The sequence below is a fragment of the Fringilla coelebs genome (assembly GCF_963513975.1).
Source record: "Fringilla coelebs genome assembly, chromosome: 5".
Classification (NCBI taxonomy): Eukaryota; Metazoa; Chordata; class Aves; order Passeriformes; family Fringillidae; genus Fringilla; species Fringilla coelebs.
The window spans coordinates 31,977,795-32,049,883 of NC_140033.1; the positions used below are offsets into that span (position 1 = coordinate 31,977,795).

Below are 72,089 nucleotides of genomic sequence, written 5' to 3' on the forward strand. Positions count from 1 at the left end.
TACTTCTATTCGTATAAATATGTATGTAAAAATTTTAAACCAAAAATTAATTTTGTCCTTTTAAAATAGAAGGTAATAATATAGAATGGCATTTATCTCATTACTATTTAAATTTAAGAGTTTTAATAGAAATCCAGAAGCTGCATTTTTCATGTACATTTCAACAGTGGATGGTTGAGATACCAGCATCAGATATTAGGATTCTAGAAAGTATTGCAAATGAATTTTTAGTTTTCAAGACTAGACTGCAGCTTCTCTGCTCCACCAGGTTTAGTCTCTCTTTGGCTGCTTATCCTTAACTCCTTAATGTGGCACATTAATTACAGCCTCTCAATGGTTCCATTCCTTCAGGTCCTCATGTCTAGAAATGTTGCCACTCAAATAGCAAAGTGCAAGATTTCCATCATTCTAATAGTTAAATAATGGCAAGGCTATGCAATTGAAACAGCATGAAAGGTCACCTTGACAATATTCTGACTGGTTAAAAGTAGCTTAAGGCATCACATTTCTTTATTGTGAATGAGTTGGCTGAGTTTATTACTGTTCGTGGTATTTGAATTATTTACAAGTTTGAAATAATGTAAGAAATACCATTTTGGAATTGCTGAGAATTATCAGATATATCAAATTCAAAGACTATTTCTAAAGCATATTTTTTACTATATTGATCAACAAAAAAAGTGGAGAGATGCAGGAGTATGGAGTATGAACCAATGACACAGTACTTGGAACAGCTTGCATAGGTAGTCACTATGAAATATAAACCTCAGCAAAAGTCCATAAGAAAATTTAGTCATCAGCAAAGTTCCCAGAAAGCTCTGTTTTCAGGATATAAGGTGCACAGGCATGGAACAGAGACCTCACACTGGGGTTTTGAGAAAACAATTTTGTGCCAAATGAGATTCATAAACTGCCTTTGGTATGTATTTTATGGCAAGAATAAGACCAGGACTGAATTTCACATATTTCTCTGTTGGAGGTGGGACCAGAACCATAATTCCCACAATTACATAACAATATAATATCTGGTGAAGCAGTAAAAGAAACCTAAATCTTCTGTCATCTTTATTTTAATCTTACCCAAGCCCTTGAAGTTTCATGTGCCCTTTAATATAGGTATTCAAATTAACTGCAGCTTAATTTTTTGAACTATTATTTATCTAGAAAGTTAAGATTAGATTTAACTGCAGAATAACTTCACTAAAGACAGTGGAGTTAAACCAGGCATAAACAGCCTTGAACTTGCTTTTGTGTTTCCTTTCAGAACTGCTAATTGCAGAAATCGATTGGTTTTAAGTCCTTATGTTACATGCTTTAACAAAAGGTGAGGTTAGATCCAAGCTATATGGACTTGAGCAATAAACACATCATTAGCTGAAGTACAGTGAGCATTTCTGCTGCCAGTCTTCTGGTATGTCTGTATTTCCTTCCAAGGATATAAAAATGTGGAAAACACTTGCTACTTTCCTCATCCATTAGGAGCATTAGGTAAAGCCCAGGATTTAAAATGTGCTGGATACTTGATCGCATACATCAATACTTAAGGATTCATCTTTCAAGTTGCTATTAATCTTTTATATTGATATTACTACTGCCCAAATTTCTTATAATCAAATTTGAATCAAAGCAGAGGGCTGGATATTCTGAATGATGGAACATAATGTTACACAGAGGTGCCATAACTTTCTTCACTAATCAGGGTCTATTTGCCTGAAATTAATTAAATCAGTACATCTTCAAGGCTCTTTCACTACTTCATCATCTAGTTTCTCATGCACATACTGAGAGAATGGAAAAACCACAAAATGCTGATGAAACACTTGCCACCCAATGACCATTTTTCAGCAGTGATTAAAAAAGTCAGTAATGGATGACGCTGTTTTAAAAGGTGCCACCAGCAGCTGACAGAGCGACTAATACATATATAGCACAACAATAAATCATAATAGGATAAATATATAAGAAACTGCAAAATATATATTTTAAGTGTGATGTTCAGACTGGTGCAAAATAGAAAAAAATTTACATTTTCACCTAATAATAAATGTTTTTCCTGTAGCTGTCAGGAAAAAATATCCAGACATGGAGAACAATCAAGGTTGTCACTATTAAGACAAAGCATTTGTGGTAATGCACGTTTTGCTCCCTGCTGAGGCTTGTCAAAGTAATTGTTTTGCTCTGAGAGGTGCAGGGCACTTGCCAGCAGTGTACTTTGTGACTCTGGTTTAGACGAACAGTAGAATAACACAGTCCATTTCCAGCAGCAAAGGAGGAGGTGTGGATCTGAACTTCTGTCTCTCATAACATGACACCAAATCTTGGCTTTAGGAAGGCATATTACAATGGGAAAACAAAATACACATACAACTCTACTGCAGATACTATTTAAAGAGCTATGTTCTGTCTTCTTTTAAAGAAGCAGTGACCTAAATGGACATCCTGTGGGCATATCAGACATTTTGAAGGCCTATAGAGCCACAGATGCCCTACAGTTTCCCTGTGTCCTTCTCTACTGAAGTGGGTGTAACATTTGATTTGGCTCCATGTGATGAGAGACACCCCGTCAGAATTGTTCCTTTAGGAGCTGGGCAGATGTATTTCTCTAGAGGCACTTTCTACACTTTCTCTTGGTGATAGGCCATATTTTACTAGCCACTGCAGCAAGGTCATGGACATCAGTCTGTCCACCCCCACCTATCTGACAAGTAGCCCCTGCTAGTGCCCACCTCTACTACAGAGAGGGACATTTTATAGTACCCCAAGTGCTCCCTATTGACACCAGTTCCATGGTCAGTCTTGAGTAAAAAATAACAGAAAATAAATTACCTTAAAACAGGAAAGAGTCCTAAGTGTAACCAAAATAAGCATCAGAAACATCTGTGTATAATACTTTGAATAAATGTATGATTAGCTTATTTTTTGCTGTATTTAACTGCTATAGAGGATAAATAATTATCTAATAGTAGTCATTAAAGCATCTCTGCACTGGATACAATCCCCATCCATTACTCAGCTGAGCTGGATGAAATAAATATTAACAATTGTTTTGTGAAACAGAAACATGGTATTCATCAAAGATATTATGTTGACACTGAAATCACAAACCCATAGCCAAAGACCTGATCCTGCCAACAGATTTATATGGGAGGAACTTCTGGTCATTCCTATTAGTGAAAAGATCTTAAATGTAATTTAGGTAAGTATTTAGAAAAATGTAGGAAATACAGAGTTGACCTCAAATTAGCAGCAAAATTACCAATATTACCCATAAAGCCACCATAAAGGTTTTAACCCACCATCTAGAAGTGGGTTTGAATGCACTAACAGCTCTATAAATGTCAATTTCCTTATGAAGTGGAAAGCAAGAGTTTGAACTTTCTCTGCTAAGTTTGCCTGTGCACAGAGGTCCTTTGTAATATAAATTTAAATACACAGTCTGTTTTATAATGTTTTCCATCAAGTCTCTTCTCCATATGTTCTCCCACTAGGAATCTAATGAGTTCTACATATGAGGGATGACAAGGGAATATGCCTGAGAAATAATTCCAGCAATTATGGCATATGGAGGCATTGTTTTTCAGTCACTTTTGCCATGAACATTCCGCAGAGCATCTGGGACCAAATTATGTCTACCTGCCCATGGACATTAGCAAAATCATCATCTTCCATTTGTAAATTCTGCTGAGGTAATCTGACACACAGAGAGGACCATTTCATCAGCTTTATGATCAGGGAGCATATTGAAACACAGTCAATTTATAGTTAGAAAAAAATGCTTCTCTTTAGAAAGAATAGTTCAAAGTGGAAGCTAAGATAAAATTATAGAAACACATCGTCTCTCTCTCTTCTCTCCTGTGTTCAGTTCCAGGCCACTACTTACTAAAAAACTTTTCTCATCATTACCAGAGTTTTAAAAGAACTGACTGGATTGCAGAACATGAGAAAATGACCAACAAAAAATAAAAGTAACACAAAGATGCACAAACTCTAAATCAGTAATAGTAGGATTTATATTCTCTGTGCCCACATATGACAAGGCATGAAAAATTAACCATAAGGAGGAAAGAGACTAAAAAGAAAACTACTTTATCTGGAGACATAGTGACTAAAGTAGTGTGCATTTTGCAAGTTCTGATTTGAATACTAAGACATAAGGCTGGAGTATAGTTTTCAAGTACAGTTTCTGTCATGTTTCTTACAGCAGTAAGAAGAAAAGGGTTCAAGAGATTCAACCACTATGCTTATATGGAGTAAACTTGCAACTATACATATTCCTCATACTCCAGAAAAATATCTCAGCAATGTGAGTAACATAAGTATTTTTACGTGTCATTTTCCCAGCTGTGCAGTTAAAGCAGTGAAAGCCATAAATCCCAATCTGCAGTGTCCTGAGGTTACCTCAGTGTTTTAGAAGAAAAAAAGAATGTCCCTGCTGCTATAGAGGGACATTTTTACATTCCACAGTTATGAAGATAAATATAGTTTTAAGATCTGATACAGAAGTTTTACTGTTATAGGGTTACATATATGCAAAAATATTTCTATTATACAAACTATTTCTTTTCTTTAGTTGGGCAATAAACTGGTTTTCAGAACTGAAAGCCTGTTATATTTCAAGTCTTTCAGTCACAGCTAATATTGATATAACTAGGGACATTTAATCAAGAGAATCTATTATTGAGGAATAACTGGATTTCCCTTCCAATTGCTACCTGCATACTTGCAAGGGAAGAGTGAAAATTGAGAGTAGTTTCTTTAGCCATTAACCTGAATGGAGAGAGATATGTGAGCTTTAATGAATTCACTCAATCAGAATTTTCTAAACAAAATGCTAAACGTTCATCTGCGTCTGACGGCCTTTTACAAACTACGCTGAAATCACCCAGGTGCCCTGTCATTTCTGTCATCTGGCTGTGGAGAAAATCCCAGAGACACATGTCAGACCTTTCCTACAACCCAGAGAACAGGTCTAAGGTCCTGCTGTCACCCCCACAGCCACAGGTTCAGGATGCTGACTGTACCTCTGTGCTCACATGCTGGATCCACTTCCCCAGACCCCACACCTCTGGTGATGAAACCATACTGCCATTGTTTGACTCTCCCAGCATCCTATTCACAGCAGTCTGATAAAGAACTGACATTCCCCTACACAAGAGTTTCCAGTGTCACCATCAGTGGCCCTCCTGCCAGATGGTCTTAAACTAGTTTTGGATAACGAGACATTGGCAACACTTGTAATCTAAGCTGCTACAGCAGAGTTGTGGGGAATTCAATTTTGTCATGTACTACCTTTTCTGTACTACAAATGAATACAAAACATACAAAAAAACCCAGCCACATTTCTGCTAAAATATTTGCAATGGCTCTCTGTGAAGTAGTGTCCAAAAGTAAATAAACTCTTACAGAAACAAGACCAAAGATGTAATCTGGAAATATTCACTCATTCTGTGAAAGAATAAGCAGAAATGTTTTTCAGGATGCAAACTGTGTTATAAAGACAAAGTGATGAGGAAATTCTTATTTTTCAATTTAAGAACACTGAATTCATGAGAAATCATTTAATGGCATCAGATTGTTCAGGTGTGACAGGTTTGATGCAGAGCTATCTAACTTTTGGCAAAAAAAAATAGAAATTAGGGCAACAGTTCTCCTGCAAATCAAAACTGTGCTCCTTTTCTTTGCCAACAGATTGGTTAACAACAGATGTGTAAAATTTGAGGCATGAAGGAGGAGGCGGTAAATCAACAGAAAAGGATGCCAATCACATATTTCTGTTTTGTTGTTACAGACTTTCATGCATTACCTAGAAATTATAAAAGGCAGCTGTACAATTATAATGAGCAAAAAAATCCCTGGGTATATTTTTATGAAAACTAACAAATTAAAATACTTTATATCAGATTCTTTACTTTTAAAGTAAATGCATCTGATGCACTCCTAAAGCATATAGACTCTTAACAAAACAGAACTGTATTGGTTTGGTGAAGTACTGAAATGATACACCAGTAACATTTTTAGGCAGAGCTGAAGGAGTCAAGATCTAAAAGATACAGGATAAATACAGGAATTGAAAATATATAGCACAGTAGGTGTATTTATAGGTAGTAACAGTGTTATCTGCAGCAGTGCTGTTTCAAAATGTTAACATTCTTTATGACCAATAAACCACATATAACCAAGATCTAGACTTGAATGTTTTTTTAAGCTTTATTTTAGATTGGATCTGATATGATTTTTTTTTCATTAAGATTCATATCAGGGCTTCCTTTTGTGCTTTGCTGAACTGATCCAATACATCTAACTGTGAGAGGTACCACAAAGCAGTGATTTTTTTTCCTCTCTCAATGCACTGCCACTTGGAACTGCAGAACTTCATATTCTGCAGTTCAGCATTCTTGATGATTATTTAATTCAAAGAGTAACATGGACTTCCCTCTGATCCTAATGCCTGCTCATTTTTGCAATCAGATGAAACAATCTAGGAAATAGTATATAAATGAAGAAATTAATTGAAGCAATTAACATTCTTACATGAATGCACATAGCTGATCCTGTCACCTGTACGCCATTTTTAAAGGAGCATTAAACCTGCACTATGGACACCTGAACTGTGGCTCCCAGCTTGCTTCAAGGTGCAAAAGCAGATCTGTGTAACCAGCTTTCTTTTTTTTTTTTTAAACAGTTCCACGAATTAACCTGAAATGTTACTTTTTCAGGATTGTCTTCCATGTCTTGTTGATACTTAAAACATCTAAATTATAATTTTTCAGGATTCACATTTTGTGAAGAAAAAAAACTATTCAATCTGAACTGAAAACAGCAGTACACCCACCAGAATTTCCCATAGATATCAGTTCCTTTCAAAAAGGACATTTCAAAGTGGTAGAAAATATAAAGTTAATAAAACCTTTGAGATTCTTATTCACCAAAAATTATTTTGTTCCATGAGTAAACAGATCTCCAATGCACACATCCATACAGGGAACTCTATTTTATATTACAATTTTATTCACTTGCTATGAATAGTCACAACATTAATCTACTGCAGAGAATCTATTCAGTATATTTGAAAATCCATTTCTTTTCATTTATTGGTATGCATGTGTTACACTTGTATATAATACAGTATTTTCAGCTCTGTTTAAGAACAAGGAAACAAAGAAAACAAGTATCGAGAAGCATGATGTAGATTTTCAACCAAATAGAGGTCATATTTAGATTTTACAAAACAGCACATTTATGTTTTGCACTGTCCCAGACAACCTCTTCAAGATGCTACTTTCCATCCTGAAGCTCTTAGCACAAATCCATAAAATACTAATCCGTCCTAAAATACCAAGAGACTTAGTTTCTGCTACAAATGGTTTATTCTAATTCAATTTTAATCAGAAAATAAGATCTTTTTCTGTCAACATATTTCTTATTATTTCCTAGCAAAATGATAGAATATACTTCTCAGTTTTATTCCCAACAGTCATTTATTTTATTTAAGCTCTCCTGTGCAATAATACAGCAGAGGTAATGAAATGGTTTTGGAACAGCAGGGGCTACAGCATCAGGCAGAGCTTGCCAGGGTGTTCATCCATCACAGAACTTAATATATAACTAAACTAGCCATGTCAATGGCTTGTAATGATTAAACCATTTCTTTCTATTTTTTTTTCCTTTTTAGGGGAATTTGTTTTGGTTTTTTTTTTCGGGGGGGGGGGGGGGGGTTGCTGTGTTTGGTAACCACACAGGACTTACACAAGCTTACCTCTATGTATTTTTGACTAACATTAAGTGTGTGTGGCTTTCATTTCAATTCACCAAAGCATACAGTCAGAACTCTCTCTAGTCAGTGTATTTAGGCAGTGTCACTAAAAGTAATTGCCAAATTTCTTTTGTATCAACATTACAGATGGTCCAATATACATTAAATGGAGTATAAAATTATACATTCTGTAATAACTTAGAAAAAAGTTCAAAGATGCTTAAGGCCTTCAAATATTGAGGATTTTTTTTCATGTAACAACACATTGCAAAGTTCAATCATTTCTAACAAAACAAAACAGATCTGATTTGGATGACTGTATGCAAGCAAAATACCCATGAAGTGTAAAACTGGGAGAGCACTAGGACTTTTTTTCCTTATGGCAAACAGACTGAGCAGACATCTACATAAGCATCCATCAGTATTTAGGTTCAAGCAAGAGATTTTTTTTTTAATAAAAAGACAAAAATTCTGAATGATTACCATCCAATATCATAACTGCAAAACTCATTTACATCCCTGCCTGTCTTTGTAAAAAAGGGATGAAATAGTGTAATTGACTGCTTAACATCAATTTAAATGAATTAAAGGTTAGGACAGTAAAGTACATATTGGGAACACCCATTTCCTTCAAACTAAATGGAAATGCATATATTAAAGATATAAAATGCCTTATGATGGAAGTGGTAATTGAGTTTTGACCACTACTTTCTTTAACTGTTAAGCTGCAGTGGTTGGTTAGCCTTAGGGAAACATGTCAACCTGACTATACATTCTAATATGACTGATGTATTCAGATAACTATTACTTGTCAACAATAATTATTAACAATGGATATATAATTCCATTCCTATAACAAAGCAACTTCAAGATGTTGAAATATGTACCTTTGAGAGCTGCAAGATTAGAACACAAATAAAAATGTCTAAAACTGCGCCATGCTTGAGGACAATTTCTGCAACAGAAATTTAATTAAAGCAGTGTGCAGTCCCACCAGCAATCTGAACAGTGGACCAAGGATCATTTTAGAGTGAAGGATCCAATACATTTCAGAGTTTGACTTCAAGATGAAAAGCCACTGATCTGCAACGGAGAACCCAAAAGTTTGCTGCTTTTCTGCACCTTTAGAATATTAGCTCATGATTACAGCTGCAAATTCCTCAGCAAGTGCAATTCTACAAGTGTACACAGTTCAATCAGTTGAAATATTTGAGACACAGAAGTTCAAAATAACTTTCCAGTAGTTTTGATCTCAAGGCTGTTGCTGATTGCAAGCCAGGTTCTCATTGAAACAATTGATTCTGAAGGATACACCCCAGCAGTATAAAATTTCACTTCAAGGATTGCCTGGAGGAATGAAATTCCTACGTGTTGTATTTAATGTTATCAGCCTTGAGACTGGCTTGATTTGTCTTTAGCTATCGGGTTACCTGTAAAGAAAAGAAAATGAGAAAATCAGAAATTGGGCATAGTGAATCTGCTTCCGAAATACTGGAAACTGAGACTGAAGTATAAGATCTCTGTCCAGAAAACATCTTTTGATTGTTTTTAAATAAGGGAATAAACTCCAATGATATTAAATGGCATTGCTCCTCAACTTAATTTGTGTTTTTAAGTGTTTAGTGAGAATAGGATTTGACAAGGAGAAATTGAAATGTGACCATGCTTAAAAATATAATAAAATAATGAATTGCCAACCCACAAATTTCTGTTTTCTGTTATTCTTTTTTTGTTGTTGTTAAAAATTCTGTATAGTAACAACCATGCTTTTTAAATGTTAGCTATTGGGTATACAGTGACTGATACTGGAGCTGTATTCTTTTATTCTTTGCATGCATCTTTACAAAACAATAACATCATAAAAATCATTTAGGTTGCAAAAGGCAATGTCTTTTTAAAGGCTTAATGTATCTTAGCAAGCAATAATCACTTAGTGGAGAAAGAGGACAAAACTCATGCAGAAGTTAACTAGAGACAGAGATCCTGTTATTCAAGTTAACTAGAGACAGAGATCCTGTTATTCACAAAGTAAAAAATTACCAAGGATTTAATTTAGAGTGGTTTCACCCAACCTAACATGAAACAAGAAGGAAACAGAAGGACCACAAAGGAGGAGTGGGGGGCAAAGCATTTCACAATAATTAGACTTTCCCTCTAACTGATTTGGATTTTAAACTTTAAAAGAAAAAATTTGTCATATCAAAGAAACACAACTTTGAGGAATATTTCTGCTGTGTCAATGGATACAATTAATCATCACATTATCTTTTAATATCAAACTGTGTCAGGGGAAAACATCCCAAGGAACAACTCATTGGAATGGTCACAACACTTTGTGACATCAAGGGGCATATGCTTTTCATTTTGATCACAGAGAGAAGGGTCATGCTCCTTAATGATGAAACATTCTTGTGCCCTCAGCAAAACTGTTTGCATACAGCTCTTGTCAGCTCTGCAGAGCATAAACGCAGAACAAACAGAATATTAAACAGACTGTTCAAGGAGTTCATTACTTTGGTTTGCCTTCTCCACAGAGTTGTTTCTAGGAACTGCACTTGAGGCAGTAATAAAATTGTGCTTCATGATTTTTATGATACACAGGCTTATTTATTACACTGCTTTTATTTTGTTTTGGTCTTGCTGTTGGAAACAGCCTCATGTGGTCCCTTCTAAAGCGAAAGATTGCCCGAAAAAATAATAAAGAATTAATTTAACAGGCAACATATTTCTGTGCCCTGCACCAAAGCACAAAAGGCTGATGCACCACCTTATTGTTATTTATTTTTTTGCTTTATTGTAGCAAGCTGGAATTCTACTCATGGAACCAGGTGCCACTGAGCTACACAATGTAAAATGCACATCTTCTGCTACTATCCGCAGGTGGAATTTTATTGGCTTCATTTGTGATACATGTCTCTATATCTATATCTATATCTTTATCTATATCTATGTCTACCTATCTGTCTATTCTATCTGTAAGAGCCACTAAGGTAAATAAGACACAGGACTGTCTCATATGAGGAAAGGCTGAGAGCACTGGAACTGTTCAACCTGAAAAAGAGAAGGCTCAGGGGGAAACACATCAACGTGTAAAAATATGTTAAGAAAAGGTGGCAAGAAAATGGGGCCAGAAAGTGGTGCTCAGCAGCAGGACAAGAAACTGAGAACAAGCAAACACAGGCAGTTCCCTCTCAGGAAAAAAATTTCTACTGTGAGGGTGACTGAGTACTAGCACATATTGCCCAGGGAGATTGTGGGCTCCATTCTTGAAGATATTCAGAAGCTGTCTTGTCCTTCCTGGCTTTAGATGTCTCTGTTTGAGCCAGGGGGTGGCACTTCCAGAGTTGCCTTCCAACATCAACTTTCCTGTGATGTATTATTTCTATTACACCCAGATCTATGCATGGGCTAAGGTGATAAACTTCAGAGGACAAAAATGGTATTCTTGCACATACATGACTGCTCAGTTACATGGCTGTTTGGAAGTGCAAATATACTTTCAGTCACAAGAAAACTCAGTAAAATCATGATCTGCAGGCCTATCTGCTCCCCCCACATAGTGCTGCAACCCTGTGGTGAAAATATCTCCATGAAAGCAACACACATCATCACATAAATTAGATTGGTGATAAAAATAAGAAAAAAAATAGCAGACAGCCATTCAGATTTCTGCTCTATATCACTCGCCTAAGTACACACACACACACACACACACACACACACATATATATATATATATATATACAAATGGTCCACATTTGCCTCTATGTATGATGTTAATACTTCTTATGTTCAAGCATAGATTGCACATCAACATTAATGGAAGTTCTATATCCATGCACCATACACATCAGGGAGTGAATAAACCTCTTGGTTATTAAAGGCAGTTTCATGCAGAAGCAATGAAATTTTAGTTAATACTTAGTGATGATAATCCCAGAAATGCTTAATTTTGAATATAGTAAATGCTATTTGATTCAAGTGTCTGGGAACTAAAGTATTAAGGTATTGTGCCAAAGACCTTCATAGGAAAAGAGGGACCAATAACAATATGTGCCTGATCTTTAAAATCCTTAGAGAACAGTAACACCCTGAAGTGTGCAAATCAAGTTTTCGGTCAACAATTAATACGTATGGAAAATTAACAGTACTAATTTTAAAAGTACATGAAACCTTCAGCATCCTAGGTGTTGATTTGAATTAATTTGTTCATTCTTGGAATGCAATTACTCTCTTTATACTAATAAATTTTCTCACATCGTTGTTATATCATAAATACACCACATTAGATTCTCTTCATTTTCTTGTCCTAAATATCTAATTAAAGCATAATTACTCTGCAGACTTTTTAATTTAAATTCGTGAGTGGCTGCTGCAAATTGGATGTAATTGTATGTGGACTCACTTATTTTATTTTAACACAACAATATATAATTAAATACAGCTGAAGATTTCCATATTATTCTGCTTACTAAATGTTCAGAACAAACTCTGTCTTTGGGGAAAATCTTTTTGCCAGGATAGTGCAGAATGGATCAGAGGTAAAAAGATCTCATGACATCACATTAGAAAAGCTACCAGCCTCAAGAGATTTTTTCTGGACAGCCACAATGGGTGAAAAATATCCTCATTTGTGAAATCCACACAGTGGATTAATACAGCAGATAATATTGTTTATTTCATTAGAATAGATTTTCAATAAAAACTAAGTCTGATACTTTTACTCAGGACTTTCTTCTGCCTTAGAAGAGAAAGGAAGAAACATCAAGAGTATAGGATGTAAAGAATGTCTGAGAGAATATTCCCTGAATAGTAAAGCACTTCTCCCTAAATTCAAGCACCTGAGCATCAAAGTTACAGAACCCCAATTAAGTATAGTAAAAGTCTTCTTTTTCTTCAGAGAAACAAATATATCACAAATCATTAGCTACAGAATAGCTTCTACATCCAAAATTAGGCACATAATTAATTATTATAATGTTATATATGATAATGTCCAAAAAAATAGATGACAATATATGGTATATTGAAATTAAGTGTGTGCTGAAAAGTTTCATAACACAACTTGTACATTACTATTTTTTGACTGGCAGCTTTTTGAATTTTTTTTTCTGTGTTTATCATAAACCATACACAAAATCCATATTGAAAACTGACTCTAAAGTTTGCAAAGTCAAGCACTCGAAAGTTAGCAACTTGCCTTTTTATATGTCCCCTTGCAATTTAATTCTCTCTCCTTTCCATCATGCACAATATAGAAGAGACTTTAATGCATGAGGATAGTTGGAGGGAAGACAAGGCTATGTATCAATGCAAATGCAGAAAAGGTAAAATTTTTAAGCCAATGTTTCTTGCCCTGACAGAGGATTCCATGTGGAATGGATGGACCCTCTGTTCTGGGTGTTCTCCAAAGAAACAGAAAGTACTTAATAGAGGATTTTTTCTTTTCAATTAGAACTGTTCCATCGACCATATAGGGTTGTGTGTAATCATAGGTCATGTCATCTAAGCATATTCAGGCTGTATTTTCATTTTCTTTTCTTTTTTTCTTGAGATACATAAGACACAGAAAGGATTTTTTTTTTTTTTTTGTGAAAGCAATTAATAGCTTACCCTGAGCTAAGCATAATTTCATGAGACAAAGTTGCCTTGTAACACCTTCCATTTTCTCTAAAATATTAAAAGCCTCTGGGAAACAAAAAATGTTATGGGGATTTCAAGCAAAAATAAAAGGGGTGTCACAAATTTATTTAATAAGCAACATGAGGTATGCTAAATACAGGGAATGACAAAAGCCATAAGGTATTTCCATAAGAAATGCCTACAATGGATTGTCCTCTAAGTCCTGGAGAAAAGACAGAGAACCCATACCAAAACAGCTCTTGCTTGTACACAGTATATTCCTGTCCATTTTGTGTCGTTATTGTGGTATCCTTTCTCATACTGTACGCAAAACACCACAAAAAATTAATAGAATTATGAACAAAGTGATTCTTTAACCTTTCCCAAAAAAGAATGAAATCAGGAGGGCTATATCAGTCATTCTTTTTCTATAACATAAATAATTTTGTTGTGATGGTAAGAAAATATAAATACTGCAGTGTAGAAACAGAAGGGCCCATATAACCAGAAACAAACATCTGCCAGTGCATTTTCTCTACTCATGCCCTCTGAGAATGAGGTTGATGTTGGAAATGGATCTTTTGAACAGATGGAAGCACACTATTTCCTGGAACTTTAAAATCCATACAGTGTGTTTGCCATGCACTATCATTCATACATCGCTAGTGAAAGCAAATGACAGCTTGCATTGCCACTTGTGCCTGTTCATTCACTGAAACAGTTCAACTTGTAATCTTGGAAAATGCTTCTGTTCTGGTACTACTATCTTGCACCAGGGATAAAACAAAGTACTTTGCAAATGTTAACAAAAGACAGGTTGACCATTTCCTCACAGATGGATAATCATGTCATTTATGTTCCAATGAATTGGGGAAAGTGGACAAAAAGATGTTAAGGACCTTTCTGGAATAGGGCTCGTATATGGATAGACCCTTTATAGCAGGTAGATGTGGATTTGGGTCTTTATTGCTGGGTTTCTGGAGGCAGGAGGAACCTTTTCAAAAGCCTGAAAATGAAGGTGACTCAACCACATTTCAAGAGAACTGCAAGAGAAAACCATTAATGAGGACACAGCCCCTAATTTTTGTATTACAGATAGCTTTTTGACTGCGCTAATGACAAAAGGCAAAATTTGAGTCACTTTTGAGCAGTCTGGAAAACAGATATTTAATGATAACTACACAGATTCAATTGCCTTCAGAGAAGGTTATGTACTGGAAGACACTTTTTCAAGTCATCAAATGTTTCATTCCTGTTTATAAAATTTTGATCCTACCTAACTTTTTATTTAAGGATTCAAGAACTTCAAAATGTTCCCTTAGTTTTATTTTAGGCACTGCAGTACGAAAAGTATTAATCTAAACATGTTCCCAAACCTGTTAAGTGACTTAGAATTCTAGATCCTCATGCTTGTCCTTCAGGAGCTATGGCTATCTCATCTTATTAATTAAAAAGAGTATTTCCCAGGTCACGACTCAAAAGGTTCCTAGTTCTTTGATAACTATGAGACTCTAAAACCTTATCATTCTTTCATGTTTTTATTGCATAGTGACTAATTGGAACTGCACTTTTGATAGTTCCTGTGCTTAGGACTTACATCATAGAGAGAAAAACATTTGGAAAACTCATTTCATGCAATGCCATTTAAAATATAACTGTACTCCTTTACTCCCCTCTGCTCTTAAAAATTTCAGCAGGAAATTTTTGGTGGTAAAGTGAAGATCTAGACAATCAGTATTAAAATTTTTAATTGAAACTGAAAGTCTTTGGAAATCTTTCCCATGATCTTTCCACTTACTTCTAGGAATAGACTGAAAGGACTAGTATAGTAGGTAATGGAAAAGTACCTCAGAGCATGGCATATGTTCTTGTAAATGATAAAGGTCTTCATCTTTAGCCCAGTTTTAAGATAGATAAACAACTTGTAGCCTGTTTTAGGAATATAATGGAAATACCCAATTCTTAGTTTTTTATGAAATTTTAGTAATTCAGTATGTGATGCTGAGCTTTCAACTACAGATGCCACACCAGACTGGATGTATTCAGATGGACTTCTCTTCCAAGTGCTGTTCTCCAGAGCATCTGCTGTTTTCCCATGAGATTGAGTAACTTAAGCTTACCAACTGGGTCTATCTTTGAAAGTCAAGAGTGTGAAGATATTTAGGGCTCCCAGAAGCATCTAAGTAGCACTCTGAGGATGCTTAGTAGCACAGTCAGAATCTCTCCAACCACCCTCCAGAAACTCTGCCCAAATGAGCCACAAGTCTTTAATGTCTGCAGCAAACTAAGCAACTGCAAAAGGAGTAAGGCACAACAATTCCTGTTAACACTGTGTAAACCTGTATTTGTACACACCTGCTGCTCTGTGAGTAATAAACCGGGGCTGGAACACATTTTCTGGAGTGGTTTGACTCTTTGTTCCTCAACGAACGTTCTGGCCCTTCCTTAGAATCCGACCAAGACTAGGACTCATCACAACTAGTGCTCCAACGTGGAGCCAGAATATTTTTTGTGTGCAGAAAAAACAAAAATTGTCATCAGGCACAGCAGAAACCTCCTTTTTCTACTTCTCCATTCGGACTTGAGGAGTTTTACACGTTTGCCTAAGAAACAAACACATGTCAAGTACTACACTGTTATGAAATTAGTTACAGAAACAAAACTGGGATAGTTGGAATATTTTTTAAACTTACAAGGAAAAAATATAAAATGACAGATTAAAACATTTCAGAATCAGAGAAAATTCTCTTAGGAAAAGTGTATGGTCTTTGAAATACCCAAACATACTCAAATTCAAACCAAAAAGCAATAGAAACTGATAGATTACACTTATTTCTGAAAGTAATCAGCAAAATTTAAGTATGACAAAACAGCAGTTGAAAAGTTCTTTGAGAATAAGTTCATACATAGACCTGTGGTACAGAAAGGAGTCGTGAAGTCAGAAGACAATTCCTTCAAAATCAAAGATTTGAGTGTGTTCTCCTCATATATGTTTAAAGTAAAAAAAAAAAATTAGAAGGTTACAGGAAACACTACAAAATAACAGAGGACACATAACACATTTCAGACAATATTCAATTCAGACAGATGGTTCTTTATCTAGATATTTGAGATAGATTTTGAACCTGCCAATAATAATTGATTTTCAAGTAATACACAGCATCTCAAAAAATCACCAAAATTTCTTGATGCTGTCTTCTTTTGTTTTCTTAACCCTTTTAACTTGAATATCATGCTTCAGAACATTGAAAATATACAAGATTAAACTCAAAACTTTAAAAGTTTCTTGCTTAATAAAATCTCTACATACTTGAATACTATGAAATCAATTAATACAGTCCTGTGTTCATACTTCCTTGAACTGGATAGTTTACAAAATAAAATTAATTGGTACAACTCACTGGGATAATTATGATAGTGAATAGCTGATGAAGATATATGAATTACATCAAGGCTAAATACAATTCATTAGTCCTTCCTATGTACTCATTATTACTGTCTTCCAAAAGGTTATGCCACTGTATTGAACATATCCTAATTTTCTCAATGTTTCTGTAACTTGGTAGAGAACAGAGTTTATGGCAGAATTATTTTAATGTAACACAATGTTTCATTTACAGACAACAATTTTAAATTAAAAGAAGACTTAAACAAAAACCTTATTTTACTTTCTGTAACAGATAATAACTGCAGCAATTCAGACAAGGATATATCCTCTTGAGGTTTTTATGGTGCTCACAACTCCATACTGGGACTGCAGCATGGCGGCATGAAAGACTGCAAGACAATTAATTACATAAATGTAATTTTTTTCTCTTCTACACCACTTATCCTGCCTAATCATCCCAAGTAGGAGATAAAAACAGCCTCTTTCCTTTCAACATATGAGGAAACTGAAGGATAATAAAGAGTCATGTTACCCTGTCAGGAAGTAAGTGGGGAGATCAACACAGAGTCCTTCTGTCTTTGGCTTTATCTGACTTCATTTACCTATAGAAAAGGCTACACTTGTTCTTTATTAGAAAGGAAAACCTATAACAAGCAGTTTCCTGTGTTTGCATTCTAAATACTAAGAAGCAAAACCAAAAAATTTAAAAAACTGAATTCAGCCTTGTTTTAAAACTAGACTAAGGTTCTAAACTGTCTGATAGGCATAAAGGATTTTCATCTTTTAATACATTTTTCTAGAAATGGGGTCAGACTGAACTTCCAATTATCTCCATTAAAAAAATCAAGTAGTCTAAGTTAATCAAATTTGAGATCTTTTTCTTCTTCAAATTTTATGCTGTAGGGCTTTTCCTGGTATTTTGAATGGAGAGTAACAAGCCATTTGGATAAGTTCAAAATAGAAATGTAAAGTGTTTCCTTACCTGTAATTTTATCTTCTCTATAAGAGTACCTGCTGTTCTGTTACTGCAGTACTGATGTGTTTTCTGCCTTTGTCCCAAGCTTCAGAGATTCCTCTGGTGATTTTTCCCCACTTGCTTACCAGCTTCCACGGCTGGCATTTTGAGGAAGTGCACTCACATTTGGCTCCAGGAATACTGCCATAGCTGAGGGAATATAAGATAACTAAAAAACAAGTTAGAAAACAACAGAACCAATATCCAGGAAGGAAAAATTATTTAAAAACAATGAATCAGTGATCAACTTGAATCCCTTTGATCATTTTCCTTTCTCTTTTCATCCATTTAGAATTTCCACATGAAGAAAAGACTTCTGTGCTTGGAGAAATTTTGGCTTAAAAATGGGTACTGACAGAGTAGTGGGTACCCTTTCAGAGAATATAAAATTAATTTCAGGAAATCTAATTTTAATCTTCTCCTGTATGAGTACCCATCATGCCATCACTCCAATACAGATAAGAAAGAGAAGAAAGAGAAGAAAGGTGGCAGATTTGGAGGATTTCAGAAAAATCTCTCGTATCTTTTCTCAAGTCCTGATAGAACTGTGAAAAAGGAAGACTTGGCTTTTCACTCAGGGGCTGAACAATAAGAAGGATTTCTCATTGCCTAGAGAAACAGCACATAAAGTCTCTTTCACTAAGACATAGTCAAGATTATGTTTTCTGATTCCCAATAGTTGTAGTCATCTTGGTCAAAGATGAAAAAGTACTGTCAGTTTAATAAGTAAATGTTTTCTTGCTTGAGCATTATGGAGGCATCCAGGTGAAAGTTACAAGACCTTATAACATCTCTGTACTCAGGATCATCTGGATAATATTGTTGAACTTCACAGTACACAGAAAAGAAGGGTTCTGTCAAAGCTAAAAATGAATGCTAGAAGTTTCAACTAAGAACCTACTGTGGTATTCAATTTAAATTGTCTTTCTTATAGAACATGTCCAGTTGTCTTCATATATGCATTTTCTAACTATCTTATCTAAATAGAATGTGACCTAAGACAAAGTATGAATTACTCAAAGTAGCTAATTGCAATTACTCTAGAATTCTAAAATCTCATGTAATGAAGGAAAGACCAAAAGGCTCAGAAGAGGTTGTTGCCTTCAAATTTCAGGAATGCAAGTACCAATGATGTGCTTTAAGGTTGGAAGAAAGAAAAAGGATTCTGGCAATTTCCTGATTGACCTTCGAAAAAGTAATTGGCTTTCCAAGAAATAGGCTTCAAATTTGTCAAGTTGCATTCTAGAATGAAGTCTCCTGCTCCTTTTTTTGTTCTTTGTGAATGAGGAATAATAATTATTAGCAAGTAGAATTGGAATGATGCCTTGAAGATGAGAAATTTGCATTTTCCAAGGTGACTCTGAAAAGGTGACAAGGAATCAGGACAGACAGATGTCAAATTTCTAGAACAAGTAATCTGATTTTGGAGTGGATTTGCCTGAATTAGAAACAGCATGAGTCTTTTGGTCTTCCTTTGGCAGGAACATAGTCCTAAGACATAAAGTTTGAATTCAGGATGAAGAAACAAGTTTTTCTGGCTGGCATCAGTAATTTGTCTTTTGACATTCTTCAATCTGAAGAGACAAAACTGTAGCTCTATTAAAATTCTCAGATCTCTTACTACTGACTTTGTAGATACATGTTGATTAGACACATGCATTGTTTCCTTGAGAAGCCATTGATCTTCATAAACTGGAGATAAACTTTTGTTTGGTCTTGCCAACATAATTTTACAGGTTTCATCATACAAATAAGCCCTGGTGGACCGGATATTTTGTTGTTTCACCCAGAGTCTTCACTTCAGAGTTCTATGGCATTTATCACTGCAGATATGGAAGGTGATGGATGATAATCAGGACTGGAAGATCCAAGAAGGGATCATCCGTGTATTGTAATAATGCTGTGGAAGAAAGCTCAGAGTCCATTTTATAGAACATGGAAAGTCCTTTGGAATATTTTCTCTATACACAGCAGTAGTGTCTTTCCTGAAATTGATTTGGTGTTCACCAGGGTGGTAGAAGAGTAAACTACAAGTCATGAAAAACAAGAGCAATTTTGAAATTCTCATGAAAATTAACTCTGTGTTCGTTGTTTTCTTTATTAATTTAGTCATAGGTAGCAATCTTCCACTTATTCCTGCCTGGTTTTTTTTTCTTTGTTTAGAAGAGTTTTCACAAAGGATAGGACTATCTTCATTATTCTTAGGGAGAAATAGTTAAGATTTACAACCATGCTCACTTTGCTATGCAATGGAATAATATCTGAGTAATCTGATTCCAATTGGTTTGAGAGTTGTTTGAGTTGTTCACTCCTCCAACTCTGTAACTCTGTAGGCTCAGAATGCTCTGTATGTCTGATTCTCCACTTCATAGTGATTATTATTCATTTCCTTCCCTATAAGAAGGCAGAAAAGCAGAGCTGTGCCAAGAGGGTATTTCTGATGTTTTCTACAATTAGTCCTAATGAGTAAGGAAATACCTCAAGAAAACTATGCTGTTTTGAAGAAATGAAAGCATTACCTTTTGAACAATTGAGGGCGAGCCTCATACATTTCTGCAACTAAGCAGTGATGCAGAGTTTGTGAAGCCTGTGCCAAATACCCAGGAAAAGAGGAAAAAATTCTGCCTGCAGCTATTTAGGCAGCAGATCATGTGAGGTTTCAGAATATACTGGTCTCTCTGACCAGAAATACATCATTTCTGACTTGCAGAAATGATCCAAAGCCCCTACAGTCTAAAAAGGAGAGTGAGACAAAAAAGCACTAGTTTTAGACCATACCAGCATGATTCACATGATACTGGCATTTTAACATCATCTTGTACAGTAACTTCTGAGATATTAGAAGCTAACAAAAATTTTCCATGAAAATTTAAAAGGACTACTAGATATTCAACGAGCCCTTTTTTCACAGCTGTGAATGGCAAAGAGACTGGCAGAATGAAGCTGCAAATGGAAGTGGAAACACCTTTGATTTTGGTGTTGGGACATTGGAAAAGTGGCAATTCATGGGGTGAATGAATTGAAGAAAACCAGTCATTAACAAACAGCCTTAAGAACTTGTTCTTATTTTCCATCACAGAGGCAGAAAATTATTTTTCAGACATGAGGTCAATATCTCAAACATGCCAGCAAAGGACAAGGCAGAAGAAGAAAAAAAGTAAATCACAAGTTGAATCTTTTGGGACAAAGGCAGAAAACATCTTGGCTGGACAGATGAATTGGAGGATTTGCACATGGAAGAAAGTAATGGTTGCAAAAATCACTGATTAGCAATTAATGACATGTAATTGAAGTCTATATGCATTTTTCTTTAAATATTGAATAGTTTGCTTTGATTTGTCTGTCAATGTTCAGGTTCTGGAGAAGCTAAAATGGTGCCTTACAATGCATCCTAGCTGCAGTCTTACTTTCAGAAAAACTATTCCCTCACAAAAATGCATAAACTACAGCATATACTACTATGCTGTGAGTGTGATGAAGGGATTGCAAAACACTTCATTTCTCATTATTTCTACAGTGTGTCTACTCATGAAAAAAAATATTATATAGCCCCTTCTGAATAGATTGAGACCATACTCAGTGCATTCACAGGGAGATATAGCAAGGTAATGTATAATCAGCCTCCCTCTTTTCAAAAGATCTGTACCTGTGAATATTGCCTTTAATCCATTTTCTCTTTTGATGTTACTTTCATTCTTCATTTCAGTATCCATAGGACTTAGAACAGAACTAAACAACATTTGAAACTGAAAATGTCTTGGGATTTGAATGCTTGGATTATCCTCACCTGCCCAACAAGTTTCACTGACCTCTCAGTCCATTACTTTGCTTATTGCATTTCACACCACCACATTTCTTCCTTTAATCCGTTATTCTATAATTGCTCTTTTGCAGATATTTCAGAGTACATTTGCTTCTGGAAAAAGGGCCATGAAGTGTCTAGATTTCTGTGACCACAAAGGAACACCAGCAAGCTGTAGGCCTAGACTCCTGTCAAATGGAGATTCACAACTTTTCTTAGAGTAGAACTAGGCACAGCAACTTCGCATTAAAGAAGCAAATTTGGTATATAAAAGCTATTTTTAAGAAAAATCAGTAAATTGCATAGCCCTGAATACTGATGATTTCTTTTAACATGTGTTGGCTGGCATGCTAACTATTTCCATCAAAATGTCCAAGTGTCCCAAAAGATTAGTGTTTAGGTGCCCTACAAAAAATACAAAGCTTCAAAATGAAAGAACTGTGGTCCTAGATCAAAACAATAATTACTGATTCATACAACGGTCCAGCTTGACCCTAGAAAATGTCATCCTATTTCCATTACCAGCTTATTTGTCCCCTAAAACTTGTATTTGTTCTTAGAAAATATGTGCACACCACTTACTGCTATTTTAATGACAGATTAGATACAGTGGTCTCTGAGTTAGCAATGAGAAACATGCTGAGACAGCTGCAAATTTCTCCTAGTGACAGATTAGCCAAAGGCATGGAAAGAGATACCATAGCAACAAAGAGGCTGTCACAAGTGCAATCACTCTTTTCCATGGGTAATATTTTGCTACAGTTTGTGCACTCACTTATATTGTAATCACATCATTTTTATGAACCTCTAGGTATTGCTGGTCACTGTATATATGTACATTATTCCAATAAATCTTCATTTTAAATTAAATTTGGAGCTGAGGAGTCTATACAGAGGCTCTGAAGTGAGGCAGAGGAGCAAAGTAGTTTTACAGTGAGGTGGTTTCTTCAATTATAAAACCCCTTACACAATAGTAGGAAAAGTACTTCCTGTACCTGACACATGGCAGATCATTGATCCATCCTACAATTATTTCACATTTCTCAGTGGTCAAATTTTTTTATGTCATGTAAGTTAGTAGCAGGTTTACACTGTAAAAGGTGTTATGTGAGAAATACACTGCTTTCTTAGCACTCACTGACCACAACTACCATACATCCTGCCTATCAGAAAAATTCTGGAATAGCCTATACATTGTATTTGGATGATTAATTTTTGCTTTTTCTAATTCCATATCATTACTACTGTTTTTTCTGAAAAGCCTGGAGGAGGAAGAGGAACAAAGACATGAAGGAAGAATATATTCCACATATTTAACTTTGGCAGAAAAAACAGTAACACTTAAAGAACCTATGGATCTGTTGCTTGTGTGAAGTACAGACCAACAACTAACATTGCCGCATTGCTAACTCCAGGTAAGGCTCACTTACAAGAAAAAAGCCATTCTCCTTTCATATCCAGGGACAAATTTCAGCTCTCTTGTATTATGTTATCTTACTCAAGCAGTGGTTATGACAGCACTGGTAGCAGTTGAGTCACCACTTCATGCTGCCTCTTGATACTGGGAATCTGAGTAGCTCACCAAAATGTAAAGGTGCCAAACAAGGGTCCATCCATTCCTCATGCTGAAAGGGTTATGAACAGCATACTTAATAAATTGAAACATAAATAAAATTACTGTCTCCCCTTTCACCAGCTGTAATTAATTTAGAAACAACTCAGCATCTGCAAGTGAGAAAGAGGAGATAGAGTAAAAATGTAAGCAGTATTTATAGATAGCAACAAAACTGCACTGATTGAGAGCAGTGGGATGCACACACTGAACACAGTTTGGCTTCAAATGAAGCCAGTTGGTGTGTTCAGACAGTACATTTTCAATTTTTCCAGAGATCTTATTCAATTTTGAATTTCCTTGAAATTCTGGAAGTCATAATGTAAAATTAGATAATTAGAATATTTCAAATAACTGAGTTCAGGCTCTCTCCTATATTGTTTTGGAAGGTATAGATTCTCTCAGTATGAGTATGGATTTCTCACCATCCTGGCAATATTTCTGTTCTTTTCACACAAGTCGTCTGTCTCTGGTATTGATTTGGAATGCAGATTTGGATTTGGAATGTAGATAAATATACTCACTATGGATTTATTTTTGGCTCTGTAATATTTCTCTTTTATTTCTATCTGCCCTTGTAATATTTATTTTATTTTATTGCAGTACTCTATTTCTGCTATTGGTTTGGCATACAGTTACATAGTAATATACTAGGTATTGATTTCTTTCTGTTCTGCAGTTTGCTTTCCTCCACATTGCAGTTCCTTCAGCCCTTCTTAAAAGTGTAGGAGCTCAGCTATTCCAGAACTGAATGCTCATTTCCAGACCATAGCCCTTTATAACCTGGCTGAAAAAACTTCTTTCCCTTGTTTATAGGAAAACATTACTCACTTTCGATGTCTAGAGATTTTCAGGGGTTAATAATCAATATCTACTATGTATCTGATTTTTTGTTGTTGTTCATTCATATTATTAGTATTAGCATTACACCAACAATTCTAAACCATGCACTCTTGCCAATTTTTAGTGAGTAGTAGATACTGGACATGTTGCTCATCATAGTATGAGTCACTGATTTAGCTCATAGCTGTGTACCTTCAGCATATAAGCATTTTTAAAATTCCTATTATATTATATTGCATTTGATAGGGATCAAAGTCCAAAGCTTCCCGAACTGACAAAGAATGAATGGGCCTTTATGGTCATCTTCCTGCTAAAGACCAAATCAAAGTGACTAAATTATCTAAGCTAGCTGCTTCCTATTCAACATTAAATATCTAAACATTAGGGGCTAAGTTAGTCCTGGTAGTTTTCCTCTAGATTATTTGAGAAACATAAGCACCTCCAGAAGGCAACTCATCAGACTTTTCTTAAAACAAACTCAGTTGTCCTCTAGAACTGAACAACCCTATCTAGAAGTCTTTTTGGGCTAATTATGTCACTCTAGAGAGTCCTAACCCAAGCAAAGTCCAGTAAATTCTACCCCACATAATTTAACCACAATTTAGTGTTAAACTATGCCTCATTCCACAGGCAGTTCTACCAAACAAACTAAAAGACTGAGGACAAGGTACCATTTCATTTCTGTGCAATGGTTCAACACTGCACCAGGCAAGGCTTAGACTGAGCACTAGGAAGCTTTTCTTCACCAAGACCATGGTCATTGGAACCATGGCTTCCTAGAGAGGTGACCAAGCATATCAGTGTTTAAGAGACATTTAGACAATGTTGTTATTTACAAGTTTTAGTTTGACCCCCCCTGAATTGATCAGGTTGCCAGATCTGATGATCAGTGCAGGTCCCTTTCAACTGAAATAGCCTATTCTTTTCTATACTTTTTCTCATGAAAACTACCAGTACATATTTCTCTACATGTTCATAAAATATCAGCCTGGGAACACTCTCCCACTGTGTGGAGCAAGAACACACTTCTCCAGTCATGTTCCACTTCCGGAATCTCAAGATGAGGCCCAGGATACACCACTTTACCTTCTTCTTTTTCTCTAAATTATGCAGGAAAGGCACACATGTTTATGAGCTGCCCAGGAGCTATGACATGTTCCAAGCTAGTCCCAGGGTGGATGCCTGGAGAACTGGGACCCCAGGAGGCACTGGGACACTTTATGTAAAGCCTGCCTGTATCACAAAGATAATGGGCAATGTACTCCTTTTAAAAATACAAATAAAACCTGGCATCTAGATCTTCTCAGGGAAAAGCCCTATCCAGAAAGAGACCTCTCATGTGGAATATACCCCATAATTGAGAGAAACATTTAATTCTTTCTCTCCAGCTTTTATCTGACTGCAAAACATTAGTTTTTATTCTTTGTAAAGCCTATCTGATATAAAGTCAGAGAATTTTTTTAATGTCATTCTCAGTTTTATACATAATAACAATGTATATTTTTCAACTGATGGGAAAATTACATTTTTTTAATACAGACCTTTTCCCTTATTGCAAGAAGAAAAAGAAAACACCAAAAAAAAAAAAGAAAGAAAACAAGAAGGAGAACTTCTAGAACTAGAATAATTATATTAAAAAGAGGCTGTAGAAGAAAGAGTACTTCAACTGTAATAAAAAAAAAAAGGATTTTTTGCTTTTTTGAAACTCTTTTCTCATCATTTAAAGAGGGCAATATGACAAAATTGAGACTAGCCATGTGGGGGAAAAAATGCAATAGTTTCCTTTCACAACAATTTCTTCGCCTGGAGGAGAATGTCCAAGCGTCCCTGGTAAAATTGCAGCTATGCTCAGAATCCTCTCATAATTCTCCTAATGTATTCATGAACATCCTCTTTTGTTGTGGTATTATGGCTGGAAACACAAGCCCATATTTCTTCATATGGTGTTGAAAAATTTACCGATTTACATAAATTGTCAGTGGCTTTTTCTCCCTTCCTCTTCTGCAGGCTACATAGACCCAAAATAGTCAGTACTCATCTTACTCATACACATTTTTTCCCCATATTCAGTTCTTTTCTATGGTTAATTCTTAATATCAACCTTTTCCCGCTAATATATAAACAAATTAGGAAAATAATACCTGGTTTTGTACTCTAAAGCCAAATAATTTCCAATTTAGATTTCTTAACATTTGAATTCTGAGTACTTCTAATTAGTTATTCTTGTATGACCTTATTAGATCTATATAACTGAACAAAATACAAAATCTCAAGTAGACCACATTTTTAAAAATCAATTCGTTTTCTGCCATTTTTTATCTGGCCTTTTTTCCTTAGTGACTAATACCATAACTATTAGGAAGTCAGTATCATAATTTTTTACAATAGTGAGATTATATAAGCAAACAGAGCTGGACAAGCAAAATACCTCCTTCCTCCACTGTTTTTATTTCTAACATAGAGGTTAACTATTAACAGCTCAAGATGTGGAAATGTAGGTGTTACTTTTCAATTTTGTATCCTGTAGAAGACAGTACTTCAGCATGTAATTGGGTTATGATTTTGGCACATGAAGAAGGCAAATTTACAGAAAATGTTTGGAGGTGAAGATAAATGTTTTTTTGACCTTTCAGGAAAGCCTTGAGAATGTTTTTCTGTAATCTACTTAAATCACCCAAGCTGTTTCAGTCCCTTTGTTTCTTTACGCTTTTACATTATACATGATAATTACATATGGGCTATTTCATTTGATAATCAGAAACTTATTATTCATAACTTCTTAATATTGGCTCTCTGTACAATTTTTTATTTTTCTCAAAAGAAAAAGGGGAGAATTTTGGAAAAAGAGAGCAATTTAGAATTTTTTCCTTTTATTTATATAGACCTTGGGGAGCAGAAAGAGGAGCTACAAAAATATGGTAGTGACAACATATTAGGGAAAAGTACTCGCCCTTTGATAATAAGCTACTCCGTTAATACAAAGAACCACACATATTTCCACTAGCAATATGTATTTTACTGGCTATCAGAATGATGTCTCTTAAAAGCACAGGTCATTGATTCTGAAAGAGACACCTTCATTCACCTGTCACTGACCTGGTTTCAATGACTTAGGTCAACTTGCAGTCAGAATTTGAACTGAAGTTTGCTATTGTCTCAGAATAGCCTTGAAGCTCTGTGGGAAATGAAAGGAAAAGGAGGAAAACATACAGCATTGGGACAAACTGGAAGGCAGAACAAATAGTGAGGATTTAAGGTGACTTGTATTTCCTTTTCAGTGCTGCTAGCTCTGTAAGCAGGTTATGGTAGCCATTGTACTGAATCTGTGTTTATGACAGCAAATATAGAAAAGGACTGGCGTTTCCAAAGCATCATTATGGAAGAGGTATGAAATGAGTCCTGAGGATTTGCCTCACCATGGAGAACAAGAAAATTCCAGCTGCTGCAAAGACACAAACCTAAAAGTCTAACAACAACAAAGCCATAAGCTCCTGGGAACAGGAGCCTTGGGCTTCTTTAGACCCCTAAGAGCAGAAAAAACTTCATCGCCTCAACCAATGCAGAGAAACCTATATTCTGACAAACCTTGAAGAAGAAATCTCAACAAAGCAATCATAATTGATTTTCCCCTTTTTGTGACCTCTTTTTTCCAGCATAAATATAATCCAGGTCCACACTTTTACTTACATTTTGTTAAACTCTCTCAATACATATAACACGGCAAGTATTCTGTAACACTAATAATGCCATGTAGTAACCAGGAAAAATTTCTAAATACACCCAATTCTATTTCTATTTCTATTTCTATTTCTATTTCTATTTCTATTTCTATTTCTATTTCTATTTCTATTTCACATCAATCTGGTTCCTTTATATTATATTCTATATGCACACACATTTTACATGCATATAATCAGATTTGCATTGGCATGTATAAAGTTAAGTGTGGGCAGCATTCCAGCAAGCTCATCTTCAGAAGAAACACATCTAAACGTGGATTCAGGAAGGGAGCTTTAAAGCAAACATTTAGGAAGCGTCCTTCCTTCAAAGAAAGTCAAATGTTTTGCAGACTTATAAGTACAGAAACTGAGACACATAGCGCTCTCTGTGGAAGAGAAGAAATATAATTCAGTCAGTGCATGCTGTGTTTCACCACAACCAATGTGCACCAGAAATTTAGTGCCTGTGTAAGGGATATTTCAGTAAAATTACATAGATACTCAAACACCTGTTTAGAGTAAACAGCAATCTAGCATATTATGGCCTGACACTACAAACTATTAAATACACAAAAGAAAAATCAGTCATAAGTACATGTGCTGGGATGCAGGGGGGAAGGTGTTTATACTTAAACACATGCATATGTGTCTTCAGAGTACATTTTCATTTTTTGTATGTTGATGAAGAATTGTGTTGACCCTGACAAGATACAATGTTGTAATTTTAGGAAGTTTGTGTGTTTAATGCTTATCTGAAAAATTAGTTTTTCTTCTGTTTCTGTTAGCAACTAAAATGCAAAGTTGACAGCATGTTTACTTTTTTGTCAGGCATTGTATATGACCTTTAAATATATTTCTGTTAATATAAATTTTAACCAATAATATGAAAAGTGTCAAGTGGAAGAAAGGAACTCCCTGAAACTCTGTCAAATTTTTTTAGTAAATCACAGTTACACAAGAGGGAAAGAATCAGATCATCCTGTAATGACACATCAAATGCTTACCATGCTCAGCAGTTTCTATGTAGAAACGTGGTAATTCCATGTAACTGAAAAAAAAGCTGGTTTGCTATTCTTTGAATGAAGAGGTTAGCAAGGTGTACAGAAATAGTACAACTGATTTCAGAGAGAAATACATATTAGATTATAATGCATTTGATCATTACTCTTAGTTGAAGGGATCAACTCTACTATCCCCAGTGCTTACCTGAGAAGGTCTGGCACACAGCTTACTATGTTCAAACAATTGAAAAGTATGCTGAGAAAAGTGTGAGGGACCAGGAAGTCCAATCCCAGTAAAACTCTCTTCCCATGCTTCTTTAGTCTTCTGAACTTAGGTCTTCTTTGTGCACCCAGTTTCCTGTGCACCTTTCTTTTTTTTTACTTGTTGGTAACATGTCAGGTTGGTATCATACCTACCCTAGTTGTTTTCACTTTATTCCCAGAGGAACAGCTCCATCCCTTACGATCTGGAAGAACTTTACATTCCTCCCCTTCAAGACATGGTTGCATGTGGCACCACCATTTCTGCTCCACTATCGAAGCTACAAAAGAAAACAAATGTATTTGCATTTTGTTAAAATGGACACTTTAAGATGTCATTACGCTGCAACATTTCTTTTATTTTCCAGGAAAATATGAGAAACACGTTGACTGACAGCTAGTCTGTGATTTTCAGCCACCTCAGAACCTTCAGAAGAAATTAGGTTTCCAATTTGCAAAAGGTGCTATGTGTTTCAAAGTCAATCTCTTCACAGCATTTCTTCCCAACTTCATTTTTATCTTGCTCAGCCAGATTTCAAAGTTTTAAGTAGAATCTCTTCTTTTGCTTGGTCTATAATATAGCCTAGCATAGCTTGATTAAATTTATTCCCCAATGATGACATATTTACAGCTTCTCTGACAGCCGACAACATATCAGCATTAAAGAGATCATGTAAAGGGTGAATCCTGCCACTCTTTCAAAGAAAGAGATGTGAAAAATCAGCTAGTATTTTCCCAAATAAAACATATGAGCCTATACCAGAATTTCTAAGTAAGACACTAATATTGCACTGTGAATAGGAATAATAGTGTAGGTCTAAAAAGATGAAAAACCAGACAGAACTGTGTTCTGTTTGTTGGTTTGTTTCTTTCCAGTGAGATAAATATATAAATTAGATATAAGACTGTAGCACATGAAAATTATCTGCTTATGTAGGTTTTGTATAAATACTTTTAATTAAGTGAATTTCATACAACTCCAAGAGTCGTCTTTTTAGTTAGATCAAATTTAGCCTCTCAAGAGGCCCCTTTTGCTGGCATCTAATAATTTTGTTCAGCATTTCCACAGAGCAATAGCAAATAATTAATTTTTCCATCTTTCTCCCATTCACCTTGGATGGCCCCTTCAAAATGCAGAAGCTTTCCTACTCTTATTTATAATAGTTAACTATAATGGAGTGGGTATCATTAATGACATTAAGCCAGCAAAACTCCCAGGAACACAAAGAAAGGAAGCAAGAGAAGGAGTCGCACCATCAACACAAGAAGGAGCTGCCCGGGTGGTACCTGCTACCTGCCCAGGGAAGCAGGAACACTTCACTGTCTGTGATCTTTCTTCTATCTTATTCTTATTGCAGCATCTGTGAAGCGCCACCACTTCACAGGTCCCAGTTTTAACATGGTGAGCTGTGAAAATAAGAAGATGAACAATTTGATGTCTTTGAGAAGTAATATCATATTGTTTCGTTTGGATTTTTTTTAATTAGAAATGCATTAAACTTGGCTCTGTAAGGCAATCTGACACACATGAAATGAGAGCTGCAATGGCATTAACACTAGAATGGAGTGTTGATCTCTTTTCCAAACACAGTATAACTATCTCAGGCAGAAAACACAGGCTAAAGAAGAACAGTTGGACAAGGCTGCATATGGGCCTGTACCAATGAAGTGGAAAGCAGAAACATAAAACTAACCTAGAAGCTACATTAATTTCTGGACTCCCATAAACAGCTGTGTAGCTCTACCAATATTTTTTTTCTTTTTTCCCTATGGCAGAAACTTTGAAATGAAAGTATATCAATGCTTAAAGACCCATACATGCATGTGTTTTCACAATCCATGTCTCCAGACTTTATGCCCAGAAGAGACTTTGACATGGTATTCCAACACCTTCCGACAGGAAGACAGAGAACAACTGGCAGGATACAGGGAAAACACTCAAACAAAACCCAGAAATAAAACCTACTAAGGAATCACACTTTAAATTTTTCTGCTGGGCACTGCAAAGTTAGTTTGGGAACATGGGGAACCAAATCTTTCGAACAAGGGAGGCAACAGGACAATCCTCATTATTGCATATCTGTACCTATCACTTCCATTCATGCTGCTCTTACTGATTACCAGAATCATACTGCTAGAGTCCAATGAGAGGACCAATTTGCTAAGAGCAGAGCTACCAAACCAGAACTACTGGTTCACCAGCTAGTTACCAAAGGATCTGGAGTTTGAAAAATGTTTTAACTGAACTTTCAGCAGTTGCTTATACAAGGCCAGATATTCCTGGGGGTAGCTCATTACCATCAGAAGAAAGAGAGAAAAAAAATCTGAACTTTAGCTGATATTGACCTACAACCTTGTATGGGCAGGAATATTAATTATGTGAATATGTGTCCCTTATTTCTGCTGCTATTTAACTTTTTGTGTGCTTTATGCAAAGGCTGTGTATTGAATGCTTCAGCTATCTTTAATATCACTAGTGTCAAACACAAACAAGAGCTTCTACAAGGAAAAAGCCCTAAGAACAGGAGCCCAGCACTGATGTCTGGATTCACTCCGTTGTTATTTCACAGTGTCAGTTCCTCAAAGGCCTGAGGAAGGAACAAAACTTGATGTAGGCTACAGACCCCCTGAATTTCCTAGAGGCAAAACCCACAGATAGCAATTGAACTCTGGGTCTTTATCAGCAAAACATAAACTGCTAAACGTTTCATTGGGGAATTATGCATTTTTCAGGATAACAAATTCCAGTGAACAGTCTGTGGTCTTTGTCATCACTCAATTCATTGTACCATGTCAGGTTTGATTACACTCGACCACATCATGCTGTGCTACAGCTGAAATTATATAACACAATGCAAGTAATTAACCCATGATCCATCACATTTTGATATGTTGAAATGTTACATTTAAATCAAAAATCTAGGAGGAAAAAAATCTCTTTACACACAAAAACTGATTTTCTTCACTTTATAACTGTAATTTTAATTCAATAGAGGATGAGGAAAGTAATTCATACTGAACTTTGAAATCTCTGTTATTTTATACTTTTAATGACATTGAGCAAATATTTTTACAGCTGCTAGCACAGGCTGCCCCAAAAATTACTTTTAATTCTTTTCCAAACAATTCCACTGGTATACATGCCAATAAGGCAATTTAAATAAATACAGCCATTTTTTTCTTAATAAAACACTTGTAAAGTTCTCTATTTATGAATAGGAAAAAAAATGATCCTAGGATATATTTGGTATGTATAATATATAGTAGAACAAACACATCCCGTTTTTGCAGGTTCACATTAACTTTAATTTTGATAAGAATTACATACCTTATATCCACTCATCCTAACACAAATTCACTAAATTTCATTTTATGAAAGGTACATAAAACACCCCAGACACTGAATCTACAAAAGAAAGTAAATTTAGTGGTAGAATGAGAACTTCAAACCACTTACTTTTTTGCTATATTAGTTTTAATTTGTATTCTGTATCAATGATCCTGAAATTTTGCATCCTCACTCTCTTATCATATAACTTTATACTGCTCTACCGTGTCTACACAAACACCATAATACAACCACTAAGGGAAAACAAAGTACAATGTACAAAAGTAGCCATCAGGAATGGAAGCCAGTTAAAAGAGCGACTGTAAAATTCTGTGAGGGAAATTTTCACACAGAGACAAAAATTTTGAATGCCTCCCTTGTAGTAATTAGGAGGAGAAAATCAGGCATTGTGAGACTTATGGAAAATGAGTGCAATGAAATGAAACAGTCATATTCATATACAATACATAAAAGCATTTCAAAGGGTGAAAACACATATAAAAATGGAAGAGAACAAAAAATAACCACATACTATCACTAGTATTTGGGGAACCTTTAATAAAGATGCTTTGAAATTTTCTGGGTATAAAGCAAAAAACATCTTACAAAAATATACAAAGATGTTTCAAACATTGAGAAATCTAGGCTAACCACCCTCTATTTTCCATTTGCCATCTAGAAAATGTCATGAAAATTCCTTGACAGGAAAAGTAGGGATTTCAGCTCCTCATGATATCAAATAATTAAGTTCCAGTGCAGCAAATACAGGATCTGTCACATTTGTGTGAAATTAAAGCTTCTATATGGTAGATAAAGAATTCCCTACAACCTAAAACAAATTAACCTCATTAAGCCACTGGATCATTCCACTAAAGGAGGATAATACTTTGGGAGATTCACAGTTTGGTTTTGTTTCTTTTCATCCTGGCACAGATTTCAAAGTAGGCTGCTTGCTTTGCAGAAATTGTTTGAAGAACCAAATGTCATTTCCCACAGAAATTGTTATTCAAAACCACTGCAAACAGTATTCTGTTTGCTACTAATGCAGGCAGACCTTCCTGCAATCAGTGTGGAGAGGGACTGAAAGAGACTCAGAAATCTCTATGGGTACAGGCTGCAAAGTTTTCCTGATGATTGTGCACAACATAATATACCTATAAATTACATTCCAGAAGATCTAACGCTGTATCATGAGAGTGGAGCTTGGAAAACAGGAACAACCCTATCTCACCCATTAATGGCATATGCTGTAATTAACCTGCCACTTTTTCAGATTTTTTTTCGTGTAGAGAAATCATCAAAACCTATCTCATAAATCAGAACTAGAAGCTTCAGCGACAAGTATCATGTTCCTGGAAAAAATAAAACTAAACAATTACTAGTCTTCATTTTAGATAAAACTTTTTTTGTTCCTTCAGGGTAGCTTTATATCTTTTTCCTTCAGGTGAATAAAATTTCAGTCACATTGGCACAGTGCATCTGGCTCTAAGTTATGACCCCTACTCCTCTATTTCTGTGGGAAGATTACTCCAGGGAAGAATGGAAGTTACTACTCAAGATTGTTATTTTGTAATTCAACTCAAAACTATGAATATAAGGTATTTAGTGTAGGAATGCAAACCTTGCATTAAATCAAGAAAATCCTCTGAATAGCATCATCCATCATGATCACCTTTCCTAGCGTCAACACTTAAACATTGATGTTCATTTCTGTCACCCATCTGCTCAATCATTTGGATCTTTTCTTTCCTGCAAGTTGCACAGATCATGCATCAACACATACACTGGCCATTAACTAAGAAGAAGAAATCATGTTGCCAAGAACTAAAAAAATTAAGTCACAGCTTTATTATGTTTCTGACTACAGGATCCCCATCATTGCAGTGGGCACATACAAATAGCAGGGGAAATAATCCAAAAGGCTCCATTGCTCTTTGCAAAGACACTGGCACAGCTGGGTGATGCAGGTAAATGCATCTAATGACTAAGAGCTACTGGAAGCAAAGAAGATCCCTCGTCTCTTGTCCAGAATTCTTTCATCCCCTGCTTGTATGAACATTGTCATTTGATAGTAAAGATGGTAAGCCAGGGATTTGGACTGGAAGAAAAATTTCCCTTCTTTTAGGGCTAGTTCTCTACCAGTTTAGCTCCTACATCTTGCTGCAGAGACCAGTGAGAAGCATTTTCAGCAAAGGGAAGAGGAAGGAGATGGCAACAACAGATACCTGATTAACTCCTGCAGAAACCAGTTCCTATCTCAGCTTGCAAGAACTGCAGCTCTGTATTCTTACGTGAAATAAATGTCTCTTATTTTATTCTATTTCAGGTAGTTTTTCTGAGGTCACGGAGACTAAAATCTGCTAAGCTTTGTTTGTTTGAGTCTATGCTATAGGGGAGAAAAGAAGCATCAACAATGAATAGAAAAATGGAAATTACACTTCACCATGAGTCTCAATCCACATTGCATCTAATATTTTATACACTTAAGACTTTTTGCTGTCTTGAGTATGATCAGGAAGATTTCCCATATGAAATACTACACTAGCCCAGTCTTTCAAAGTAGGTACATATGCTTTCAAAGTAGGTGCATATACTTTTTTTCATGTAAGGTTTATCCACAGTAATGATTATAATGGAATGACTCTTTTAAGTTATCATCTACAAAGAAAAATAGACAGTATTTCAGGATATTGTCAACTTACTTCATCCATTTTTCTAAGTGGTTAATCACTATTTTATACCACAATATTCAAACAAATATGTGACTGGATGTTATTGGTAGAATAAATAAAATTAGTGTTAAAATACACCATTTTTCAAGAATGGGCTCTAGATCACTGCCCTACCCTTAAATGTACAGAAAAAAGAAAGAGTGTTTTCTTGTTCACATAGTTTATTTGTTTTGTTCATACTGATTGACAAGGAAAACAAATGTAGGTTATTTTTCTGCTACACTTCAGCAATTTCAGTATGTCATATCAGTCTCAGTGTGTCACTGTAGAGAGGAAGGATACAAACAAACTTGAAAAATCTCCTTCACACACACAGCAAACACACACTTTCACACAATATGGTTGCATGTTTTCAATATTTTAATAAGTGTTGGTAGCTGCCATTTCTAAGCAATCAAAATCTTATATAACCACTGCCAAGTCAGGATTTCCATCTAACTTGCTCTTTAAATGTCAGAATAAGATATATGAAAACACATACACTATCTAATTTCTTCATTCAATTAATTTTAGTGTTCTGCAATATTTTCTATAATATCCATGTAACAGCTGTTAGGGAAAAACTTGAATGTAGTTTATTTCTACTCTACCAGCAATGGTTCTGATATTACTGCAGTTCTGTGATGCGAGGGCACAAGCAATGTGACACTTTTTGTTAGGGATGAAATCTTTGATTTGACCAGCCATTAGTGCAGTTGGGAAATAAACAGCCAAGATTTTAGGAGCACAAGCTTCAGCTGGCTTTTGTGGCCACAAAACAAAGCACAACTCCATTTCATCTCCATGGGCTGAAGAGAGAACTGGCAGCACAGACATCAGGAAAAGACGCCTGACTCCCAGAGCAGCAGTGGTAGATGTACATCAACAGCAAACTTAGTCAACATTACCTCTAAAGATCAAATTCAAAACACTTTGAACTCAATGGTTTTGGTTTGATAGGTGGTTTTTAGATCAGAATGTCAGTGACAGAGTAATTTTATTTTTCCAATAAAGGTGACATCTGGATTTGCAACTGAGTAATTTATTCTGATGATTGAATATGCAGCACCTCTTACAATGATTGAACTATATATTGATGATATATAGTCTAGCCATGTGAAAACTGTGGTGAATTAAGATTATTAAATAAAACAAAATCAAAGAGAATTGTATTCACAAGGGTTTTTTAATTTTATTTGGACATTTTTAAATTGATTTGAAAATCTTATGATATTTTTTAAACTGGGAAAATTATTACAAAAAAAAGGGTTTTTATTTTTAAAAACTTACTTGGTGTTCATCTTTTTCTTTGCTGTTTTTTTTTTCCTTGTTTGGCCAGTGAACAGAAAAATCAATTACAGACACAGCAGTAATTCCTGTGTCCTCAGTGGTGACGATGAGGCATGACACAGTTGTGGTGCATCTCAGGAAAGGCACTCATGTTGCGTTATTTTCAGATGACACGTGGGGTTGTACTATAGTAACAGCAGGACAAAAATGCTAATTTTGTGCTATCCTATTCTACACTGTCACAGAATCATAGAATGGGTAAGGTTGGAAGGGACCACAGTGGGGTTCTGTCCTTTTGACAACCTCCCTCCAGATAGTTATACACATTGTAAATGTACACGCTGTCAGGAGCCAGCTGTTTCCTCGTGGCCCAGAAGGCCAGTGGTATCCTGGGGTGCATTGCCAGGTCAGGGGAGGTGATCCTGCCCCTCTACTCCGCCCCAGTGAGGCACATCTGGAGTGCTGTGTCCAGTTCTGGGCTCCTCAGTGCAGGAGCTCCTGGAGTAGGTCACACAAAGATGATTAAGGGACTGGAGCATCTCTCTTAGAAGAAAAAAATGGAGGAGCTGAGACTGTTCAGCCTTGAGAAGAGGCAACTGAGAGGCAACCCCCATTGGTGTATATATTATATATTCCCATACAATTATTTCTGAAAACCCTACAAACACACCTTACTGACAGGTCCTATTTACTGTATTCACATTCCCATGCTTTGTATCTCAGCTACAGTTATTAAAATCACTTGTTCACTTCAGGCACTGAAAATTCCAGACAGAGTATGCTCTACTTACACCAGTGGAGAATCAGTTTTAGGTTAAAAGTACAGCATTGTTTTTCATTTCTCTTTTACTCTGATGTCTCTTGCATCTTGGGATAGGTTCTCAGGTGAACTGCTAAAAAAAACCTATAGCTGATTGCTTGGAATATTTTGCAGTGCCACTTGTAGGCAACACACACAGAGAAAATACTGCTAACTGCAGCTCCTCCCAGGCTTTTGGATCCAACATGAATTTTTTCTCTCCTGAGAGAATAATTTTAAAGCAACAAGAGTCATTCTTGATAAGTGTTTATTCTGCAGATGCTGGCTCAGCTCCTCTACCCCTCAATTAACCCAATTAGTCCACTTGGGTGAAGGAGGATGAGCAGAGTTCATATGACAACGCTATGCACACAGCAGCTCGGGTAGCCTTTCAAACCTGAACTAATGAATGGTTCGCCACAGTCACATTGCCAAGCATAATCTTCTGCACAGTGCCAAAGAAAAATCTCATCCATCAGTTTGTCTGCCAGCTGTCATTTACAGCCATCTGTATGGGAAGACATTTTCCCTTTTGGAAAAACATCAAGGAAAAACTACAATATAAGCATTCCCCTGAGAAGAGCTTACTAATGAATCTGTGAGATTTAGCCTCAGATATCCCCATACCAAAATCTATGCACTGAAATGGACTGCTGAGATATCTCCACTATGAGAGGAAAAGACTTACTGGAATAAAGTAGCAAGCTGGCATAGTCCCAGCTGTTCTCACAAACAAAAACTACAGATGGAGCACTTCATGGAGAATCCCTTGGACCTGGGGAGCCCACAGCCATCTCCTAGCCTTACTGAGACTAATTGTCTTCAATCAGTCCTCTGGCAGGAATGAGCCAGTCTTAAATAATCTTACCTCCTCTCTCTCAGAAAAGTCAGTGCCTTTTTATGGCAATGGCTATAAATTATTACTTCATACCAAACTTTTAGCCAAAGAGATAGGAATTCAAAACACAACTGATTTTCAGGTAGCCTGAAGGATAATTTCCTCTTCTCCATATAACCCCACTCAGCCTAGAGTGTTTCCCTCCCTAGGTCCAACTTTTTAATTTTGAAATTGGGTAATCTGTAGGTTCACAAAACCACAAAGCATTCAGATACAGATCACAAGCAGAAATCATTTTGGGGATTTCCAGCTCTGCATATGTCCACACACCAGAAGAGGAGCAGAAGAAGCTTCTGCACATCATCCCAGTCCTCACCCCAAGATGGGCTCCCTGACTGCAGCCTGCCTGCTGGGTCTTACCCCAGCTCCCACTGCAGGTGCCCAGAGAGGAGCTGCTCCACCACAGCCACCCCATTTGCCAGGCAGTGGATGAGAGGATGATGACAGAAGCAAAGGCTGTGTGCTTCCTTATGGGACAGAAATGGAGCCACTTTGCTTTTTGCAGATGAGATGCTTCCCACATTTCTCCTCCAACAGCTGTGAGCTTACACAATCCGTGAGAAAGTTTGTGTAGAACCAGAAGAAAAACACTCAGGGCGAGGTGCAGTTTATAAATACGACAAGTCAAAAGCCCCGGTATCTCCAAGGTTGTTATCAAACATGTTAAGCAAACGATATATTAAAGTGTGCAGACATTTTGCAAATTACCAGGCTGATGCTTGAGATTACTAATTATATGATTTCACAGAGAAAAAAGGCTAATCCAGCTTTCAGGCACTCAAAAGAACATTTGGCACAAAGACTTTTTATTCTCTCATACTCTCTCTTTGGGCCTTCTGCCAAATATCTCGACTCAGCAAGAAGCAGTAGCACATGTCTCAGTGCAGCCTTCAGCCTTTGGCAGAATACAAAACCCCCACATCTTCTCCTCAGTCTCAGAGAGTCAGAAGCCTGTCATTTATTTACACAATTAGGGGGAATATATTTCCTTTTCCCCTCATCATTGATTTTCTTTTCTTTCTAGCTGACCCAAATGGTCACATTGTATAGATGACAAATTAACATGTTCTCAGGGATACATCAGAAAGAAAAAAATAAATTGTATTTCTACCTCCCCGTATTTGCACGACCCTCTGGCACAAGACCTTCACCCTAAGTAGTGCCTTAAGAAAAATATTGTGTGTGGAAGTTTCTATGGAATAGGATTAGGGCAACAAGGAGGAGAGGTATATTCAGCAGTGCTCCTGAACTGCCTTTTGCAGCATTCTCATCCTTATTAAAAAGTATCTCGAGCACTTAGAGGTGCCTCTGTGGAGACAACAGCCAAAGCCCAGGGAAAGGGAACTGTGATTTCCCCACAGAAAGATGCAGCTGCGTCCCTGCATTATATTTCCATTGCAACACACATCTAACTGCTTAGATGTCATCTTTCTTCTGCAATAAAGATCTTCATTTATTAAGGTCCAGAAGCTACTTTCACAGAATCTTAAAATGGCCTGGGTTGAAAAGACCTTTAAGATCATTTAGTTCCAACCTCTCTGCTGTGGACAGAGACACCTTCTACTAGACCAGATTGCTCAGAGCTCCATCCAAAGTGGCCTTAAGCATTTCCAGAGATGGGGCACCCACAGCTTCTCTGAGCAACCTGTTCCAGTGCCTCATCACCCTCATGGTAAAGAATATTGTCCAAATATCTAATCTAAATCTATTCTCTTTCAGTTTGAAACTATGCTCCCTTGTCACTACATCTTCTTGTAAAAAGACCTTCTCTACTTTTCTTGTAGGTAAAAGACCTCAGCTATAAGATGGTCAATCCATATTTAAGCATGTCAACAAGAATTTCATTATCAAAGTATTCATGTTTTATTTCACTTTTCAAAAAATTATGCTTAGCACCCCTTATTCAGCATAAGGGGTGAATAAGGGGTGCTAGGCATATTCCCATTCAGCCTAAGATTTTTCAAGCTTTGAAAAGCAACGGGCCCCCAAATTTATGTTGAAAATATAAAAAATCCCATCAAATAAAGAAGACTAAAGAGAAAGCCATGATTTCCAAACTAAGCAGCTCATTTTTTTTTCCTGATGGCAAATATGAGCATCACTTGTTTAAGATCTATATTGAAGATCTACTAATCTGATGAAACTTGCTATAACAGAAGCACTCCAGGATTTTAGTGATGACCCAACAGAAACCAGTCAGTGAAGTCAAGGTAAAGTTCTGAAAATTCTACAAATGTAAAGATTCCCATTGTGCAAAATCTTTCAAAAATAATAATCAGAATACTGAGTCCCTCACTATTCCTCTTCTATGCAGAAGGGTATTTATGTACAGCTCTGCACTCACTATTTGCATGAAAACATACCACAAGGTACTGAAAATACCTTTTAACACTTATATGTGTGTATTGATTCACCACATAAATATGTGATATTTAACACAGTAGCTATAAAAAGCATTTAATTTTTGAAAATCCACCTTTTAAAAGCTCTGCAAGATTTTTGCTTGCTTGCTTGGCTTGATCATTGTCTGGTTGGCTCATTTTATTTTACACATAGTTTTAGACAGTGTTAAAGTTTTTTGGTTTGGTGTTTGGTTTGGTTTTGTCTTTCTTCACCTGATCTATTGTCATGACTGAATAGAATGTACTAATTTAAAGTTTCTTTAATTCTCTTATGTATTTTTATAATATATTGCATTCCATTTTGCAGCTTTGCAATGCATTTTTACTTAATCAGTCAGCTAAAGAAAATTATCAAATACACTTTCAAATATTCCTCCCACAAACCATAGGCACATGCATGCACATTCACCTTCCTGACAACTATATAACTGCTTCTTTATTTTTTCATTTTTCCTTTTTTACACCCCTGCCTTCTAGGACTTCACCACCGTCCTTCAGACTCCTCCATATGTTTTAAGAGAAACTCCATAGGATGTCCCAGTACACAGTTCACTGTCTGAAAGAAAGATCTTAATTGTAAGTTTCAGCTTGCTTCTTTAGAGCCCCAGGCAAGCTCTTTGAAGTGTAGAGTCAGGAGGGAAACTTAGCTCAGGCCTTTTTAGAAAAAACTGCTAACAAGGCACACGTCTAGTTCTGTGAAATGCCTTCCTTCGGAGCGATCTCCTCTGCTACCACCTTCCCTCTACATTGTTGATTCCATATAAATAGCAAGTCTCTGAGGCATGGGTATGATTAATCAATAAGGATCTAGACAGAGGCTATGAATTGAAACTGGATGGCCTGGGAAGAGGCTGGCTATTCTTCAAGACAGAGGGAAAGAAGGCACATTCCAACAAGCCAGGTAAAAGAGGAGAAACTGCCAGGAGGGCCTTCTGGAGTCCTGAGATGAAGAATATTTTTGCCCAAGGATTCCCAGTAGATAATACTGTCAGATATGCCTTCTTGCTGAAAACATACCTTTAAACATACCTCGCAGACTCCCTGGCATTTGTTTCTGAAGGAACTCTGGTCAACAGAGGCTGTTGATGGGAAACATACACACCAGCCTCATAACTACCCAAAGTCAGAAGCTGCAAAAATAGAACCCAGAACCCCAGAAGTGTGGATTTTAACAGCTAAAGCAGCTGAAATAATTCACACCTTCAAAAATATCTATTCAAAAAAACAATATGGACCAAAAGAAATCATAATTATTCAGAGACATTTTCACACAGTGAAGATTTGGCTTCGTGCTTGGCATCTTAATCCTGTATCTTTATGGAAGCTCAAACACTGCACATAGGGATGCAAGAGGCCATACCAGGCCACCTCAGGATCCTTTTTCCTGCCTATCCACAAAATAAGCCAGGCACTTTGTGGAGCTAGACCACTGCTGGGACACAAGTACAGAGCACGGCAGAGCTTGCTGGGCATGTCTTGGACAAGAGTTTTTTGGGACTGCACACCTGGAGCAAAATAAAAACAAATTATTAGTAAACTAATTTTCTATTACACCAGAGATTTTAATGCAACTCTTGCCAATAGGAACTTGCAAGGAAGACAAACAGACAAATTACCTACTGCCCATAAAATTATAGCATCCGCTACTGGCTTCATACATTTTTATAAGTGCATATTCTTTGATCTTTTTGCTACTTTAATGTAAGATTTTCCTCACAGAGGTCAACATTAGAACCTCAAAACTTCAGACCTCACATTGCACTGAAGTGTGGTTTTTAGTGAAATAACTGAGAGACTGGGTAGCAGTTGTTATCTGTGGGCTGGTTTGAGTCTTTCAAAGTCCCAAGTGCAAAGCTGAATGCCACAAACAATACATTGTAGTGCAGTGTATTTATCTGCCAGGGTCTAAAAATGTGTCAGAAATGACAGCAGACTGTTTATAAATATCCATATCTAACCTCTTTCCAAGGTTAGATGAAATTGTAATGGGGAAATAAAAAAAACTGACTACTCACAATTCCTTACAAATATCTACACTGCCTCACAACAAAATATTTTTACTGCTTTAGTTCTAAAATGCACACCAGAAAAAATACATGACTGTTAAATAACTGTCCAGGTCCACAGCACAGATATGCTGTGAAGGGAGCCAAGTGTAATCTTCTTTAGCCTGTGGAAGACTTCACAAAACTCAAAAAAAAAATTGCCTTCCCCTTCAATTCACCACCTAAAAAGCTGAACAGCAAGGGGATACACCAGAGGATTTGACAAAATGCCATTCATGAGACACCTTGTCTGATCCCACACGAATCTAACAGGAGTTTTATCTTTACAGGGCTTACAAGTCAGGGAAATCTTCAGAATAATCCTAGCACATATCCTTCAGGTGCAGCTGTAGTTAGCAGATCATTGTAAAACAAAATAAAAATATGAAGAAATCGGAAACTGAAGATGCAGCAGAATGAGCCAGCATTTCCCAACTCCAGTGGGATAGCCTTGCTTTAACACCTAATTCTTTACGTGGAAGTGGTGCTTTCTCTAGGAACTCTTTGTTGACTGGGCACCTATAATTTCTAAGGAAAAACAAAAAAATAAATCTGGTTACTGTGAATCTTTTATTTCACACACAACCACTCTGATATTTGTTTTCTCTTCCCTTGGAGTCTTACTTTAATGAACGTGCTGCATAACACAGCATGTGTAATAATCTGGTTATTTCTGATCCTCTGCCTCATCTCTCCAAGGGAGCCACAGGTTCATCCACCTTTCCTTTCTCATACAGTTGTTTCTAGAGTCCAGCAGCAGCACACCTACCTCTATTACATTAATATATTGTCATCTGCTTGAACAGAAACCAAATTTCTGCAGTTCATGCATGGTTCAGAGTCCCAAAAGCAGTGCACAGCAGTGTCCAAACCTGCAAACTGGAAAGATTTCCTGGAATTTTGTCCCTGACTATTTTTTCTCAAGTTCTATACATAAGCATACTGACATAAACACATATACAATCAAGGACATACCAGGGTCTCCAGGTAGAGCCATCCCATGTTTTAACATAGCAATGCATCTTGACATTTTTATTCATTTTCTGATTCTTTATAGCATCATTTACTGTATCATTATTATTACAATAATGAGAGTGGGGTTTCAACTGTTCTCTACAAAACCACAGACACATCACCATATGCTGGATGTCTACAGTGCCTAATCTAAGCTGGACATCCCTGTGTGATCAATGCAGCTAGAGAAAGAAGCACCTCCAGAATTACCTCCAGAAACACTCAAATCTTAAGGATGCAAGATTAGATCCTTCCTTAAGGGAAAAAGCTACATCAGGAAAGATATTACTTGATCCCTGGTTAGTAATTTCACCTGTGAAACTGCCCTCATTGGAATCTGACATTGCCACAACACTGAAACAGGCCAAGCAGAGATCAGTGCTCTGTAATGACCATGTCTGCTCGATCATAATATATATTTGTATAACTAAACCAAGCTAAAAATGTATCCACTGATTTATTGTTCTCTGTGAAGTTGGGGTTTAAGACCTGTGACATTTGCCAGGGTGCAGCAGAGGAGTCACGTGCAGGTCAAAATAGAACACCTGAGTCAGAGGAAGAAACACACTCCCCTAGTTTTTATTTTAGGAGCTTTTAAAACTTCACTAGTTATGGTAGTAGCTTATCAAGACCGATTTTCAAAGTTCTGTTTTAAGAGTGAACTTTCAAAAAAAAAAAAATTTAAAAAGTGAGATAAACTTAGAGGACTCAGACATCCTGGATTTAAAATCCATCATCAATTTGTTTCTTCATTGTTTTAATACAGAAACACAAAAATACACAGAATCCAGAGCTTTTCAATCCCAGCTCTAAAGTAACATTTCTGCATTTTTCTCCAGGTCATCTGTAAGAAAGAAATCTCATTTTCCCATCTCTCGTCCCTTTAATTATTCATAATTGCTATGCATAACCCTAGGAGACTTTTCAGTAAAATAAAGTAAAAACTAAATGCTGAAAAAGCATAAAAACTCCATTAAAAAATATTGAATATTGAAACTGTTACCCCCCAATGGTTATTGTTATGAAAAATCGAGTGGTATTTTACAGTTTAACACCCCTCTCTTACAATAATTCTATTAAGATAAGCCATAATTTGGCATTTTCCTACATTTTTAGTGTGGGTCATAATGCTGCTTAAGTGTAGACTGTTGTATTCCTAGCACCCAGCAGAAAAACAAATTAGTTTATAATCACTCCTACAGATCTGTTCTAAATATAGATTTTAGGAGAGCTTTTCTGGCAGGCAAAAATGTCTGATTAGTGGGACCTTTAATTTTTTTTTTCCCATACACCATTATTTAGTATGACAGTTTTAAATGGGAGCTCTTCACAGGATTTATTGCATATCTAGGTTAAAAATGTTCATTAGGCTAATTCATATTTGAAAATAGAAACAAGAATTACAGTTGAGAAATATATTTCCTTCAGCAAAATCATTATGTTTAAAAATACTTACAGGAATTACTGTCAATAGTGTCCTATTGTCTAAACAGACTAGCACTCTTTATTTCAGAAAGATGAAGAAATAATGAGGCTAAAATATTGCCTGTGATGAAATAAATCACATGTGCTGCAAAAATAAGAGTATGATTTTCATAGGCCATTCAGAGTATTTAAATTTAGTTTTGCTCTCAATTTCAGAAAAAATACGAAGCACTTAAGTTCTAAAGACCTTTAATACAAACCAAAGTTGTTTATATCCTATCAGTGTAGGTCTTAGTTCAAACTAATTAAAACACTTTTGTGCTTTGCTGTTTCCAATAACAGCTGACTGTTTCTGAATATTTTTGATACTTCTACAGCTAAGAAACAGCTGGTTTAGAGTACTTTTATAGTCAACAATATGCAGTGATCCTTTCAGTTTGCTTTTTTGAGTTTTTTTTGAAAGAAAATTTAAAATTACATCAGTTTAAAAATTCTTTCTTTTCTCTAGCACTTGGAGAAAAGTACTGAACAATTAACTTTATTACACACTTGTGAAGGAGAATATACCTACCCCCTCCCTCTGGTGGTTATGCTCTTTTCTTCAGTCATGTTCCTCTTTACAAGCCGTATTTCAGAGTAAACCCAGGAAAATCTGATGACTGTGATGTGACAGAAGAAGGGTAGAAAATGAAAATGTGTGTTCTCTCCTTGAATGTCTTTGCAGAAAATGCATCTTGCAATTGGCAGGGCAAAAACTGGAAAGGCATGAAGTCATGAGCTAAGACCACTGAGCCCTGTGTAATGGGAGGGGCTCCTCCTATTTCCCCACTTTTTGTCTGTTTGTGTCTGATCCCATCTTCTTCCCTAACATTAGGCAGAGGGCCTGAGTGCCCTTCACTCCTGCAATCCCCCAGGAGACATCTCCAGGACTGGTGATCATCTAAACTCTACCATGAACAGGAGTGGCCTAAGGAGGATAAAAGGTTAATTTTTTTCTCAGATGTTTCCAGGGCACAACCTCTGCAGAATGCCCTTTGTCTTCTGCAACACCTTTCTAGCATGCAGTATTTTGTTACAATGAAGGAGAAAATATGTACCATTTACTTTTCATAACTGAGATTTTCTGGATTTTCACAGGTTTTTAAAACATAAACACAGACATAGAAAACTGTATTTTAACTCCCCTGAGACAATTTTTAACCAAAACTAGAAGGAAAAAAAGAAATTTAAACAGCTTTCATATGCACAGTGTGCAGCAGTGTAACAAGATGGCACAAAATTACTCTTCCTCCTTCCTTATTTAAACTTTTATCTTCTCTCAGATATAGTAATTTTTGCTCTTAATATCTCTGGCAGATGTTCTGGGGTGAATGAGGCAATTAAGAATCCAAAATTCCCATTTCTTCCAGATGCTTCTTTTCTCAATATTCACTCACTGGATATATATTTACTTTCCACTCTGTGGTATGTAGCAGTTAGCACACCTTCTGGGTTCCATTTCACAAAATTTCCACAGTTAATCTGACACATGCCAATGCATCTTAGATGAAAGTTTAGCACTAGCATTATTTTTTTCTATCAGTAGCATATTTACATAACAGAAGAAAATTGAACAAAGTTTTAAATAAGCTGTTAACTTAAGAAATATCGTCATTTTGTTTTTCACAGGTACAATGCTTTTTGCTATCTGTGTGATTTTTAAAACTTTGTTTTTTCCTCAGTCTTTCAGCTCACTGAAGGAATCTAATGATGGTTTTGGTCTTTTCTACGATCAGTTCTATCCACTGAGATAGAACTACAGGCTGAGGTGCTTCATGCTTTCTCCCCACTCATCAGACACATACATAGCTTTGGGTTCAAAACCTGAACCCAGAGCAATTCTGACCTTCTCAGTAATTCAGACAGCTCTCCTCTCCTATACAGCTTCAGAGCATAGACTCAGCTGAAGCCATTCTAATAACTTGCACCTAAAAATACAATGGCACAATGCACCCAAGATTTGTGTTGATCTTAACAGAGTACTTTTATTGTGTATATCCTTTCTGCAGCTCTGCATTCACCCAAAATAACACACACATTCAGGTTTATACTTTAGTCATTCAAGGGCACTTGATGTTGAAGCCAGATGTATTTTGCAAAAAGGAATTCTGAGTCTACTGCATTTACTTGAGAACAATTTGAGTACAAGAGTTATACAAATCTATGGGGAAAAAAGAACAAGACAGACTTGGCAGCTCCTGCCTCAGCCTCCTCATCATTACAGACAGAATTCTTGCTCAGCCTGGTAAAAGAGAGCTGCACAAGGCAGACTGCTCTTTTATGATTTTCCTGCTTTCTGTCACCTGAACCCCCAAGCCATCCTTCAGTAAGCATGCCATGGTTTGGTGCCCATCTAAGAAGAGAAGTGGGTTTTTCTTGGTCACAGTTAAATGGTACTTGCACACTCCCAAAGGGATGGTCAGAACTTCACTACTATTTGTTTGCAAATTTAACAATTCTTCCAGACTTTCTCTGCATGCACACAAATCTTAAGGGCTGCTGCCAAGAGGATGGGGCCAGGCTGTTCAGTGGTGCCCAGCGACAGGACAAGAGGCAACAAATAGAAACTGAAGCAGGAAATTCAATTTGAATCTGAAGAAAAACTGCTTTCCTGTGAGAGTGTGTGAGAAACTGAAATGTTGTGGTTAATGGCTTAAACACTGTTATGAAGGATTTTTTTGCACGAGGAGACTACACATGATCAAAGTGGCACAACAGATCCAGAGTCTGTTGCAAGAGACAGTGGCAAACTTGTCTCCCCCAGGAGAGTCACCTGGGGGTTCCCACCTTGCCTGAACATGTATTGATCCACTGAACTCTGTTTTAGGGCACCCTCACCACCAAGAAAACCAAAGAGGATCAACAGGACTACATCAGGTACCATAGAATGGTGACATTTTCTACTTAATCTGTCCCTCTGTCACTATTTTTGTCTCCCACCCCTCCCCCGCTTCACCTTTTTCTATTTCTACGTCATATTTACTGTTAAATAAAATCCATACTATTGACTTCAATGTATGATCTCATTTGCACCTTAATTCAGGCAGAAGCATTTCTCTAAAAGTTTTAATTAAATCAGACCGCTGGAACAGGCTGTGCAGAGAGGTTGTGGAGCCTCCTTCTCTGGAGATATTTGAGACCTGCCTGGACACCTTCCTGTGTAAGCTGCTCCAGGTGAACCTAGATGATCTCCAGAGGTCCCTTCCCACATCAACAATTCTCTGATTCTGTGCATTTTTGCTCAACAAGGAGAAACTGAACAAATATAAAATCCAGGTTTAACAGCTAAACCTTTTTTTAAACAACAGAATGACATTTGTAGAATGATACACAGTTATAAATAAATCTGTCACAGACCAGATTTCACTGGCTTCTGAACTGCACAATGAGACTCTACTTGAAAATTAGAAATAAAATAAGACCTTTAGAATTTTATTCAGACATTATGACCCTGATACAGGAGAAGAGCTTTTAGGCAGATGAAGGAACAACATCCAAACCGAGTCCCCCTGCTAAGAGACTTTCCAAAAGTTCCAGAAGCTGTCCAACAGTTTGTAAATTATTTGATATAGAAATTCAGGGAAGAATTCACAGTTACACCTAAAGCTTGAGTTCTCACTTTTTGAAAGGAATGAGCTCTGAAGGCTGTTTCAGTGAATCTAGAAGAGATGCCTAAAACTAGATGTTGTGGAAAATTCCCTGAGTTTTCATTTAGTTTTGAAAATCACCACTATTTTGTGAAACTACCATAAATAAATTATAAGCACTTAAAAAACTAAAATGGTCCACGTAAGGTATTTCAGCAATGATGACCTTGCATTTTCCTCTTTCATCCAAGTCTCTCATACCTCTTACACACATATGTATACATATATACATTGTCTTCTAAAACGATTACAAATTTTACAAATTTGCATTGAGTCTTTTATGGCCGGACTCACAACCTCAAAGGCCTTTTCCCACCTAAAAATTTCTTTCATTCTAGAATTCTATTCTATCTCTCTATTGCAGAGAAAGACTGCCCCAGTGAGCCTTAGCAGTAAATTCCCTCAGCCCCACAGTGAACACAACTCAACTTTTTTGCTCAGAAACTTTATAAACTGCATACCAAAACAAGGAAAGTATTTTTCTATGGATACTTCCCAGAATAGCTGACTGCTTCTGAATGTTTCCTTGGCACCTGTATGACTAAAGAACAGCTGTTCTAAAATGTGACATTGTACAAGCAATTACTAACACTGTTGTTGAGTAAATTCAGTGAAGAGTGTCAAGAGAGAAGAGCACAGTCTTTATACATCAGCAGCAGAAAATTAATACAAATGAAAATCAGATTAACATATGCCCTGAATGCTATAGGAATAATCTCTACACGGCACAAACCAAACAATCTGAGTATGTGACATCCTTTGAGTTGGATTATGGGGTATGCAGCTGGCACCAGCACACGTAAGGGACAGTCATTGCTGATTGTATGGAATGTGTATGGGAAAGTCTAAGGACAGTGCAAAAAACTTAATACTGTCTCTACAATGCATATGTCCCCCATACAGGAAAGCAGATGTTGACGTTGAAGATAGAATTGGTTCTAATCCTGCCATTACAGTAATTTTACACATGTGGTTTGTAGTGTAAGGGACCTTAAAGATTATCTAGTTCCACACACACCCTCTTAAGTGTGCGTGTGGAATGATGATTGACTCATGATATTGACTCATTATATTTGATTTATAAAAATGGTATGATCTTAAAATGTTAAATTATGATAAAATACAATGTAAAGGAAACTGTAAACTAATCAGATTTGCTTTTCAATTATATTCTTTTTGGATAGTTTTAGATATATTTCTTCAAGGAAAAAAGACAGGAAAAAATTAAATTGTCATACTAGTGGAGAAAAATCTCCTTGATTTCTCTACCACAGAAAACTGATTTCAGGGTCTTGGATACAAACTTGTCATGACCATCCAATATATCTCAAGATAATCCAACCATTGGCTCCAAAGCCGTCAGAAGATCTAAACACTGCCTTTTCTATTCATTTCATGTCCAATTCCAAGTCTGGAAACTTCAATCATAAGTACATGCAGGGCTTTCCTGCACATAAGGATTCACATTCTCAAGAGTAACTCAGTACACTTTAGTTACCAGAATCAAGTATTTATATAGAGACAGAAAATGGCATTTCCTCAAAAGTTTTATTTGTGTAAACTCATCTGATATTTACCTTTAAAATTTTGTAACAATTGTCCTGTTTACAGCTCCTATATTACATATCTGTACTGGGAGGATCCTCTTAAAAGACAGCGCAGCCAGTACTCTCAATGAGTAAAATTGTCTTCAGAAAGAGGGAAGGTTCTGGAGACTGGGCACAGGCAACTGCAGCAATGCCATGGCTTGCTGTGGCACAGCATCCTGCTCCATGATGTATGACAGGTGTCTCCAGGTCACTAAACAGTCCTACTCTTCCTTCCTGACCACAGCTGCATCTAACATCTTTATTTAAGACATTCTCTATGACATGATATACATTTAGGCAAATGAAAAATTCAGAATATAACTTTAAGCCCAGAAAATAATGTTTTAAATATGGAAAGGCTAACAGAAATACACATTACTATGTGCTACATTAATTGAGCACTTAAAAAGGTAACACAAAAATAAAAATTCTGATCAACAGATCCAAGAGACTATACTGCGCCACAATTTATTTCATACTATTTTTATGATTTTAGTAAAAACTGTGGCATGCAAATGTAATCACTCTATTTTCCTAGGCATAAGAATAAAGAAATCTAGAAGAATGTATTTCTCAGAACATATAACAACTCTACTGGAGGAATTTGAGACCAAGAATATAAAACTGGGAAAGTGGATCTGATTCCAGTATTAGGAAAAAGTCAACATTTACTCATGATAGGAGCAAGCACAGAAGAATAAGCCTTTTTCAGTCCTATGACCTTACAGTATTTTCTTAACAAAGAAGTATAGGAAAGTTTAATCTTCTGAAACAGAAACTGGCTAAAGTAACATTTAATTGGTAGGACAGTTATCTAAAGGAAGACAGCATTACAATAAATTAAAATATTAAAATGTTTGGAATTTGAAACTGTAGAAATCAACTATATAACTTTTAGAAGAATATAACTTTTTTACAATCATCTTCTTTACTCCACAATATAAAAATCTGAATGTATTTAAGAAAATTAGCCTGGGTACTTACTTATGGCAAGTTAATAAAAATTTGGCATAGGGATTACAAGACCAGGCCCCAAAAAAACCCCTGTCCTTTTCCTTTTCTCAGAAAAACCTCAAGAAGCCATACTACTTGCCAAATATAAACAGAAATATTTTCAAGGGATCACTACAAGGGAAAATGCATGATGCCCCATTGCAATGCTGGAACTTGTCCCTCCATGGCTGCTTCAAGGACAGACAGGATTCACAGCCAGGTGACGGAGGGAATGGGGTAAAAATGAAGGCAGACATTTGCTGTGATGGAGGTGGCACCACAGGGAAAAAATAGGCACAACTCTGCTATTGCAATGACTTCTGCACCCATGTCCTAGTAAACCATCAGAACCACTGGCACCTTAGCAGTAAGAGATTCTTTTTCCCTTTAGATCCTGGCAGAAGGCCAAGGAATGTTATCTCCTGAATTCTAACAGATATGGTATTAACATTTTAGATTGCAGTGGCAGATACTGAGACAAAAGTTTTTGACTGACTGTTCTATTTTATCTTCAAGGAAATGGCAATTTTTGGATTAGGTTCTGATCCTGATGACTGAAACTTTCAAATCAGGCTCAAGCTAGATAAGAACATCTAATATCTTTCTTTCCTACGCCTGCTAAAATAACTATCATCTTCCTTTGTTTCTATATTTAAACATTAATTACACTTAGAATTAGGTTAGTGAAAGCTGCACACAAAGCACTCTCATTTAAAAGAATTTATCTCTGGGCCAAAATTTTACAAGAGATAAGATGGTCCATGTTTGAGACAGCGAATATGACAAAAAAGTCTTTGAATGAAGCAGGACTGACAGAAAAATAATACCTGAGTGGATGTGTCCATGGGATATTTTAACAGACCCTACCCAGCAGTTTCCAGCCTCACCTGGCAGTTCCTAAGGCATCCATACACATTCCTCTTCATGCCTGCAACTTCCCTCATTTAAATATCAGACATTTTATTTTCTAATTCCAGTAGAGAACCTGAGATTATGCAGAACAACTCTTCTGTCCTTTTGACAGGTCCACACAACCAGAAGGTGAATTTATCGGCAGGGTCAGATCCCTCAACAAATGTTACAGAACAGGTACTTCAAAGAAGTGCAAGCTGAGGAAAAAACAGTGCTGCATCTGCTTACCCTTTATATTAGAGCCCCCAGAGAGTGGAAGTGGGAGACCTGAATTTGGTTCCCTCTGTAGCTCACAGTTCAAACCATGTATCTTACGTCCCCAAAGAATGGCATTACCTCCAATCGGGCTCACTCAGCTCACACCAAGGGAAACAAGAGGGAGCATGTGGCTCTCCAGTGGTTACTTAGGCGGAAGAAGAAATGTCTTATATCTGGTTTCTGTACTTTGCACTGAGACTACTTTCTGTTTTTAAATTGAATACAAATGTCCTCTATTTCTGCGTTATGAATGCTGTCTTCTACACACTGTAAAATCCTCAACAGAAAGGACAAATATAAATTCATACCAAACCCTTATAACCTCATGAGGAAGGTATTTCTACAGAAAGTTTGAATACTTCAGAGATCTCCTATGAAACCATTAGGGCTATTCTCTACTATTACCTAGACAAAGTCTCAAAAACATTAGGAATGCAGTTTCTTACTTCTCATAGTCATACCCATTCCCAAGCTCCAGGCAGGTGTGGCACAGGGAACGTCACAACACTGCTGCCAGCAGTGTTCCTGCCTCAGCAAGGCGGCTGAGAAAGGCAGACCCACTCAAGAAGGGTGACCTAACCACCAGCTTTAGGGGCTCCTTCATTCAGCTGGATTTTGGAACAGCTCCTCCTCTGCAAGGAGAAACCAAAATTCACTATCTCCGTGTGAATAGAAGGACATTCCCTCAGACTTCTAAACTGGTGCAAATTCACAGAAAAGTAGGCGCAGCAATTCTGCATCTTGTAAAATAGTTTTGTTTATCCATATAATAGGCATCAGATGAATAAGTTCAGCTTCTGAGTGACTTTTTTTAAATGAAAATAAATTATCATGATTTTTCATGATAAGTTGAAAAATATTCAATTACTTATCTACCTAGAGTGTTTTCTAGTTCTGTAACAAATTTCTTCTGGTATGTAAGCATTCATCATTAGCCATATTTTTAAGTTAGTTCTTATTTTTCCAGGATTTAAAACTAATGTCAAACTTATTGTTTTGCATTTTGAGAAATATTAAACTTTACTTAGATTCAAAAGCACTCTTCATTTAATTAGAATATTTTATTGCATTATTGATTTAAAAAACCCTTAGTGATCAAAAAGTTCATAGATGTATGTATTTTGAAAGAGTTTTTAATTTTAGGGTAGAAATTTTGTGCCACAGTAGTCTCTTCTCTAGAAAGGAGTGCTTGTAAGGGGGTATCAGTACATTTTTTCTCAAATGGACCAGTTCAACACTTGACACCTGAAACATCGGCTGTGATACAATAGTTATCAAATCAATTCATGCTCCCTATGACAGAAATAGCATAAAGTCAGTGATGCTGAACTGATGCCTGCCTGCCATATCTGCCAGCAAACACTGTATGTTTGTACAGGTTTGTTTGTTTACCAAGGGCTAGCAATGTGTAGGAGGATCAGGATTAGTCTTTATCAGTTTTTCAACTCATACACTTGACAACATCCTTTTGGAGATTGATATGCCTCTCTCCTCATATGTAGCTACTGCAGCACAAATGCTTCTGGTACTGCAAGCTGATTCTCGGGTGCACCTGCTTGGGTAAGGCACCCGTCACCATGGTATCAGGTTCCACAGCAAAATGAAAAAAAAAGCAAAGGTACTGGGTTTTTTTACACAAGACAGGATAAATGGAATATAAGCATGTGCACAGCCAGGAATCATGCTGAAGAACTTGTAATCCTGTGTGCAGCAAAAAAAAAAAAAAAAAAAAAAAAAAATTAGAGCAAGATTTGTGTTGTTTTAAACACTGTTTAACATTCTTGGCTCTTGGACTTACTGTCCAGAATGATGAAACTCCAGCCATCAGTCAAGATAATGGGAGCAGAAGTCTCTTCAAACCAGACTTCTCAAGAGAAAGAGGGGTGGATTTGGCACCCACACACATCACACTGAAAAGATGTAATCTGAAATCCCAGCTTGTAACCCTGTTGCTCAATTGGTCCTCAGAGCCTTGTTTCCCATGCCCTGCCTTGGCCTCTATTTTTCTTGCTGCTGACTTGGGAGTTTTCATTTGTGCCATATCCCAGAAATAAGCACAACAAGCCTACTCATAGCCTGTCAGAATCATCTGTTTATATTCCTCCTGAAGTCTGCCTGGAGAGCAGAATGCTCATTAAACAATTTTTCACACACTGATGATCTTTTTCTTCTTGTACTTTTTCTTTTCTTTAACAATAGCTTTCTGAAAAAGAGATGGGTTTGAAAGTTAGAGCGACTAGTGAATAAGATGAGTAAGTCAATAGGAAAATAAAGATTTTTTTTAAAATGCAGATTATTGATTTTTGGAATTGTAGGGGCTCCTTCAAAGTCATTAAGGGTTTGTCATGTCAATATGTTAGTAAGGACTTCTATAAATGAAGATTAATGATGCTAGGGATAATTAGTGCTGAAAAAACTCTCATGTTTCTCAGTATTTGGAAACTCCATGCAAAGGTGAACAGCATCAAGTTCTCCTTCAATGTACCTTACCTCCACTTTTGCCATGAGAGCAGGGGTAAGATTTTCTATGACACAATGGGAATTCAAACTCCCAGTACCTTTGGAAATCGATGGTAACTGAGCTGCATAACTCTGAGTTTTGTTTTTTTTTTTTTTTAAATCCCCAGTATAGTGAGTGCAGCTGATTTACTAAATCCACAAGCCAAAATATTTCTAAATATTTTTTCTTTCCAAAAGAAATTGAACAGGTAAAGTAGCTGCTTTTCCAAATTAAATACTCAAGTCATGCTCCTCATTATTTTTTCCTACAAAACTTCATATATTTTGTTAAAGGTGTGAAAAGATACACATTAAAGAAAAATAAGCTTTTCGTTAGCTTGCAGGGATATAAAGAAGACCTTACAGCTAATAACCTCATTTTTAAGGGGGCCCATGCACTTTTTTATCTAAAAAATTTAAATTAAAAATTCCTTAAGATATCTCTGCTCTAAGGCTGAGGTTTAAACAACAAACACTGTCCAGATAATCAATGTATAGTTCTGCTGCAGTTTCCCTCGCACAGCTAAGCTACAATTAGTGGTGGATTTTTTTTTCTCAATTATGAAGCACAAAATCCCAAAATAGTCTTTATGCTTATAATTTGTTTCTATGAAATACATGGTGATAGGTTTTACTCATCAGTTTGCCAAAAAGTACAGCAAGCATACTTTGGCAAAGTTTGAATCGCACAGAAGCAAACACAGCTTGACCAGCCCTTGCACATGGAATCAAAATGGTCTGGATATTGGCTTTTTGGATGTTTAAAGAGAAATAATCAAAGCAAAAGGATTCTGAATGCAGGCTAGGATATCTTGGCTCTTTTCCAATAGACAACTAAACCGGGAAGCCACAGCAGAAATCTGTGCTCTGGTTTGGAGGGGGAGCAAGGCTGAGGAAAGGATATCAGCACAGTTCTTCTCTGGCATGACACCCACCTGGTGGCCTGCTGGGCCACATCAGATTCTGCAGTTTTGTCTGCAGTTAAATTGCAACTTGTATAAGACTTTGCATAAGTGTCTCTGCATGCTGAAGTCCTCAGTCAGAAGGTCATTTTGAAGCAAGGCATCTTCACACAACAGAAAAATATCTAGCAGCTTGATATATATAAATACCTGCTCATAAAATCCTGTCATCAGAGTGAACATTGTAAAATGTACATGGAACCAGAGAAATCAACTAACTGAGGGGTTTTTTAATCCTTCCTCTGGGTTTAACTCCTTAGCTTGTGTCAATGTTCGTGTCCCACCCTTGCTTCATCCAGGTTGTTAAAGCTTATTCTGATCTTGTATAAACAGCCAACAGACACTATATGATGGTGAGAAATGGAGTTCAAAATCCTGTTGTATTGCAGATCACATTTGAAGTCCTATTAGTCTATAAGAAGGCATTTGTTTGTGAATCTATAGAGTTGGTTTCTTGTGTTAGGGTTAACAGAAACACACATGGAAAAAAAAACCTTTTTACAAAATTAAATAATCCATCACTGCTTGTGCTGGTATGTAATCACACATACTAAAGGCTGGGATGACCAAAAGGAAACAAATCTCACATTGTCACAAAAAGTTCCTGCTCAGGTTTAAGGAGGAAAGCATAGAAACCCGACAATACTGCAACGTGGCAGTCTTTTTTTGATGATGAAACAATCTCATTTAATACACAGTATCCATGAAGTTAATCTTGGTAGAAAACTTCACACAGAAACATCATATAAGCTACTAAAAAATGTTTCTTTCTAGGGTTCATTCCAGGAATTCATTTCCATCATATATATCTGCTGATAACTATTTTTATGAGACAAAATCTACTCAATATTTTTTTTATTTTATTACCCTTTTTTAGCATGTAGTGAAATGCTAATGCACTGATTAGTGAAGCAGTAACAGGGGAAATATGCATGAGGAGGAAAGGTTGCATAGACCAGACCCTTCTGAATTTGTTGGTGGAGGCCACAGACACAACAGTATGATAGAACAGAACAGAATTCTTACCTTTATGATGATTTGCCCCAGATGCTAATTTCCCCCACAGTGTTACAACAAATATTATTATTAGCAGTTTTCCTTTTGTTGCTTTCTGTAAGTATCTCTTATTCATCCTGAAAACAAAAATACACAAAATTAAATATTTATCGTAAGATTTCTTAAAAAGACATATTTTTTCTTAATTTAAGGACAATTGACTAAGTTTTTATAAGTTTCTAGATCACAATCTTAAAGCCTTAAATTCTGCTGAGCTCTTAATGAGGTACATAAAGTAACAACATAACCTCCCACCCTGGTCTGACAGCACTCCTCCACCCTAGTCAGTACCAGGAGAATTCAGCATCATCATAACTTCTCCCAGGGCACAAACAGTGTTCACAAGCACAGCAGACCCCAAAGCTGGCGAGAAGGATGAACCCATGCATCTCTGAGCAGGTTCTGATGACCTGAGCAGTTGCCCTGCTGTGCCTGCAGCCAGTCATGGTTGTGCAGTTGTCTCCCATCTAACTTTTGGGATTGCAGTTCTTTTTGGATTGTGCCCACAAGTCCTAAGGCAATAACAGATCTGAATAGACCTTCAGTTCATGTCTCAATCCTCCTGCAGGGAAATCCTGTTAGGAAGACTTGAGGGGTTTGGAAACATGAAGTAGAGCAGGGCAGATTCACTACCCTCTCCCTCACTACCTTTGGGTAATGAAAATATCTGATTTACTGCACCAAGGGAAATTGCACACAGCTCCCCTCATCTTTTCAGTGATGTTTTCACTGTGACAGCAAGCCACCAGAGTGGTTCAAGCACAAGATAGCACATGACTTATTTCCTAGTAACATCCTGCAAAGACAAAGTACCCCTCCACCTGCTGAAAAGACAAGCTCAGGCATGTAGGCTCTAGTGCTTAAGGATTACAGCTGTGCAGAGAGTGGCAAGAGGTACAGTAATGAGCCCTTCTCTCACTTCTCCCTGTGGAAGAGCCCTAGGGAGCTGGCTATGAAACAGCTCTACACAATGGTCATGTTTCTGTTGATAGGTCAATAGAACAACGATAACTATTTCAAACCATTTATACTAGAAAAGTTGAAAATTTGATCACTTGAACAAAATTGCTGCTGTATTGTAATGCCTGGAGCTAGATTGTTTTTATGAGCAGAAAAAAAAATGCATTACTTCATTGTGGTTGCACATTTGTTTCCTACTGTATTCATAAGAAACCCAAAGGAATTCAAGTGCATCTCTTCTCCTCTGCTTGTGTACAGTGCTATCTTGGGCAACCACAACTCTGAAATGCAGACTGCTTTAATATAGATTTAACCAGTAATATGTTGAATGTCCTAAATCATTTTCCATTCTTCAAAACAATTCCTCCCCTTTCAGCAAATTTCTTTCCAGTACAATACCACATGCTGATAAGGCAACACACACCCCAGAACTCCCCTTATGACTTCCAGACTTGAAACCAGACCACTTCCCCCAGAACTGCCAATCTTGCTCTCCAGGAAATTGATGAACAGGCTGTCTGTAAGAAAACAAGACTGAAACTAACAACCCACTGAAGAGTGCACCAAACCCTTTTAAACATGAATTCAGAGCAAACAGCACTCAGCATTCTTTTACAGAGCTCACACATTTATTATGTGCTTCCCAGAGGTTTAGATACCACGTTTATCAAGCAAAAGGAGAGAGGACTAAGCAAGTGCTGTAGCCAGATTGGTGCATGTGCCCTGGAAAGCCTGGCTGATTAATAATCGCAGCAGAGATCACAGTGTGCTATGAACCACTCTAAGGTCTGCCTTCTTGCACTGATTCCAGTGCCTTTGGAGTGTAAACTGCATATTCATCATCAGCTCCAGGTTTATGAAGCACTCAAAGCTAAAGGGAAATACATTATTTGTCACTGTAAATAAGAACAAAAAAAATGAGACTAGAATGTACGTTCAGCATATGCTCTTTCACAGCTATCTCTGTGAAAAGAATATGAATTAACTCTTTCACTCTAGATTCTCATACAGCACCTGTTATGCTGCTGGTGCCAAGTCATCTCTCATTAAAATCAAATCTTTCTTCCTCACCTACATAACATTGCTCAAAACCCAGTGGGACTTGCACCATTAAAGCAAGGTTGAATCTAATACAGTTTCTTCCTGTATTCTGCTGATGCCAGATTCCCTCGCTGTGCTGTGAGACTGGCAGCAAATGCACATCAGAAAATGCAAATGCCTCAGGAAAAAAGAGTAGTGGCAGGGGAAAGAGAGAAAACCAACCCCTCTGCCTGAGAAAAGCAGCCCTCGGGATGCATGGCAGAGTGAAGATGCAGAGAGAAGATGCAAACCCTGCACACAGCTGAGCACACCAAAAAGGAGTATGGTAACACTGAGTGAAACTGTTTTCTGCAAAGTCAGGGAAGGGTTTCAGCTTTGACACAGAAAATCTGGGCTCATTGCCATTGCTAGGTTTCCCAATCATGAGAAAAAACTATTCATCACTTTCTGCACCACAAGCCTATTACATTTTTCTGCACTAGTTATTAGTGGTATTCACCTTTAGAAGGACTAAAATCTGAACTGTGTCTAATAATAGTCTCATAATAAACATAATTAACAGAAAAATCAGCGCAAGGAGCAGTTTGGGACTAATAGTCCAGAGGCCACCAGAAGAAAAACAGAAAAAACCATGATCAGTTAAAGCATTCATAACATACAGCTGTTCAAACAGGAAAAGCTGGGTGATGTTAACCTTCAAAGTAATTATGCTATACAACTGTAGACCCAGACCTGTGATTGTGTGCATTGACACTCCCAGTGGTCAGTCCAAGGACAGGCAAGAGCCTGTACGAGCACAAACAAGATGTGAAGCTCTCTGCTATGAGAAGAGCTGCTACACACAAGGACCACATTGTAGCAACACAGCCCTAGAAACAAAAAATGAAGGGTTTGTAGTTCAAGAAGCTGAGGTTGGGATGGTTGCATGTTATTGACAAGGTGAGTCAGGAGCTAGAAAAGGAGAGGACAGAGAGGCCATGAGATATGCTCAGTATCTCACTGCATGCATTACCACCTGGGCTCTGAAAGCCTGATGCTGGTTATTTTGTTATGGATTTGCAAAACAGCCCATGATAGGGCACTGAGAAGACACTGGGACTAGGTAGCATTTGACCTCAGCTCTGAAATAACTATTAGCCTCTAGCAACCCTGATCTGTGTCGGGTAAGTGCATCCAGAAAATAAAATTGAGCCCATTTCAGTACTGTTATTACACTAACAAAACTGGCTGGGATAAGTAGGACAAATAAGCTCTAAAATGATGCCTGCTTTTACTAGAGGTGATGCAGAGCTCCACAGACAAACTAGAGATATTAACCGGAATAGTTTTCTTTTTGAGACGTTTATTCTTTTATTTACTTTCTTTTCTTCAGAACCTCTCCCTCAGTGTGATACATCCAGCCTTCAATAATGCCACATAAGCCAAAGCTGATCAAAACAGACAATAGCCATGCTATAGGAAACACCTACATGTGAAAATCAATTTTACACATGAGCTTTATGTGAAACAAAGAATTTCCTTCAGTTTCTAACCTAACATATTGGAAATAAACCCAAGGAATTCTCTACACTTTCACACAAAAGAGGACATGAAAGTCTGCCGTGCTTGAGTTCATTTTTCAATGTGCTTTGAAGCAAGAAAAAAGAAAGATAGCTCCTTTTGTGGTTCAGAAACACATTCAAAATATAACAAAAAGATGTCACCCACATAATTCAAACAGGCAGTGGCTGAGTGTGAGATGGCTCTGTTGTGCCCGGCCCTTCACTGACACCACAACACAAGGATTCCTTCATAGGATTTGTTCCTTTTGCTCCCTAAGATTTCTTTTGCCTGAAGCACACTCCATGAGACCAACACCGGTCTGGTATCATGAACTCAAGCATAGACTGTTTTAGTGATTAGTGACAAAAAAACTGCAGGACTTTTTTTTCACAGGGAGAAACCATATCTGAGGCTGCGGAGGAGTTTCACAAGCTGCCACATCAGCAGAAATCCCTCCCTCTGCCCTCTGTGGCTCAACAACAGCAAACTGTGAATACACTCCAGTGTTGCACAGCTCTCCTTGTCACTGCTCCACCTTGCTGTCAGCCCACTTTCAACAGCAGATGGGGTCCAACTATTCAGCTGCACTGAAAATGCCATGCACAGATGTGTATTTTCAATGTAGCATCCACAGCCTTTTGTGTCTCTACTTTCTTCCTTCTTTGTTTCTGGACTTGACATCAGCCACCTTGCCAACGGTTCAAATTAAAGGAGAATCAGGTGGGAATTACCTTTTATCGTATGACCAGTGCTAAACTGCCTTGCTTTCTGATTTTAGGTGAAGTAAAAACTCATGCTATCATTGTTGTTGAGGAGTAAAAACTGAAAGGAAAATACAGCTTTTATTCTTCCTTTAAAAGCTTATACACAAATAAAATTTTCATGTTCCCTATGAGTAATGGCATTCTTCTCTATTGCTCCTTGTTTTTCTTTTCTTTACATAAAACAGATTCTCTGAAGTTGTTCAAAATTCATTCATTCCTGCTTTACATACGTGGGAAGTTTCACTGTCAGTAAGGTCCATTTGCCTTTTGCAAATACACAGACCCTGTGAATGCAAGTGTTCAGAAAGAGATATATAAACCTATTTCTCTACTGAATCCTGACTAAATGCCTAAGAGACAAAAATCTGATAGAAAATTAGTCCCCCATCCTCTTAGCTTTTATGACAAATATTTTATTTGCTACTTCAGAAAAAGCCAAAATGAGTAGTAGAAATCCCTTGAGACCTAAAGTCTCTTGTACAGAAATAACGCAGCCATTTAAATTATCTTTTCTACTGGGTTGAGTTGTACATTATTTATTAGTTGTGTTTGTTGCTACATCCTACACAATGCAGGTATTTGCAGTTTTATTCAGCCTTTCCAGTGCAGACTAATGCAGATTTAAAAATGCCCCCCTGGTGAATAAGGTCACTTTGTAAAAATAACACCAATGTGACCCCTGTGCATTTGCATATATATAAATTCCCTCTATGACATTCCTGTCATGTTTGCTCAGGGAAGAAGTAATTTGCCACTTTCATTACTTCAGGTACAAGGTAGCTTGTGAAAATCAATCTTCCTTCTGCTTCATACAACACAGCCTGTAACAGACACAAAGTGCACTCTGATTCCAAAAGGAAGCTGGGGATAGACACGGACACGTTCTCACAAGCTAATTTCTTTGATCCAGGTGGGCAATGAAAGAAAGGGAATAGGCATTTAGCCTAGCAATGCACACTAGGGTCTCACAGGAGATGTGGGAAATCCCTGCACACAAAGCAAAAGGGGTGGGTTTGTTGGGTTTTTTCTAAAAAAAGTTGTTTAACAGTGTGGATATTTTAATAGCCAGAATAAGTTGTCATAGAGAGCTTAGTCTCACTACTAAGAAATGTTCAGGAATAGTTAAAGCACTGGGCAGATGGATACACCAGTCTTGTCACTCTTACTCTGTTAAGTGTAGCAGTGGAAGCAGACTGAAGATTTTGAGGCTTTAATGCCATAGAGAGATCTTTTGAAAGGCTACTGTGCTAAAACTTGGGACTCTTAGGCAAATTAAATCTTGACAAAAGTCCTTTAGCATATGATTGATATGCATGCTCATATTTTTCTTTTTTTTAAATCAGTGTAACTTAAGCACAAACATAAATTTAAGCACATGCAGAAATGTATGTGCTCAACATGAGTTCTTGGAAACAGTTTAGCAAGTGAGCTTTTATAAGAGACAGTTTCAAGAAAAGAAAATAACTCAAATATCTGAAAAATAAAAAGTTATGGAATATATGAAAACATGCAATAAACAAAAAAAAATTCTTCATTGCATACTTCAATTAGTTTCCCAGCAGAGAAAAACTGTAGACAGATGCACATACAGGTAATTACATTTGCCAACAGTCTCATAGCACTTGGATGAGAAATTTACATATATATTATTGTTTCCAAAATCTGATAAGCATGAATGCTCAGATTGCCAGGGGTATAAAATGCTTTAGGCACCTAGCTGCATTCCATCTCCCAGCTAGAAACACTGAGAGATGATGGAAAGAACTTATTTCTTCCAAAAGCTTATGAATGGTTGTGATAATAGTCTTCCCTCTAAACTGCTATCAATGTTAATGTCCCCTGTTTCCAGATTAACCCCAGTTCTCTGTACACACAGTTGATAGTAATTTTCATCTTCATTAATTTTCCAATACAACACCTAATTGAAAGCAATAAAGAAAGCAAAGACATTATAAAAGAAATACACAGCCCTTCTAGCCAGCTTCAACTCAAACAGTACAGATGTATTTAATTGACTAAATTTCTTTCTTGGTCATTTCAGGAGAATCAGCAAAAGCATGTTCACTTGGTGAACGTTAATGCTGACACATTACTCATTATGGAGAAAGAAAACCCCATTAATTTTTGGGAGGTTAGGTTCTATACTTCTAAGTATTTATGAAAATATAAAACTTGAAGTAATAATCTAGCATTAAACCTACACCTTCCATTCATTGACTTTCTAAGTACTAGCATAAAGCATTATGGAATATTTAAATATCCAAGGTATTAAAATATCTTTAAGCTTCTCAATGATGTCCAACAGCTTTGTGAAATAATCTCTGACCATGAAGTGCTCAGTATTAAAGGGTACTTAGGCTCCAGTTCTCATCATTTTCTCTGATATTATCATGCCACTTTAAACTATTTCTCTCCCAGTTTCTATGCTTAAGGGAGCTTTAAGTTGCAGGAGGTACGAGCTATTCACTTAATCATCAAGGCAGCAGTATTTGCTTATATCTTACATGTGATCCTCCTGCAGATGGTTATTTAAATTTTCTTTATTCATATCTCACTAACCAATCAAAAGCTAAACTGTGAAAAAAAAAAGATAACTGTGCAATGAGCTTTGAACAAAATGTCTCACTAAGATCTGAATCACTAGGTGTACTGTGATTTCATAAAGGCCACTGCAATGGCAGAGATAAGCCTGCAAATCTAAGGCAATGAAAGCATCAAATATTAGTGAGAATGGGAACTGAAGTGACCACATTTAAAAGCAAGGACAAAAATGATCTGGGCAAGTGTAAGCCTATTAGTCTGACCTCTTCAGTTTGCAAGAGCTTTGAAAGCTTTGAAGAAAAAGATAAATTAAAGACAGGGAAGTAAATAGAACATAGGATAAAATGAAGCAATGTTACCAAAGGTAGCTCATGCCAGACTAACTTGACAGCTCTTTTTGATAACTCATTTTCCAGACAAAGAAATGAGGTAGATATAATTTGTCTGGTTTTAGATGAAGCATTTTCTACAGTGCCACTACAGAACTTCTACATTAAGCAGAAGATGCTGTGGATTACAAGAACTGAAAGGTGGATTGAATCCAGGTGCAGTACCAGCATGTAGTACTGAAAGGGCATATCAGGGATTAATAGCATTTGTGCTACAAGTTGGGAACTTGTCATCTGAAACAACATGTGTAAAACCAATTTGTTTCTTTAAGCTGATCATCAAGAGCACATCATTAGTAATATGACACAAGATGGCTGTGAAAAAGGCAAATCCCATAAATTATTAAATTATATATTTCTAATAAAGACACAGAAGGATAAGTATGAAGTTTCTTAAACTATCATTCAGAATTATCAATGCAATTCTGGCCAGTCATCTTTATGAAAGTGAGACTGAACCCACAAAAAATACGTGGGCAGTCTTCCAGTCAGAGGAATAAAGTCTCTACCACAGGAGGAGTTTTAAAGAGCTTGGCTTGTGAAGCAAAGGGAAGGCTGAAGGGAAACAGAGAAATCAAAAGAAAATAAACGCATTGCAGGCAAAAAAACATGTCCATAAGAAGTGCATCAGATGGTATCTTGCCAGCAGGCAGGATCAGGAGACTGAGCTCAGTGATTCCGGGGTCTTGTCTCTAAATCAATACCATGATTCCTTTCTTGTACTCTAGTACAGGAACACAAGAACTAAGTTTTTTCATGTAGAAAACTATAAGCAAGTTCTTTGCAAGTTCATTAGAGATTTCTTCCATGTCATTTCATTTTCTTCAGAAAAACTCCTAAAGTAACAGAATTTCACAGTAAAAAAAACTGTGAGTGTTCTCACTAATTTCCTGAACCCACACTGTGCTCCACTCAAAAAACTAATCATTCAGATGAAGATTTTATTAGGACAAATATTCCTTTTTATTGTTTTAACATCTTCAAGGCATAATTGCCATCTCGGTGTCATAACATTCAAGGTGACCCAAAAAGTCACAGTACTATACAGGTGAATTATTCAGTACCAAAACTGCTTTTTTACTAACTTCAGTGAGTAAAGTCAAACTGTTGAGCATAAGTAAGTATTCCATAATTAAGGCTCCTTCACTTTATTTAAAACTCACTCTCTTTTCTATCACTTATATTTTAAATTTAAAATCTTTGTTGTATTTTCATTGTGTTTTTTAACAATGATAATGTGGAAATGTAAAACTGGCAAACATAACAATTGTTGACACATGAAGAAGTCTTGTTTCCCGCAAGAGCAGAAACAAAGAAAATGTAGAAAATATGTAGAAAATGTAGAGATGTAGAAGCTAAAAATTATGTACTTTCAAGTGCAAATATTTTTAGATAACAGAAGAAACTATAGATATTAGAAGTACTTTGAAAGTTTGGATACAGGAAGTTAAAAATCTCTGTTGTCATTAGATCTGTTTAAAGTGACTACTGTCTTAAACATAATATCTTTCAATCAATAGTGGAGGACTGATTCTGGGATTCTTACATGGATATGAGTATGGATGAAGGCCATCATTATATTACACAATCTTGTCAGACCTCAAATTTTTATGTTCAGATTCTATTGCACGAATATCCAGCTGAAAGTTTTTTGGTTTTTTTCTGAAGAACTCTTCTGGCAAATAACACTATGAGAGACCTCTGCAGATGAACAGGGAAGCAGGACTCCGACTAAGTTCTACCCTGCTATTTTCATGGCAATTACATCTGTCAATAGGCACAGTAGCACTTCTGACAAATAATTGTAGGTCTGAGCCTAATCTATGTTTTATACCTGACTCCTACACATTTTGGGGCACACTTGAAAGTAAGGGTTCAAGTGTAAATAAAAATGACAAGTTGCTCAAATCACAGAAAAATATGAAGCTTGCTTGTGCAATGACCAAAAATAGTTCTAACAGTTGACATAACACACAAAGCAGACAGGAGAATTGTCAACTGGGAGTAAACCTAGTTGAAACACAGCTGGAATATGTTCCTCCACTCTTTTAATGTCAAGTCCTAACCCATGCTCATTTGTCACAGCCACCACAGGCACAACCTTGAGCGAAAAAAACTGAGATCAGAGTTAGACCAGACTTTTCCAAAATATGGATCTGGTACACAATGCAAATCTCTGTTTCTGAGGATATGCATAGAAAAAGACTTTTTTCACTCTGAGAGATGCTAAAGGAAGGCATCCAGGCTGCACAAACAAGCTTCAGCCACCAGCTGGGAAGTAGAACATGAAGTCCAGCGGGTAATCAGATACAGTGTCTTGTTCTCAGCAGAGGTATGCCCACATAGAATAAAATATGAATTTTCTACTCATACAAATGAAAAATGGTGCTTTTTTCTCTCTGCGCAAGGCTTTATCAAATATTAGTGGGGTTTTGGCCCTGGCACTTTGTCTAACCTGTTGCATAGACTATAATAATAAATGCTGTCTTTAGAATCACCCTATATGCTAGACAATTTTGACTCTCGGTCTCTACTTCCTTGTCAATATTCTAAAACAATAAGATTTTATTAATACCAGCTCATACTGAAAACAGAAAATTCAGGGTATCCTTATGACAGCTTGCTAGGAATTAATTCAAGCTAGGTCATTGCTTACTGATAGCTGAAGCATCGAAATGGCACCCAGTTTTCCTTGAAAAATAAAATCTATTTCCCACCCCCTTTTCAAACATCCCCTTCTGAAGGGTAACAGCAGCTATGTAAGAGTCATATGGACCTTCAACCCTAATTTTCATCCAAGTCAGTCTACCTCAAAAAATAATGCACTCTCTTTGACATGTACCATGCCTGCCTTGCAATGGCATTTTAATATGGCTAGGAGCTCATTAAGTAGCCAGTCATAACCAGAACCTCTTAAAAGTTCTATACCCAGCTTCCTGCTGCATGATATGTAGTTTGAGACTTGTAGGTAGTGTACAACAGGAGAATTAATGACAAAACCAATCAATAAATAGCATTTTGTTCCTCTAGTTCCTTGGACTCTTACAAGGTGCACTTATATCTGCATTTCAATTTGGAGCTGGACTTTGATTTTCAAACAATTTTTTAAATTTCCTCCATTTGCTATGGTCTATATCATATCATGGAATGATTCTGGAATGTTTCACAGCAAATTAATCCCTTTTAGATGAAAATTAAGCAAAAAATGAGCCCAAGAGTGAATCTAATGCATTCCTACAGTTTAGGGGTGTTCCCTTCAGGACACAAGGGCTTGTCAAAAAAAACCTCCTCCACTAAATGAATATAATGTGGACATCATGCCCTCAGCAACAACAGTTTGGATCTACAAAATCACTTCTGCAGGGATAAACTGTTTGCTAATGTAGATGCAACCCTATAATCTCATGAGGAAGGAGATAATTATTATAATTATTTTATACTTGTACGAGATGCCCTTTAGGTTGTGATTAATCTGAAAAGCCCTTTCAGATCCTCAGAAAACCTCAATGGCATGTTGAAAGGGACCTGTCACTCAGGAGGCCCTCAGACAAGTTCTGATCTGCATTTTAGGGCCATTATTCCTACTGTGACACCATAGCATAGGGAAAAGACAGCTTGTGTACCAAAGTCAGGGAACAGTTACCTGCAGTACATCCCCCTAACTTAGAGCATAGAATACAGAATAAATTACTTCAAATTACCCAGTGAATTGTTCCCTTTTGTGAAACAGCAAAACCCTTATCTTTTAATGCTATTAACAACAAGAGCCTTTCTGTCTTTTTTTTTCTCAGGGAGTATTACCTAATCTACAAGCAACTCTACTGTTAAGAAAAGCACAGCTCATTGTAAACCTGCCAAACTGGATGCTTTACTGGCTCCATACCTGCCATTTTCAGCCATCAGAATATTGACAGTTTCTCCCTGAGTCTGATAGCCAAGCTACCAATAGCAACATTGCTGAGCAGGCTGACCCTTTTAGGTGAATGACATACAGAAAAGGACATGCTAAAATGGAAAGCCTCAGAAATTACTGACTGGCAATGGGACAGACACTGGCCAGCAACGACTTGCCCCACTCACCACCTACATCTTCCAGCCCAGAGGGAAGGCACTGGCTTCATGGTGCCCTGGCAGACAGGACCTGAGTAAAGAATTGAGCCTAGAACACTTCAGATGACTTTATCAATAAAATGTAAAGGTCATTATTCATAATTAGATCAAAATCCTTTTATTCCAGCCTAGCAATGTGAAATGTCCTTGAATTAGAAATTTATAAGAGTGAACTAAATTTCAATAAAGATGATTTTTCTTCCTAATGCAGACTTGGCTCAGAAAATACTCAGATATTACCATATTTACAGTGGGTTTAAATGTTTCTAACAAATTCTGCATTTGCATTCTTATGCATGCTTAGTGGAACAACAGAAAACTGTTCACTTTTATTTGCATATTTTTATTAAAGAGAGCTCTGTCATTATACTTTCATAACAATTACATTAGCAGCACCAGTATTAGAGACAAGGATATGCAGAATTTCATGCAACTTGTTCCTAAACAAGAGGTTATAGTCAGTGTTTGTAGTATTCATGATTAAAGAGAGGGTTGGTTTTTTCCTTTTCATTCTTCATTTTATAATAATTAATTGGAACTGCATAGGAACTCAACCAAATAATGTCTAATTTGCTACCAGTAATGATCTAAATTTGGTAACATACAAGTGCAGTACAGTCAACTAGGATCCTTTTAGTGCTGTCTTAGAAAGGCATTTTATGTGAGTCCATTAATAAGAGAGCATTACTCTCTAAATGTGCAAGACCAGAAAAGGGTCTTTAGGTAAAAAATAGAATTAGCTAGTATGACATAGGAATGGCCATAAATGAAAGACATCAGAAAATTACCAAAACTTCTAAAGATAAATGGTGAGATAGGTTTAGAATGCCATTTCAATGAAATGATGACTGAATTTTAATAAGGGAATGTTATATTTTGCAAGAGCACACTTATAATACCATTCATATATTACTTACTAAGAAAAAATGGTATAATAATATTTCCATATCATTTCAGTCACAAATATAGCTACTGCAGTGCCATCACCATTAAAGGAAATGATTATGAGTTTGCCACACTTGCAGGAGACTATATGTACAATACTGAGATCAGCAGTTCATAATATATTCTTTTAATTTTGGAAAATCACCACAGCTTTCAAAATTTAAAGAGAAACAAAATATAATCTAAGCCAAAGTGTATTTCCTTCTGCATCAACTAATTTTATTTCATTTTAACAGCTATCTGCCTCTCTCTTCCCAAAAATCCTTGCCAGTTAAAGGTGAAAACCCTTCTTACAGCACTGACTCAAGAAAGGACATTCTCTGGTTTTATGTTGCTCCTTGGATAATTTGCAGTTGCAGCTGCCAACAGAGAGCCTCCATTCCAGTTGCACAGTGAAGGAAGCACAGTTTCCCTGGTGTTTCTCTGGAGTCTTTGATATTTAGTGGTTCTCTGAAAGCTCCCAAAGTCCAGTAATTAGACAAGAACTTCAGTTCTTGTCTAATCCTTTGCAGTTTCACAGAAAATGGGGTTTCTAAAGGCAATGAAACAAAAGGATGTTTTCAAGTGTTAAAACCTTAAGAACTTGAAAAAGATGAACCTAAATTTCCAGACAATCAGATTTGGCAAGTACTGCCAAATTTTTGGTTTGGAAATAATCAGTGGAGTCGCATATTTATTTTAGGCTTCTTTTTCCAAATTATCTACAGATGCTGTATGGAAATTTATTCTGTATAGCTATATTAAGTATAATAATTTCACTTATATTGCTATTGTTCATGTTTCATTAATAGAAATGCTGAACCAGGAATATAAACAATTTGCATAAAATAAGTCACAAATTCTGGAAAGGGGAATTTTCCCATAATTTCCTTATGTAAGCTTTGAAATTTCAGAGATAAATGAAATTGAAATTTCAAGGTCAAGGTGTGTTAGTGGTTTAAAAAATGCTGCCTAAATCATAAAAATTACTTACCACAGAAATGCATATATTTACAAAAAGCTACTAAGGTAAATGGAACTGAAAGTCTGATCCTTCTGTTTTGGATTTTTCTCTGGTTCTTATAATAGTTAATAGTATGTGCTATTCCTCTTGTACTGGTATCACAGCAATGCACATTTGGGCTTCACCAGCTAACCCAAATGCTGCTAAATCTCCTGTGAATGGCAGGAACAAGGATGAATTCACATCTCAGAAATAAATCTGGAAACAAAAAGTGCCATGAATGTGTAAAGATATTGTCTTCAGGGATTTCCAGTGGGTGACTTTCTCCTGTATGTCCAGTCTAATACATATTATGTGATGGTGGCAATGCATGTTTCTTCAATAGAAAAAGGAGGACTAAACTCCAGTTGGAAGAAAACGTCTAGAGGACACTTCTCTGCACACTGAGAGCAGTGTCCTGTTCCAATCCTGTGTTCCCATTGTATTTCACCTAAGATAGCCCAGGGCTGATGAACCTGAACCGTATGCTATGACCTCAAAGTTTAGCAGTCATCTCAAACTATTTGTCATCTCATTAACTGCAAGATGTGCAAAGTATTTACATGAACAAACAATGGAATGAAGTGGGAAAGCAATTCTCCGATATGTATTGTTCCCATAAATATAAACCACTATGTATTTCCAGTGCACTGTCAGCCAGATTAAGCTCATCAAATACCAATTCTTTGCTCAGCTATAATGAAAATCTTTTACGTGAGGTAAAAGATAAATGGGACATTTGTCATGATGGCTGTAATTCAGAAATACTCATCTACAGGCAGTATAAGGAAAATAAAGTTAGTCTTTGAGCCTCCCCAATTTTTCTATTGTGGCCTGCTCTGCATAGTATTAGATTTGTCAAATACTAATTAAAAATGAAAATGCTATGTTTTATTATTGCCTTAGTGATGCCAGTCGCTATACTAGAATTAATAATTTGAAAAGCAGGGATGGATGAGATGAAACTCACTCAATGGAGTCTTTTACTTATCCAGCAAGAGTATATTAAACAGCTGCAATTTCCTCTTTTCACACAGTTACGACATCTATCTCCTCCTGGTAGGACCAGCATCACTTGCACACTTATGCCAGATACTGAAGTGTGTTTGTTTGAGAGCATTTTGTTCGCTCTAGTCTTATGTCATGCAGAGTTCTCCACTTATATTATTGTCCATAGAATACTCCAGGGCACTGGTTCTGGAAACTGAACACCCAAATGAGATTTAGAAACAAGTCTATTCTTTGACATATTTTCCAGAATACCAGAAGTCCTGACATACCCTTAAAAGATAGTCTGTGTTTGTTAGCTTGCTTTATTACTGGAAAGAGCAGAAATGATATTTCACCCAGAAAAAGCTGTGATTTCCTTATTTCAAAAACTGGAACAGTAGTCGACTATGTTCTCATGCTGGTCTTAATCTCTCTAGCATTAGATAACTGCTAAAATTTCTGCATTTTTTGCTGTCCTCAAAAAATAATTTTAAAAAATCTAAAAACAAAAGCCAGAAAAATAATCTGAATATAAGACCCCATAATATACACACTTATATGCTTTACAGCTTTTTAAACCCTTTAAATAAGAACTTTGCTTTTCTAATCAGAATTTAACTCCTGTTGTTTTAAAATTAATCACTAAAAGTGTATTCCAATTGAGAGAGTTTGATGAGTATCAAGAGTTTTGATTAACCTGGTAGCCAGATGGTGACTCTTGCTCTGAGGTTTGGTGTTACTTAGCTGGATTTTAGCTTTTGTTCTTAATAGGTATGGCAAATATTGTATCCTGCCACTACTATATTTTAGCATATTTAATTGCCAAGTTCACAAGAAACCAGCCCACTGCTTTTCCCAAACAGATGGTAGAAGTTGATTTTAACACTGTAGTGAGACTTGTTTTCCAAAATGCTTGCATAGCTTTATGAAGTCTAATTGCTG

At 36.6% G+C, this 72,089-nt stretch overlaps 1 protein-coding gene across 1 annotated transcript; it reads right to left on the reverse strand.

The window, feature by feature from the left end:
• Positions 1-9,171: 9,171 nt before the first annotated feature.
• TAFA2 (TAFA chemokine like family member 2) lies at positions 9,172-56,959 on the reverse strand (the record flags this gene model as incomplete). The annotated part of the gene is made up of 5 exons (XM_084205436.1): positions 9,172-9,183; positions 13,625-13,696; positions 29,173-29,297; positions 30,271-30,423; positions 56,854-56,959. The coding sequence occupies 5 exons, from the start codon at positions 56,957-56,959 to the stop codon at positions 9,172-9,174; spliced, it is 468 nt and encodes a 155-aa protein (XP_084061562.1).
• Positions 56,960-72,089: the final 15,130 nt, after the last annotated feature.